Genomic DNA, 56,069 nt, shown 5'->3' on the forward strand with positions numbered 1-56,069 from the left:
GATTTTACGAATTACTGAATCTGTGGGATGGTAATTGTCAAAACCTATGCCTATGTCCCATTTTTGTTCGTTATTTTAAGTTTATGAAGATGTTCTAATATTCATCAAATGCTAGGCATCTTACCTATAAGCTAGCATTAGGAAGCAAAAAAAAAAAAAAAAAAGCAATTTTTATATGGATAAGAAACAGGTAACCGCTATTGTATGTAGTAAAATAAGTTATCAGTATTGTTTTTAATCAATAGTGTTAGTATGAGCGACTCAACCTGAATGAGACATGTGGGATGTGGATGTAAGGTAGTTGTTGACAGTAATTGACATTATCTATCGGCCAAAATAATTACTTTCTTGACGATGGCTTTTGAGAATACCAAAGAGAACCTCTGCTGACATTTCCCCATTTAAGGGCTGGAGAAATATTTAAGGGCAAATCATGTTAAAAAGATGGAAACTTTCATTGAAGGATATTAAGCTGATGGCTGAAAATTTCAGTGTTTTAGCATTTAAATGATCGAAACTCAGGGGATTGAGCGGCCATGATGTAATGAGACTGCTTTAAACCGTGCATGCATGGTTTTCTTTTAAACTAGTAAAAGAAGAAATGATATGTGAGTGAAATTGAAGTGACCTATCATATCATTTTATGGATTTTAGAAAAGAGCTTATCCATGGATATTTCTAAAATCGGTATGCTTTTTCTAGTGTTTAACAACTTTATTATTATTAACGGATTTTAGAAAAGAGCTTATCCATGGATTTTAGAAATATCCATGGATAAGTTGTAAAACACTAGTAAAAGAAGAAATGATATGGCGATTCAGAGGAAAAGAGCTTATCCATGGATATTTCTAAAATCGGTATGCTTTTTCTAGTGTTTTACAACTTTATTATTATTAACGGATTGCAACTCATACTTAACATGGATTTTATGATGTTTCGGGGTCGTGCTATTTGGTGTTGCTTTCGTGGAAAATGTGGGTGGACAGGTAGCAGGAGGGTATGCTTGCTTCTCTTCCAGGCTTTATTTATACTACAGTGTCATTACATTATATTAAAAAACAATGAAAGAGAGTCACTTGGCTGACGGTCACCCTTTTCTTGCAGGCCTTTGTAGGAAACAGGTTGCCACATGAAACTCCAAAACTTAAGAAAAAAAGGGAAATCACAGAGGAAAGTCTAGGACTGGAACCACTTTGTGAGGAGGTAAAAGCTCATTACTCTTTCGAGTCTTTTATGTTGTTTGAGTTGTTCTTGTACTGGATTGTGACACCAAGAACATAATTATTATCAGTAAATTTATGTTTTCTCTTTCCTTATTCGACAGAGTGAATATTTTCTTCTTTGTTTCAGATTGTAGATTATTTTTCAGAACGAATGATATCAAGGGGAACATTGATGAGAAATGCTGTAATGCAAAAAAGCACAGGTGATCAGGTGCATGACGCTAAAGGAAAAGCGTTTACAATTTTTCATCTTCATATTAAGATGTTCATGACCTTAGTTGTGTAAATTAGAAAAATATGTTTATGTGAGTATTGCAAATATCTACTACACTCTAGAAGTATCCTCCTTTCATCTATAGCCATCACGAGTCAAAAAATGAATTGCAAAGATGAAATGGCATAAGAAGTTTAATTAGTAAACATGAAGTAATAAATCTTCATTGGTTATCTATTTTGGCTTTAGGTTCCTTCAATATAATGCATTAAGTTTCCTAGTGTAAAATCCACAAACCAAAAAAAAAAAAAAAAAAAAAAAAAAAAAAAAAAAAGAAGAGCATGAAGTTTTCTATCTTTAGGGAAGTACATTGAAACATCAGACGATTCACGAAATTTCAATCATAAAAAGCTGAATGGTTCATAATGGTTTGGGTATTTTACTTCATGTATATGACGTTTGTTTTTTCTCTCATAATTTAATCCTTTGTGCATTTTATTGTGAATTAGCTACATCGTATGGTATACGATTTGAAAAGTCTTTTCATTACATATTGTGTGCTGCATATTTATTCATTGCTATTTTACATATGAACCAGCGCAGTTTTATCCCTAAACTTCTCTAGTTATAATTTTACCGCGTTACTTCATTAGTTCTAACTCTTACCAATGCTCGCTATGCCGCCTTACTATTCTTTGCATTGTAGTTACGTAAGTCCTAATTCCATATTTCTTTTTTTTCATTTACTTACAAGATTACTACAACTTCTACTTGTAACAGGACCGAAACAGAGTACGTGAGGTATGTTGAAAATTCAAGTATGTTCTCCCTCCTTCCTCACCGTATTTGTGGAAGTTAGGGGTCGGGATGTGAGATGACTGTTTCGTTGTGGTGCTTGAGCAGGGCAACTGGTCAATTTATGGAAAAATTTTTAGGTGTGCCGGGTACACCAAATTTTTTTGGTGTACCCTCACTCATTAGAATTTTTTTGGTGTACAAAAAGTGAGGGTGCACCAAATTTTTTTGGTGCACCCTCACCATTATGAGTGAGGGTACACCGAAAAATCCCTCCAATTTATGGCCGTTGAAAATACTCAAAAGTGCACATGAGAAGAAAGGGCAATTGTGTTGTACAGTGGAATCTAGTAGCATGTTGGTGGGTATCGGGTGAGTTTCCTGACTCCCGGCGGGTGTTCTCATGTTGCGAAGTGGCATGGCGGCATCACAAGAATGAAACGACACTCAACTACTCGGTAGGTTTACCTTCAAATTTTGTATGCTAATTTTTTTTCTCTATTAATGCTAATATTATGTGTTTTGGAAGTAACGAAGAGCTCGTTTGGAAGTGCTTTTAAAGTAACTGAACACGTTTTTTGTGAAAATATTTTTGTAACCAATTCTTAGTAAAAGTTCAAGTGAATTCTAAAAAAGCATTTGAAGTGCTTCATGGAAGAAGCACCAGCACATAATTGGTGCTTCTAAGTGCTCGTTTGAAAGTGCTTTTAAAATGACTATGTTGCTTCTTCTAGGAAACACTTCAAATGCTTATAGAGTCCAAAAATATTTTCTCCAAAAACACTTTTCATCATTTGAAAGATACTTCCAAACGAGTCCTTCATTATTACCAGCACTCATTGAAGACCAAAATGTGGAGTGGCAGTATTTGCCTAATTCTAACCTACTTTCCCACCTACCCTCGCCACTCGAGCTAACACAAATTACGCAATATCTTACACTTCAAGAAATCATAAATATGTATTATGTATGAGATTAGGTAATTCCAACCTCAACTAATTAGGATTAATTATCAATTAGAGGATCATATGACCCTAAACAAAATCATCTACCACATGCAGCTGCAGCTCAACCAACTAACTAATCATGTAGTGCCTAAATCAAACAAGATGGTGGACGTCATCACCCAATGATAGCTTGCCAGATGACGAGCTATAAGCTTTCCTTTTTTATTATTGTTTCGAGCCATTTTTTTGTATGTGCAAATAATAGTTTCACACATGCAAAAAGACAATACTTAAGTCCTAAAGAAATGAGTCCGGTATTTCTTTTGTGAATGACTGGACGTGTAACTTGAAGGATAATACTTGCATCCATCCTGTAGGTGCTTCTTCTTATTCACCAAGTTATGAGACCATTTTATTAATACTTGCGTCCATGCTGAATTGTCTTTTTAAGAAGGAAAAAATAGACAAAAATTTAGAAGTTTAATAAAAAACACACAACATAAATTCAATCATACTATGAGATGGCTGATGATTACAAACGGATTATATACCTGGAATATTGCCATTTTCTTAAACCTAATTCACCAACAAAATAGAAGAGCGTTATGCCAATTAACTTTTATAATTAATTTAATATTCATGAAAAATATGAACAATTGAGGAAAGGCAAATCTAGCCGTCCACAAACCAACATGATCCTCTCCTGATACTTTTGATGAAGATCCTAAGGATTCATGAATCGTGTCTGTTTATCGTATATTATGCGGTCAGTTTTTATCAAGTATTGTTTGTGTTTAATTTTAACTAAAAATATTTAAAAAAAATTTAACCACATTATATACGATAAACGAATACGATTCACAAATCGTCATAATCCTCGTAAGAGAATCTGGATTCGTCTATAAAAACCAAAAAAATAAAAAAATATTCTTTGGTAGTTCTATGACTTCTGTAGCCTCCAGCCAATAACTGCTGTCCATGTAGTTAAAGCAGTTTGAGATTGACCACACACGATCATTCCCTACTGGCACAACGCAGACCAAAGTGGGCCGAAAGTGAGTGCTTTAACGCCAAATCTGTGCTGGCATCCAGGCTATCAGAACCCCCACCCTCGGTAGAAGAATGCACCTAACGGCTCTCCTGTGCGGTGGCTTTGACAGATATGTGACCGTTTGTGGGTCCCCGCTACCACCATTGGGGGAGTTTAAAAAAAAATATATAGCCGTTACAACGGTTACGGCCCAAGCAAAAAGCCCACAACTCTCTCCACTCTTAAACGCCGCAAGTTCACAGCAGAGCAAGCAACTTTCCCTCTTTAAAATTCTCTCTTCCCAAACAGAGCGACCAATTTTCTCTCTTGCTTTCTGGGATTTTCTTGCATTTTCTCGGGTGATTCGATTTTCCGGTTGATCGAGAAAATGACTGCGGAGGAGACCCAGGTGGCGGAAGTTGTGGTTGTTCCTCAGGAGGAGGCTGAGAAGGTTGTGTGTGAGAATGAGAAGGTTGTTGAGGGAAATGATAAGGTGAAGGAAGTGGATGAGGCGGAATCGAAGCCGAAAGCGGTTGAGAAGAGCTCTTCTTATAAGGAAGAGAGCAACTATCTCTCCGATTTGAAGGAGTTCGAGAAGAAGGCGTTGAGCGAGCTGAAATCAAAGCTGGAGGAGGCCATTTTGGGCAACAACATCTTCAAGGAGAAGAAGCCAAAGAAGGAGGAGGAGAAGAAGGAAGAGAAAAAAGTAGCCGAGGAAGAGAAGAAGGAAGATAAAGCAGAGGAGGGAGAAAAAACAGAGGAGGCAGTGAAAACAGAGGAGGAGGAGAAGAAGAAAGAGAAACCAGAGAAGGAATGTGAAAAAAAGACGGAGGAAGAAGCTGAAGAGAATGAGAAGACGGCGGAAGAAGGCGAGGAGGCGAAGAAACCGGAAGACAGGTGTGAAGTAGTAGACAAGGATATCTCTCTTTGGGGAGTGCCACTTTTCCCCGGTAAGGGTTTCGAGGGCACTGATGTTGTTCTCTTGAAATTCTTAAGGGCTAGGGAGTTCAAGGTCAATGAGGCTTTCGAGATGCTGAAGAAAACCCTTCAATGGCGGAAGGAGTCCAAGATCGATTCGATTTTGGACGAGGATGTTTGTGCCGATCTGAGCTCTGCCGCTTACTTGAACGGCGTTGATCGCGAAAGCCACCCCGTTTGCTACAACATTTTCGGGGTATTCGACAGCGAGGAGCTTTATCAGAAGACTTTTGGAAATGAGGAGAAGAGGGGGCAGTTCCTGAGGTGGAGGCTCCAGCTGATGGAGAAGAGCGTACAGAAGCTTGATCTGAGACCTGGTGGTGTCACTTCTCTGCTTCAGATCAACGACCTCAAGAACTCTCCCGGGCCGGTGAAGAAGGAGCTCCGGATTGCCACAAAGCAAGCTGTTGGGCTTCTGCAGGACAACTACCCTGAGTTGGTTGCCAAAAATGTAAGCCTTCTTTCACATTTTCACTTCACAAATCGAATTTATTTGAGATTATTTAGCATGACTTGGACAGAATTTTGAAGGGTTTTATATGGTTTATGATGATCTGCAGATCTTCATAAATGTTCCTTTCTGGTATTATGCACTTAATGCATTGCTATCTCCTTTCTTGACGCAAAGAACCAAGAGCAAGTTCGTCGTTGCTCGCCCCGCGAAGGTCACTGAAACCCTTCTCAAGTAAGTGATTTCCCTCACTTTTTATCCGTTGCTGAATTTAACGGCATGATGTGCGCTAAAATATCAAAGAGAACTTGACGGTGTATCCGAGCCACTTAAAAGGCAATGTATAGTATAGGGGAATGTTTTGATATTATCTGACGCTTACACAAATGAGCTGTGATTGTCCACAACAGGTACATTCCAGCTCAGGAGATACCTGCTCAGTATGGCGGTTTCAAGAGGGACAACGACAAGGAGTTCTCTGCCGAAGATGGCGCTGTTTCGGAACTTATTCTTAGGGCTGGATCCACTGGAACCATCCAAATTGATGTAGCAGAGGTACTAATAATAAAAATGTTAACTGATTTATGTTTTGTTGGATTGTTTTTCCTCATGAGCTTTTCACTAAATCGATGATTTTAATGGTGTTTGATAACAGGTTGGTAGCACATTAGTGTGGGACTTGACTGTTTTGGGATGGGAAGTGAATTACAAGGAGGAGTTTGTTCCAACTGATGAGGGGTCGTACACCATTATTGTTCAGAAGAAGAAGAAAATGGGGTCTAACGAAGGCCCAATTCGCAACACTTTCCGAAGCAACGAACCCGGGAAGGTTGTCCTGACAATCGAGAACAATTCGAGCAAGAAGAAGAGGGTTCTGTACCGGTACAAGGCCAACAAGTGCTCCACCTTCTGATAGAAAGAGTTGAACTGCAAGAGGTTGCAATGCAAGTAAATTGTTTGAGAGAGCATTATACATAAAATAGAGCTTATTCTTTTAGAGTGGGGCAATAATTGGGTGCACAGAGAGAGAGAGAGAGAGAGAGAGAGAGAGAGAGAGAGAGAGAAATTTGGTGAAATATATGTTTTGATGTGTAATGTGATATATGTTTTGATGTGTATGTTTTGATTTGTGATTTTTCAATTTGGTGAAATATATATTGGCAATTATTCATTTCGAAGAAAATTTGTCCAGATTGAATTGTTTTATTTTTCTAGTATTTCCTCATGTTATCTATAATAACTATCGAAGAATTTGAACTCAAATCTTATATTTGAATCTAAATACAAAACAGTTGAACTCGCAGTTAACCAAGAGTACTGAAAATAATTACCACCGAAAATTTTGGACTGAAATCTTATATTTGGGTCTAAGCGTGGTCAAAACTACAAAACAGTTGAAGCACGAAATTCATTTGACTAGAATATTGCACTGGGATGGAGCCTACTATAGCCGAAGGGTGGCTTTGCCTAACTCACTAATTTAATGTATGTTAAAGCGATGTATATTGAAGAAGTAAAGAAATGAATGACAACCTTCTATTTTTGTTTAAACTAAAGAAATTAAACAAACTAGTCATGAATAAACTTATCTCTTTCAATTCTCAAAAACATTAAGATTAGAAAGATTAGGTTTCTTTTCTGACTAATCTATTTTTTACCTTTAATTTGGACCAAATTTGATGGTTGTTCTACAATAGCATAATATCTTAACCAAATTGCACATCATATCTTTGTGAGTCTTCCCAACCCTGGAAAGAATGGACCGCTGTGGCGAAGCCCTCAGTTGGTTCTTTAAAAAAAAAAACCAAAAGGATTGCACATCATGAAGGTCTAATATGCTAGACCAAAATAGGATCATACAAGAAGTATACAGAGGCTGCAACCGAGATACTTTTCTCATTGGGTGTGCGTCTGCTGCTATAGAATTCAAGTTTACAATGACAACCTCACCACTTGAACTGGGTTGAGTGTACGTTACTTAAGGAAGTGTACTTAACGAGGGCTGTTGAGTAAGGGAGGGGTCGGTATACTAATATAAGTCTTTCTCTTTACCCTAGCTAGAAGAAAGAAAGGGTATGCCTGCACGTAGAAGTCCTAAAAAGCCTAATTCGGATCAGCCTATGAAATGTAGTTCCCCATAGAAAGCGAGAGATGTTGATGGAAGAGGAATCACCGGGTTGTTTGGTTCAATGGTTGGAAGCCATCCCTCGAGACTGAAAGGATCGAGTCTGCCTTTCCAGTCCTTCCTTTATAGATTGAACTACCGTAACTCCACTCAACCAACAAAGTAAATTCCATACTCAAAGTTGAGTTACTGTACAAACTCAATATCTATAAAAACTAAAGGGGAAGAATTTTTACTGAAGCCGAACGGTATCCTAAAGGAATGGTAGCACCACAATCCACCCAGACGCGGTCATCATAAATGGTTCGTGCGACGGCGGCGGAGGCGGGTTCGGGATAATCCATTCAATCTTCCGACCATCGATCCCATATGTAATGAACCAATTTTGGTACAATTTAGAAAATGATTGACTATTAGAAAAAACTTGACTAACTGCAAATTTGTATGTACCTTTATATTGTTTTGAGGGATTTGTTGATTTGTTTCTCAAACTTGTAAGGAAAAGCTAGTTTTTTTTTTCATGAGCTTTAATTTTAGCCAATTACTCAGAACTTTTATAATTGACCAATCTTCTCCCTTAACTTTAATTTTAGCCGATTATCTGCTTGAACTTTTATAATTGGCCAATTTCCCCCTAAACTTCAATTTTAGTCGATTACCCCACTTGAACTTTTATAATTAGCCAATTTTCCCCATAAAATTTAATTTTATAATTGCAAAAAAGGTAATTTTATTCTAATATGGACAACATCTTGTTTTTTTCTTTTTCTTCTCTTCCGCTAGTTCAACATACACTTTTTGTTTGAATTTTAGGAAGTTAAAGTGAGAGGGGAAATGACCAATTCTAAAAGTTCAGTGGAATAATCGGCTAAAATTAAAATTAAAGAGATAAATTGACCAATTATAAAACTTTACGGGTAAACTAAATTCAAAACATTAGGAAAAAAAATTGACAACTCTTTACAAGTTCAGAAAAAAAAAAAAAAGAGAAATCGTCCAATTGTTTATTATTCACGTTCAAATCTAGAAAGAAGAAATTATTTTGTTGAGGAAAGAAGTTGCATGGTGGAAAATTCCATTTCAAACTGTTTTCCATATGTCTATATAAAGTTTGATGGAAGGGAGTCTCTGGCTACTTTTATTGAAAAATAACGCGGAGGATGCAGCAATTTCGGCAGCCACAAAGATTATTTCGTCCTCACCACAAACCCAAAAGAGTTTATCCACAAACATGAGGATTTGTGTCTCCACATACTCCATTCCATCATGCATGGCCACGTATCACATTAAACCAAATTTATGGGTTATCTAGTGAGTCTAGTGATGTCTGCATGCTCTCATGTATACGTACCTTGATATCAAAATAAAAAGAGCAATAAGTCAACGAGATTTAGTCGAGTTGGTAAAGATCGCTCTCTTCGCTAGGCTAAGCTCTAAGTTTGAGTTTCGTTGTCGGTAAATTTTTTTGATGGACGATATGTAAAAACTCAAATATAAGCTAAGACTAATTCTGTAAATTCACAAAAAGACTTATTGTATGCCTTGACCATGGGATGGGATAACATCCCCTCTCCCCAAACTTTTCTTTACACACACACACACACAAAAAAAAAAAAAAAAAAAAAAAAAAAAAAAAAAAAAGGTAAGAGCAATAAAAGGTTTTATTATTATTTTCTTTTGCGTGTATTGTCAACTAGCTTCCAGAAATAATGCACGGCAGTTTGAAATTCAATTTACACGCAATAATACTTGAGATGTTCCAGGTGATCTTCATTCTTTATAAATAAATAAAAATACTAATTAGCAGAGAGTAGTCTCGAACTTGAGTGTTGGACATGTTTACCAATTCAACCAGTGGACTTAGATTTTCATTTTTTTTTAATTTGATCGAATATAATAGGGATTGAATTGTTTACTAATAATTAATTTATATTTTGTTTTGAGAATGTTTATTTAGCAATTAAGCATGATTTGATTTGATTTTGCGTGACGTAGCGTTTGAGTTTTAAGCAACCTGTCTCACTTAGCATTATTCTCTAATTAGCATTAGTTGACATGGGATTTGGATCCTCGCCAGGTCCCCTTCCTGGGATCCTAGGGATCAACGAACACAGACCGTTGATCAAAAATCATGCGGACATAATTTTTTTTTTAATATTTTTCATGTAAAACGATGATGTTTTACTTTTAAAAATATAAAAAGCATTTAATTGGGACCGTTCAATTTTTTATCAACAGTTCATCTTCATTGATGCCTAGGATTCCAAGAAGGAAATCCGGCAAGATCCAAATCCGTTGACATGAACCCAGATTAATCTTTTAATAATATTTCCGAGCTCCAAAGGATTTATCTAGCCTGGTCAGTGATAATATATTTGACTTTTATCTATATAGTTTGTTTGACTATTTTGCTGTGTTTTTTTTTTCATTTATTTAAAAAAAAAAAAAAAAAGATAACTCGTGATAAATCACGGTTATCTATTCATTTGAAGGTCGGAAAGATTCACCGTGGCATTTTAGCCTTCCTTGACCACAAACCTGACCTCCATACCTGCAACGAGTTTCGAACCTAAAATTTCTAATTTTTAATTTAAAAAAATCTTTAAAATCTGTCATTTATCATTGAACCACCCGTCTATAGTTATTATTTTGTTGTGCTTTGACTGATGCAAAACTCTCTTGGCAGCGCAGATTTTGCATTAATTAATAAGTGGAAAACGGATAACGTTGGCGACATGTATCGTAGTTATCTGCCTAACTATCTGGTTTAGTTGATGGATTCTTGATCACAAAAAGTAATGGAAATTACGTACTTGATCAGATGTATAGTTTGACCGTTTGACTGCTATTTGATGTTTTTTTTATGTTACATTTTGATGAATCGATGTACGGGATCCATGTGATTTTTTAAGAAGAAATTGTAATAATAGTTTCTCAACTTTAATTGAGACGGAGCAATGGTTTTCTCAATTAAAAATTCATGATTTTTGGTCTCTTAACTTATCAAAACGTGCAGCTATAGTTATTTTCATCAACTATATCGGAATTTCCGTCAAAATGAGCTACGTGTCACTCACGTGAGGTTGAATCAAAGGACAAATATGGAAAACAAAATAAATAAATAAATGTAGTAATTGTCGCTTAACTTTAACCAATTGGAGTAATGGTCCATCAACTTTAACCTAATTGGAGCATGGTCTCCCAACTTTAACCTAATTGTAGTAATGATCATTCTACCATGACTCATTTTGACGGAAGTTCTGACGGAGTTGACAAAAATGTTCATAACAATAGAAATTGATGAATTAAGGGCCAATGGTGACAAATCCCAGCACATGAATATGTGTATGTAAGCACTCGACTTCGAATGGTGATTATATTGAGGAAAAGATCTGGACCTTCCACTCTCGTCCTTATGGCTGTGTTTTTATTGTAGCAGTAGGAAAAACCAAGATGGATATTCATCCAAGACAAAGGAAAAGCAACAAGAAAATAAAGACAGTTAAACTTGGAGTTTCCATCAAAAGCCAAAGGAAACTGCACAAATCTGCACAGCCCCAAGCTAGTTCCTTACCAAGAAATCTAACCCTTCCGCATGCCACTTAGGCTTCAACCGTAAGAGGATTAGAGAGCTATGTTTAGTCCTATAGTCCTGCAAAAAATTATACTTTAATGAACAGTGTCATATCATATTTTATATCATCTCCAACCGAGGAGGCCAAATGGCGATAGGCCAAAATAGCATTTTGACAAAAAACCATCTCTAACCAAGAAGGCCAAAGGGCTATAGGCCAAACATAATTTATTATTTTAATTGAATTAGTATAGTTAATTAAATTAAATTACCATATTAAAATAAGATTTTCGAACATATTAAAAGATTATTGAAAGAGGTGGCCATTTGAAAATTATTGAAAAAATTAAAGGAAAGATTATTGGAAGAGAATAGATGTGAAGAATTGAAATAAAATGAGGTAAGATAGTATGAAATGGTGAAAAGTGTGTGAGAAATGATGTAGGAAAAAAAATTTGTCCAAAAAAATAAAAATAAAGTGGGCTGGGCTTATTGGGTTGGCTGGCTAGCTGGAAATGGCCAGCTCGCCGGCTTGATTTGGTGGTTTTGGCCCGGTGGGGCTCACAAGTCCTTTGGCCTAGCCCTCGGTTGGAGACAGTTTTTGTGTCATTTCAAACTATTTTTAGCCCTATAGCCCTTTGGTCGAGTCGATTGGAGATGATCTTAATTATTTTCCTCCAAATTACAAAAGCATGTAAAAGCATATAATATTGCATATATGTAGATGTAGTTGCAAGTTATACGAATGATGATCCTCTTCGGATCCTCTTTGTGAGGATCCTGAGATCCTTAAATCGTGTTCGTTCATTGTACATCATACAGTCAGAAATCATTTTAAATACTTTTATTTAAAATTAAATATGAATAGTATCTGATGAAAACTAACTTCATAATATATAATGAACATACACGATTTGAAAATATCTAGTACCCTCACAAAAGGATCCGGTGGGGATCTCATTCAAGTCATACAGCCTTAATTTTGTACTAACATGATCATAGAAATAATTTAATATTTATTTTTTGCTTTGAATTTTCTACAGAAGACAGGTCAAAATGGTGGAGGTGACGTGCATAATTCCTATTCATAATTTGGGAAATTGTCTCGGTCAAACCCATATCCTTTATAAATACGGAATTGGATCCTATCCGAGGCAATGCCTCGGGATCCTCTTGATCGGACAACACAGACCGTTAGATTTTGATCTAACAGCTACAAACAAAAAGATTCCTCAAAAAGTTATAATAATTGTAGTCGTTGGATTAAAATTCAACGACCCTGTGTTATCCAATTAGAGCATTCGAGGCATTGCCTCGAAGAGGATCCAATTCCTATAAATACCAACCCACATCTAGAGATAGGTCATATACATACAAACGAAAAACAATTTCCATTCAAAATATATGCTACAAATGGCAATTCCAAGGCTTCCACATATCTTACAACTTTTAGTTCTTTTGGTTCTATCTACTTCATGGGCAACTTCAGCTGATCCTGAGAACTTTGTTCATTGCCTTCTAAACCATTCCAAACCTTCTTACCCAATTGCCCCAGCAATTTACTCTCCCAACAATGCTTCCTACTCATCCGTTTTGGAATCTTACATCCGAAACCTCCGATTCAACACATCTACAACCCGAAAACCCTTCCTCATCCTCACTGCATTGCATGAGTCCCACGTGCAAATATCCGTTGTTTGTGCCCAGATCCATAACTTGCAAATGAAGATTAGAAGTGGAGGCCATGATTACGAGGGTGTCTCGTACGTGGCTGAAGTTCCATTCTTCATCCTCGACATGTTTAATCTTCGGTCCATCCACGTAGACATCAAATCCGAGACTGCATGGGTCCAGGCGGGGGCTACTCTTGGTGAAGTTTACTATAGAATTGCCGAGAAAAGCAAAACCCATGGCTTTCCCGCTGGTGTTTGCCCTACAGTTGGCGTTGGAGGCCATTTCAGTGGCGGTGGATATGGTAATATGATGAGAAAGTACGGCTTGTCAGTTGACAACATAGTTGATGCACAACTTGTGAATGTGCATGGTGAACTTCTCGACCGAAAATCAATGGGAGAAGACCTTTTTTGGGCGTTACAGGAGGCGGAGGAGCCAGCTTTGGAGTTGTGATCGCGTATAAAATTAATCTTGTACGCGTTCCAGAAATAGTTACTGTTTTCAGGGTTTCAAGAATCCTGGAACAAAATGCGACAGACATTGTCTACCGTTGGCAATATATCGCGGATAAGCTTGACGATGACTTGTTCATCAGGCTTACCATGGATGTTGTAAATGGTACTAGTTCAAATAATAGTGGAGGAAACAATAAGACTCTTAGGGCTTCATTTATTGCCATGTTTCTCGGAGACTCTGAGAGGCTCCTTTCAATCATGAACAAGAGCTTCCCTGAATTGGGTTTGAAGCAATCTGATTGCGCCGAAATGAGCTGGGCTCAATCTGTGCTTTTCTGGACGAGCTTCCCAACTGGGACAGCTACTGAAGCTTTGCTTTCTAGAACACCTCAAGTTCTTACACGCTTGAAGAGAAAATCAGACTATGTCAAAAAACCAATTCCAAAAACTGGTTTGAAGTGGATTTTTCAGAAAATGATTGAGCTTGAGGCACCAATGTTGACCTTTAACCCCTACGGCGGAAAAATGAGTGAGATATCGGCGTCGGCAACTCCATTTCCTCATAGAGCTGGGAATCTTTGGAAGGTTCAGTATGCAACAAACTGGGACATACTAGGGACCAAGGCAGCAGATCATTATATTGAATTGACAAGAAAGCTCCACATGTACATGACTCCTTTTGTTTCAAAAAATCCAAGGGAAGCCTTTTACAACTACAAGGATCTTGACATTGGGATCAACCATAATGCTAATGGCATTTCAAGCTATTTGGAGGGGAGAGTTTATGGCATTAAGTACTTCAAGCATAACTTTGATAGGTTGGTGAATGTGAAGACCAAGGTCGATCCTGGTAATTTCTTTAGGAATGAACAAAGTATCCCAACTCTTCCACACTAAAGAGGAAATAGTTATAACTAGCATTATGATTGATTTGGTCATTGTTTAGCTTGTTTGTTATGTTTTTTTTATGTATATCTTTAATATTGTTTGTAAAATAAAAAATTGTACTCTATGTTTTAATCAGCCAAAGAAATAAAGAAGAAGAAAGATATTGCTTCCAATATTCCAATTTATTAGTACTTAATTATTACAAGTTTCAATAAAAATCACTCCAAAAATTGAAAAATTAGTAGGTTTTTCGGGGTTTCACTTTTCTATCTTCTTGTTAAAAAATTTACATGTTCATTTAAAGACATTCCGTCATACAAATTTAGTGGGGACTAATTGTCTTTTTTCTAACTTGCTTTGATCAACGTGTTGTAAAGTTGAAGGCAATATTAATAGTGATTAGTAATGTAGATAAGTAAATTGTAATTAAATTATAGAACTTTGACACAACAACAGTTGTAATTAGATTATAAATACTTCCAATAATCTAGAAATAAGTACCACTAAACTAAAATGATCATATGCAGCTTTCTGCAACCTTACAAAATGCCAAGTAGAGTTACAACCATTGAAGGATGATTTGTCATATATATTATTCATATTCGTAATTTTTATTTGCTATTAAAAATTAATGCCATCCAAGATACTAGATAGCGGGCGTTACATTGGCAATACGTTGCAATATTCAAATAGGGAAGTATTTAAACAAAAAGAAGAAAAAGGAGGTGATCTTATCCATTTTCTCATTTTACATTCTTGTTTAATATGGCCGTTGAATTGAATATAAATATAAAAAAAATTAAGTGACAAAAATAAGGGAAGAGGATCCTCTTTGGATTCTCTTTGTAAGAATTCGGAAGTTCAATTAATTGTGTCCGTTCATCGTATATCATGCAGTTAATTTTTATTAGGTAATGTTTATATTTAATTTTAAGTAAAAAATTATAATTTTTAACCGTCCAATGTACGATGAACATACTCGATTAAACAGTGTATACCTTTATTTAATTTTGGCCATTAAATAAAAAAATAAAAAAAGTCACATCTTTTGAAAATTCTTCTTGTATATGGGCAGCTCATCATTTCTATTTTCTTCTCTCTCTTGATATGGAGATAAATAGCATATATAAAGGAGTTTGCTTCAACTGAAGGGATACCGTGATCATATATCAACAAGGAAATATATCCGCAACCCAGTTTGCCTGTCACTGTAAGTCGGAGGGAGGCTATTCGCAGGCCTTAAAAGCCATTTACAACTGAAAAATAAAACATAATTCTGTCCAAAATTATAGTTTTATAAAAAATTATTTTAAAATCAAGACATATTCATATATCATCTTCATCTAACCAAAGGGGCTAAACATATCCGTTTAATAATTTATTTGTTTTAAGCTTGTACTTTAAATTTATTAGTTAATTTAATTAAAATATCGTTATATGTTTTCAAATATAACCGTTGTATTTGAATAAATTATTGCAACACTGATACTTCTTTGGCTAAATAATGACCTAGTGGATTCCATGGAATTATAACATAGTTATCAGTTAGTGATGAGTTTTTCAATAAATCAGACCATTTTTTTACTTTTAAAACTTTAACCCTCTCTATTAGAGATTGCCTAAGTGACCTTTGGCTCCCTCCTTTTTTTTTTTTTTAACCCTTTCCATAGATTGAGCCTCGATTATTTGACTCCCAACTCAATGACGGAGCCAAGTACAAGGCTCCTTTGAGCTATGGTATGGGGAGGGTTTTGGTTCTTTAAGCTTAAAAATATTAAGGGAAATTTTATTTACACCCAATAATTCTCTTTTTACATCCAACTTGAAAATTTTGTCCGGCAAACTTACCTTTTTACCCTCAAATACAAAATTGACAAACTTAAAAATAAATAAAAAATAAAAAAAGAACACAAACGCATAAACCCTCCCAACCACCTACAATGGCAGTAATCGGACATGATTCCGATTGTCATTACAAAAATTGTCGTCGCCGACCTACTCTTTATCTCATCAATGTTCTTCGTGCTGGTCTCTATGGGACTAGATTTTGGTCCGACTACTATTTTCTTAAAAAATAATAATAATAATAATAATAATAATTTAAAAAAAGGGATAATGAGTGGCAAACCACGGTTATTAATTCCTTTCGGAGCTCAGGAAGACTTATAGAGGCATTTCAGCCCCCTCTGACCACAAGTCTGGCTTCCACACCAGTAGTAGATTTCGAACCCGAGACCTTTACACATTTTTTGTAGTTTCCTTAAAACTTAATGGACCAATTAAAAAATAAATAAAAAACTTGCAAATTGCAGCTCAAAAGACCGGTGTGATCCTGCAATTCGTGGAATAAGGATGCAGTCCCAAACTTGGACAAGTTAAAAAGCTATATATGCTTTCAAGGATGAAAAAGCTGGTAGTCATTTGAAATTGGATGAAGAAGGAATTGATGAGAGACCAAAATTTGAGAGAGAGAGAGAGAGAGAGAGAGATCTACATCAGAAGCCCTATATTTTTCTGACGAACCCAACTTAGCTCAGGCAACACGATCTCCCGATTTCGTTGAAGGCCACAACCCTCCTCCATTATCATTTTACCTTCGTCTCCACCCTCCGTTAATCCCTCTTTTCAATTTCCAGCAACCCACCCAATCACCAACTGGGGCTCTCAGGACCACTTCGACCCACTCATTCGCTAGTTGATAATATCATTCTACACCCATCTTTTCATTAGGTCTACATAAAATTTCCCAAATATTAATCATTTAGCTATTTTATAATTCTAATTGTAATATTCCACTTAGGGAATTAAAATTTTGAATATTAAGGCTGTTTTTTGAGGAAAAAAAAGAGCTAATAAATGTCAAATAAATTCATCACTTTAACCAATATTATAATTTAAAGGTAATAAGTTAAAACTTCCATACTACAAATGGTTTCTTATTTTATTCACTTGAAAGTTTTGAGGTTAGAAGCTTAGAAAACATAGTATGAATTCCTTGCTTCAATTGTTACTTTCAAGTTTACTATTATATAACTTTATGTAGGCAATAAAAGATTGAAAATTTGATTTCATAGTAATAATTTTAGCTTAACCCTCCCACGAAATAATTACTGGCTACGCCATTGTCCCAACTACGTTAATAATTTTGGAGGCAGATTCTCTGCCCTCCCACTTCTCGTACCCTCCCATGCCCTCCTGTTTGTGTGGTCACGGTTAACTTACGTCAACATTTTATATTACTATTCTTTTTTGTCTTATTATCTTTATAAAAAAAAACAATATAAAATGTTGACGTGACTTAACTGTGACCACACAAAACAAAAATGCACGAAAAATAAGAGGACAGAGAATCTGCCCTCCAATAATTTTATGCTTGTGGCCCCAAACCCTTTCCATAGATTGAACCTCAATTATTTGACTCCCAACTACTTTAATAATTTTAAGCTTGTGGCCCTAAACATTGAGGATATGTACCTCCACGTACTCCTCTCCATTGTGCATGAACAGGGGTTGACTGTTGAAAATTAAAATAGGGCAGATAACACCAAATCAGATTACTTTCGAAAATATACACAGAAAAATAAAATAAAATACTGATTAGCAGAGAGTAGTCTCTAAATTGTTTTCGAAATTGAGCGTGGACAATGTTTACCGATCAATCAGAGGACTTAATTTTTTAATTTGATGGAATATTGGGATTGAATTATTTACAAATAATTAACATTATATATTGTTTAGGGAATGGTTATTTAGCAATTAAGCATGATTTTATTTGATTTTGCATGACGCGGGCTTTGAGTTTTAAGCAACGTGTTTCACGGGCTTTGAGCTTTAAAGCAGCAGACCTCACTCAGTTCACTATCTTGAAGACTCTCCCAGACTCAGAGTGAATCTTCTCTCCTCAGTCCTCCCTCTCGTATCTCGATCCCTCTCTCCCAGAGTCCAGGCTGACTGTCATCCCTCTCGATTCTCTGTCTCTCTGTCAAACTCGAAGGGACAAACGACGAAGTCAGTCTCTCTCTCTCTCTCTCTCTCTCTCTCTGTTGAACTCGAGGGGAAGAACGATGGAGTCGAACAACTCGAAACCATGAACCAGTCATGTCCTCCATCTGACTCAGACCCATATTTGCAGAGAAGACGAGCTCTGCTCACGGAGCCTTTCAGCTTCAAGGTAATAATTTTAGCTTAACCCTCCCACGAAATAATTACTGGCTACGCCATTATCCCAACTACATTAATAATTTTGGAGGCAGATTCTCTGCTCTCCCACTTCCCGTGCCCTTCCATGCCCTCCTGTTTGTGTGGTCACGGTTAACTTACGTCAACATTTTATATTACTATTCTTTTTTGTCTTATTATCTTTATAAAAAAAAAAAAATATAAAATGTTGACGTGGCTTAACCGTGACCACACAAAATAAGAATTCACGAAAAATAAGAGGACAGAGAATCTGCCTCCAATAATTTTATGCTTGTGGCCCCAAACCCTTTCCATAGATTGAACCTCAATTATTTGACTCCCAACTACTTTAATAATTTTAAGCTTGTGGCCCTAAACATTGAGGATATGTACCTCCACGTACTCCTCTCCATTGTACATGAACAGGGGTTGACTGTTGAAAATTAAAATAGGGCAGATACAACACCAAATCAGATTACTTTCGAAAATATACACAGAAAATTAAAATAGGGCAGATACAACACCAAATCAGAAAAATAAAATAAAATACTCATTAGCAGAGAGTAGTCTCTAAATTGTTTTCGAAATTGAGCGTGGACAATGTTTACCGATCAATCAGAGGACTTAATTTTTTAATTTGATGGAATATTGGGATTGAATTATTTACAAATAATTAACATTATATATTGTTTAGAGAATGGTTATTTAGCAATTAAGCATGATTTTCTTTGATTTTGCATGACGCAGGCTTTGAGTTTTAAGCAACGTGTTTCACGAGCTTTGAGCTTTAAAGCAGACCTCACAGTTCACTATCTTGAAGACTCTCCCAGACTCAGACTGAATCTTCTCTCCTCAGTCCTCCCTCTCGTATCTCGATCCCTCTCTCCCAGAGTCCAGGCTGACTGTCATCCCTCTCGATTCTCAGTCTCTCTGTCAAACTCGAAGGGACAAACGACGAAGTCAGTCTCTCTCTCTCTCTCTCTCTCTCTCTGTCGAACTCGAGTGGACGAACGATGGAGTCGAACAACTCGAAACGATGAATCAGTCATGTCCTCCATCTGACTCAGACCCATATTTGCAGGGAAGCCGAGCTCTGCTGACGGTCCCTTTCAGTTTCAAGGTATTATGCTTTAGGGATTTTGTTGGTTTCTTGAATCTTGACCTCTGTTCTGTTACAATTTCAAATCTTTTGTTGAATTGAATTTGAATTTTCTGTTGGGTATTATTAAGATTATGTTTGGTTGATTAGTGGAACGTTTCATGCAAATTGGGTTTGAATCTTCTGTTGGCAATTTATGAAACATGTATTCTCCTCTCTGAGAACTGGGAGAAGGCTGCGATTCCTGCCTTGTACTGACTTACAGTGATAATTGGACCTGTGGAAAACAGGCCGAGTTAAGTCCAGTTCCAAATCTCAGAATTCATATACCCACCCCAGCCTGCCTCGTGCATTTTAAAACAGGTCCGGTGTGGTCTTTATAAATTTAGGCATGGACCGGTAGGAAAAACCAAGATGGACATTCATCCAAGACAGAGGAAAAGCAACAAGAAAATAAAGATACTTAAACTCTTAGTTTCCATCAAAATATGCCAAAGGAAAGCGCGCAAATCTGCACAGCCCTAGCTAGTTCCTTACCATGAAATCTAACCCTTCCACATGCCACTTATTTTCCTCCAAAATAACAAAAGCATGTCCAAACATATAATATTTTGCATATATGTGGATGTAGTTGCAAGTTATACCGCCATAGATGTAGATGTACCAATATTATCATAGAAATAAATAAATATTTATTTTTTGCTTTGAATTTTCTACAGGTCAAAAGGGGGAGGTGACTTGTGCATAATTCCTGCCTAATGTATTCTTAATTTGGAAATTGTCTCGCTCAAACCCATATCCTTTATAAAACCCACATTTAGAGATAGATCATATATGCATACAAACCAAGAACAATTTCCAATCAAAATATATGCTACAAATGGCAATTCCAAGGCTTCCCCATATCTTACAGCTTTCAGTTCTTGTGCTACTATCTATTTCATGGGCAGTTTCAGCTTCAGCTTCAGCTGATCATGAGACCTTTGTTGATTGCCTTCTAAACCATTCCCAACCCTCTCACCCAATTGCCCCAGCAATTCACACTTCCAACAATGCTTCCTACTCATCCATTTTGGAATCTTACATCCGAAACCTCCGATTCAACACATCTACAACCCAAAAACCCTTCCTCATCCTCACTGCATTGCATGAGTCCCACGTGCAAATATCCGTTGTTTGTGCCCAAATCCATAACTTCCAAATGAAGATTAGAAGTGGAGGCCATGATTTCGAGGGTTTATCATACGTGGCTGAATTTCCATTCTTCATCTTCGACATGTTTAATCTTCGATCCATCCATGTAGACATCAAATCCGAGACTGCATGGGCCCAGGCTGGGGCTACTCTTGGTGAACTTTACTATAGAATTGCTGAGAAAAGCAAAATCCATGGCTTTCCTGCTGGTGTTTGCCCTACAGTTGGTGTTGGAGGCCACTTCAGTGGCGGTGGATACGGTAATATGATGAGAAAGTACGGCTTGTCAGTTGACAACATAGTTGATGCACAACTTGTAAATGTGCACGGTAAACTTCTCGACCGAAAATCAATGGGAGAAGACCTTTTTTGGGCCATTACCGGAGGCGGAGGAGCCAGCTTTGGAGTTGTGATCGCGTACAAAATTAATCTTGTACGCGTTCCAGAAACAGTTACTGTTTTCAAGGTTCCGAGAACCCTGGAACAAAATGCAACGGACATTGTCTATCGTTGGCAATATATCGCGGATAAGCTTGACAATGACTTGTTCATCAGGCTTATCATGGATATTGTAAATGGTACTACTTCAAATAGTAGTGGAGAAAACAATAAGACTCTTAGAGCTTCATTTATTGCCATGTTTCTCGGAGACTCTGAGAGGCTTCTCTCAATCATGGACAAGAGCTTCCCTGAATTGGGTATGAAGCAATCTGATTGCAATGAAATGAGCTGGGCTCAATCTGTGCTTTTCTGGACGAGCTTCCCAACCGGGACAGCAACTGAAGCTTTGCTTTCAAGAACACCTCAAGTGCTTACACACTTCAAGAGGAAGTCAGACTATGTCAAAAAACCAATTCCAAAAGCTGGTTTGAAGTGGATTTTTCAGAAAATGATTGAGCTTGAGGCACCATTGTTGACCTTCAACCCCCACGGCGGGAAAATGAGTGAGATATCAGCATCGGCAACTCCATTTCCTCATAGAGCTGGGAATCTCTGGATGGTTCAGTATGCAACAAACTGGAACATACAAGGGACTGAGGCATCAGATCATTATATTGATCTGACAAGAAAGCTCTACATGTACATGACTCCTTTTGTTTCCAAGAATCCGAGGGAAGCCTTTTACAGCTACAAGGATCTTGACATTGGGACCAACCATAATGCTAATGGCATTGCAAGCTATTTGGAGGGGAGAGTTTTTGGCATTAAGTACTTCAGGCATAACTTTGATAGGTTGGTGAATGTGAAGACAAAGGTCGACCCTGGTAATTTCTTTAGGAATGAACAAAGTATCCCACCACTTCCATACAGTCATTATTTAGCTTCTTGTTGTGCATGTTTTTTTTCTCTTGCTTTGGGGTTAGTTATGTACATCTTTAATCAGCCAAAGAAATAAAAAGAAGAAAGATATTGCTCACAAGGTTGCAATTTGTTAGTACTTAATTATTACAAGTTTCAAGAAAAATCTCTCCAAAATTGACAAATTAGTAGGCTTTCTGGATTTCACTTTTCTAACTTCTTGTTAAAAAATTTACTTGTTCATTTAAAGACATTCCATCATTGAAAATTTAGTAGGGACTAATTGGCTTTTTCTAACTTGCTTTGATCAACATGTTGTACCATGTCTCACATTGGAATCTTGATTGAATTATACATACAACTTATATTGAACGATTCTATTACTGATTACATCGTGCCCCTTTGCATAAAATTTCACACATAGTGAATGGCACATGTGGTTAAGTTTGAGATAATAAAATTATCTTCGTATGCGTGGCCCACTAAAGAGTGGTCACACGTGAGAGGACATGTTAAAGCATGAGGGGAGGGGGGGCACAATGTCGTTGCGTGGGGATGCGATTCACCAAGCTGAGCCAAACAAAATTGTCTGCCCCCTCATAATAAATAATTCATAATAAAAATCATATTAATTTCTGAGCCTTCGGAGCATCAGCTTCGAACCGTAATCTGAACCCCCCCACTTTTCATGGTGTTGGAGTTGAGCTCCATGGCGGGTGGGTCTTCATCTTTGAGAATCTGGTTGGGGAGCCAAAATGCAAGGTCATCCAACGTATCAGCCATCTGGGTAGTCTTTGAAATAGCTGAGAAGAGCACAAAGAGAGTGAAGTGGAGAAAAAAGTAGAGAGAGAAAGTGGGGTTTGAGATATGGAGGTTTTGCTACTTGGTGAAGGTATAATAATGGCGAAGCCAGCTGGGTTTGATGGTCCTACAGAGAGACTTACAGGGACCCAGCATATATGGAGAAGCAGAGGTTAGTGAGAACGAGAGAACAGAGAATGCAGATATCTTTGGACGAAGATAGGCTTTATTGAAAGTTGAGAGGAAGCCCCTAATAAATGACATTAAAATATTAATAAAAGACATTTAATAAGGGATGTGGTATCCACACATTCTATTTTACTTCTCACACACCCCTTGATAATTTATGTCCGTTGATCTTCTTTGATTCATCCGATCTGACGGTCGAAAATTAAAAAAGTGTGTGAGAAGTAAAATGGGATGTGTGGATATCACACCACTTTAATAATTAGTAAAAAAAAATTGAAGCCACTGTCAAATTTGACAGCAAGCTCCTTTGCTCCCATTCCATGTCATGCTACATATGATTTGGCATTTCGGTTGTAAACAATTAGTGGCCGTTTTTTTTTTTTTCTTATTATAGCTTATGTTGAAAAATTGACATCTTCTTTGAAGATACTCTTAGAAGATTATATATGGATCATTTCTATCTTCTTCTTTCTCTTGATCGGGAGATAAATAGTATACATAGAGGAGTTTGGTTCAACTAAGGTGACACCGTGATCAATATCAATATCTAGTCTACAAGGAAATATATACGCATCTAAATTGGAATTTTTTTTTTTTTTTTTTTTTTTTTTTTTTGGTGAAAAAGAAAAATCCCAGTTGGTTGGTATGGCCTATGGGTCTTTTATTCCTAAAATTATGAAATCTCCATGTGCCAAAAAATTGAAAAGTTGTCAGCGATGCTGGAACTGTGGCCACTTACTCACTTGTTCCCCCTCCATCTCAACCCTTGCCATAGATTGAACCTCAATTATTTAACTCCCAACTCCTCTAATAATTTCAAGCTTGTGGCCCTAAACATTTAACTCTTAACTCTTAGGTGAACGGGTTCACCGTTCACGTGCTAAGCCACTAATACAATGTATATGCAGATTTTTTTGAAAATAATTTGTATTAATGGTTTAAAACGTCATAACGGTGATAAACTTGTTTTATGAAAGTTTCTCTCATCAATTATCTCATGTGAACCTCATTTTTTATCAGATTTTGTCAGTGGAGACCTCGCCATTCACATGTGTTGCTTTTATTTTTATATATTTATAGGTAAATTATACAAAACTACTTCAAGTATGGATTGAACCACAATCTCATACCTGAGGTTTTAAACATTGTAATGTTATACCTTATCTTACGAATTCATTTCTATGTCATACTTCCATTAAATTTTCTGTTAACTTTGATTGTTAAATGATGAGATAGCAAGTGCGGGACTCGCATACTCACCCAACTAAATTAAAAAATTGATTAAATATTAATAAATATAGAAAATTATGAAAGAAATTGTGGGACCCACCCCCCACCACCCACTTTTTCTCCGCTCCATCCTTCTCCGCCCCTTTTTCCCTCTTTCCGTTCCAGAAACCCTCCCCCACCATTTTTCCTCTGCAATTCTCCCCCGCAGCCCCATCAACAAAACCCACCGCCATTGTCTCTTCCTGGTACTCGGGGAAACTCTCTTCCTCACGCACTCACTCATTTATTCTCTTCCACTCCTGCAACTCCCAATTCACTGACTACCATTCCCGTCTTCGCCACTCTCTCTTCCCCTTTCGAAAACCTGCCTCTGGCCCAATATGGGCCCAACGGCTCTACTCGGAAGCCTATTAGACTCTGGTGGGGAATGTACCAGTCGCCGGTGACAAATGCGTTGTGGGAAGCGAGGTCGAAGATCTTCGAGAATCGAGAGGTTCTTTATGGACCCGCCCAAAGACGCGCCGCCGCAGAGTGAGTTGCTGAAGAAAACGCCGTCACATAACAGGACGAAGATTCTCTACAATGCATTTGTTGGTGTTTCGAAAACGTCGTTGAAGGCGAGGAGGGAACCTCGGCAAACTCGAGTTGGTGTTGCGGGAAATTCCTCTGATTCGGGCCGGGTTGGGTCGTTTGTTGTACCTTCTGCATGCTCAAGTCTGCAAACTCCAGTTGGTGTTGCAGATTCGGCAGATCAGACCTGAAATCGAACCCAAAAAACGGTTCGCCTCGAGCCAGGTGCACGGGTCAACGGAGGTGGAGTTCCAGGTGGTGATCTTGTTGGATGGTTAGACATGGCTTTGTCAAGTGAGAAACAAAGCTAGGTGGTGCGCTGAGGTTCGGCCATGGCTGCCTTTTTTTCAAGTAACAGTCAATTGAGAAAATTTAACAGAAGTTTGACCTTGTAACAAATTTATAAGTTAATGAATGATATTGCAATGTTTAAAACATGACGTATGAAATTGTAGTTCGATTAATAGTTGAGATAATTTTGTGTAATTTATCCTATATTTATTTATGAAAAATGTTATTGGCACTTTAAAAATCTTATTCTACACTCTTAGCAAATTGTATTTTTCTTTTTAAATATAAAAAGTTTGAGAGTGTAAAGTGAGAATTTTAAGGTGACAATACAATTCCCTTATTTATTTATTAATTTTACCATTATTTTCCAACAGTTGTGATTTAAACCATATAACATGAACTACAATTCCAACTGTGATTAGCACCTGATTAAAATATCGTATAAAAGTGTTTGAACCTCAAATTTAGGTTTATATTATATGGATATTCGCATTGAAGGCAATATTTCTTTATGATCCTAAGAGTGGCGGTGAAGACCATGTCATCTATTGGAGATACTCTAACAAAATTATTTTGTTAGATAGACTATCAAACTCATCCGTTTAAAAAAAAGGAAAAGACCAATGCTAAACAATCATGGAATCCATTTTAGGAAAACTAACGAAAAGTTCAAAAAAACTTCCCTTTTAATGAAAAGTCATTTTTAAAGGTATAGTGAATAATACCAAGGAAATGTATAAATATGATTTTTATTAAAAGTAAACAATACCGAGAGTGTTTTGTTAAACCTCTCTTTTTACTTTTTCTTGAGACAAAACGAGGTCTCCAAGTCAAAGTAGACCATGCCCCAATAGGCTACAGAATTTAGGTAAATTAAGCAAATCCACCCCCAGCTAATTGTACACCAGGGGCTTCCTTTACAATACATCGAATCAATAATATTACAAACATCAATGTAATTATCGAGCACGACGTGACATACCATACTGCATGTAATTCATTGTCAAACCTTCTGTTCTGTCTCGTAGCTAAATCGGTGGGATACTTTGTTCATGCTTGAAAAAATTATGAGGATCAACCATGGTTTTCACACGTACCAGTCTATCAAAATTACCTTTAAAATACTTGCTTCCATAAGTCTTCGCAATCCGAAAGTTAGTCTGATTATCCAGATTAGCCCCAATTTCTAGATCCCGGTAGTTTTGGAAGGCCTCTCTTGGGTTCTTGGAGACATATGGAGTCATCAGGTCAAAAAACTTTCTTGACAATTGAAGGTACTTGCTGGCTGCCTTAACACCTTCCTCTACCCATACCGCATAGTATTGAATCAAAAATAGATTTCCAGCTCTGTGAGGGGACGGAGTAGCCGACTCAGAAATCTCGCCCATTCTTCCACCGTACGGGTTCCAGTCCATCCAAAAATTGTCTATCTTAATCATCTCCTTCCATAAGGATTCTATAACTCGTTTCGGAATCGGTTTCTTCACATAGTCAGACCTGGCTTTGAAGAAGCTTGGTTGTCCATTTGTCCTGTTGAGAAGAACAGTTATCGGAGTTCCAAATGGGTAATCAGCAAAGAACACTTTGTTTTCAATCCAGCTCATTTCGAAACAATCTCTTCGTTGCAAACCTAATTCGGGCAAGCGCTCCTTTACCAACGGAAGAAGCTTGTTAGTACGTCCCAAAAAAAGACCAATGAATGATACTTTCACAGTCTTCTTTCCCCCGGTGCTGTTCACTTGTAGTGGCCTTACTCTGATGAAGAGGTCTTTAGGCAGCTGGGGTGCTACGTATTGCCACTTATAAACGACATCTGTAGCCCCTTTCTCTAAGGTTATTGAGACGTTGAACACAGTCACTTTAGCTGGAACCGAAACCAACTTGAGCTTCCACGAAAGAATGACCCCGAAACTAGCTCCACCGCCTCCTCTAATAGCCCAGAAAAGATCTTCTCCCATTGATTTTCTATCAAGGACTCTACCATCTGCAAGAACTATCTTAGCATCGATAATATTATCGATGCTAAGGCCATATTTACGCATCAAAGGGCCATACCCGCCGCCACCAAAGTGACCACCAGCACCAACCGTTGGACCAACCCCAGCAGGAAACCCTAGAACGTTGCTTTTCTCAGCAATTTTGTAATAAATTTGGCCAAGGGTAGCCCCGGACTGAACCCAAGCGGTCTCCTCCGCAACATTAACATTAACGGATTGGAGTTGAAACATGTCAAGAATGATAAAGGGTACATGAGACACGTACGACAGACCCTCGTAATCATGGCCACCACTTCGGATTCTGATTTGCAATCCTTGCTGTTTTGCACATAGAACAGTTGCTTGAACATCGAACTCGTGCTTGGCTGCTACAATGGCCAAAGGTTTTGGAGTTGTGGATGTAGAAAATCTGCGGTTTTTAATACGGTCCGACAGAACAGATTGAAAAGAGGTGTTTTGAGGGGTGTAAATGGCTGCATGGATTGAGCTGGTAGACTGAGATTGTTTAGAAAGGCATTGCAGAAAGTCATCAATATTGACAAGTGGATCTGAAGTTGCCCATGAAACTGTGACGACTGAAAGGATTGAGAGAATGGCGAGTTGAAATGGAGAGCTTGGGAACTTCATTATTGTTGATTTCTGGCAGTGTGACAAAACACACGACTTTGGAGTATTATAAAGAAGCCAATGCACCAAACTTTGACTCCGTTTGTGCATGGTAATTAAAATATCAATCAAATTTCATTGAGCAAAGGAGTTGATGTGTGGCGGAGAATTCAGGTTTATCTGTTACTTGTTTGGTGTGAGAATCTGACTTTTAATCAAATAATACAGGAGGGTGCGGCCAATTTGGCCACAAATTATTTTTCTACACAAACACAAAGAATATGGTCCCGTCCATATATAATTATATATGGTCGACCCACCCACAAAATAAAAGCGTACGGTCCCCGCCAAAATAACATTTTCTCTTTTTTTAATCTATATGTATCTTGAGAGTTGTGATCATATATAGTTAATAAGATTATAAACTAGTACAAGATGAACTTCGTTTTTTTTATTATTTTATTTTTTATTTATCTGAGTATCGTAACAGAGGGCCGTGAAATTATTGTTCTTTTCTTTTTAGTTTTGTAGTTTGGTAAAATATGGGATTGAATTATGTTTTATGAAGAGAAGAATCATAAATAGAAAAGCGTCTAGGGCAATCAGTAAAGGATATAGGTCCAGTTGAAGAGCTTGTTGGGCACAAGCAGGAAAAGAGTCGAGCCGAATACAATTCGAGGATTTGTGATGGCCTAAATTAGCTAAGGCATCAGCGGAAAATTGGTTTCTCTAAATGCTTGGACATTTAGGTTGAATCGCCCTCAATTTAACAAATTCATCTCCACCAGTTCCAAAAGAGAAGGGCAATTGGATCAAGGGCAGCAGCCCGTTGGACTGCCCTTGCAATAATTGCTGTGCCTTGAGCCCGCAGCTGAGCCATGATGCCTTGAGCCACCGGTTCCAACGGTCTTCTCATTTGGACAGTCAAATTTTCAACATTAATTTTTTTTTTTTAAAGTACACGTTGTGCCACATGGCACAATCTTGTTCATCTAATTTAAAATAACTTTGAAAATCAACGGTCAGTATTAATTCAAGGGTAAAAAAATACAAAATATTTTAACAACACACTTAAAATTAATCATACTTAACAAACTTACAAAATTCAACCATATTCTTCATTCGCTTTTATTTTTAATTAATTATGCTTGTTTGTAATCCTTTTTTTTTTTTTTTTTTTGACCAATCGATCTACACTAAGAGGGAGAGAGATGGGCTTAACCTCATAATGGGCTAGCAATAATATGGTTCAAATTCGTCTTTAGTGAAAATCGAACCTAAGGCCTTTCACTTACTAAGTACACCCTTGTAAGGCATACAATATATATATATATATATATATATATGTGAATAGTAATCGTCATTATCCTTGCTCTTCCTCTTCTCTTCTCAAACGGTGGAACTTGCACAAATACAATTACTATTCAGAGTGAATGGTAAAAGTAATTTCACTGCCTTTGCCCTTGCCTTATCCTTATCTATCTAAAACGGATGAACTTGTTCTAAAGACGTGGCTAGTTAATGGAGATTTCAGAAAATAAACTAACTAAACACAAAATTTCATTGCAAATAGTTTTAATCCTCCAAGGGATCTTATGCTTCCCGATTAAGCAGTTGATGAGCACAAGTGTTCTACGAGCAGCCGCTTCCGCCACAAGAGTGCCTGTTTTACATGTCCAATGGTTTTTCGGCCCAGGCAATAAAGCAAGCAGCCGCCGAAATAACATGGATGTTCATTTTTGGGGAATTGTTATTTACCAATCAAAGATGATCTTGTTTGCTTTCCCGTCACGTCTTGTAGTGCTAAAGTAGGTGTCTTCTTTTCTTTTGCTTTTAAACGACTCTGGGAATGAGTACAAATATTTATTTTAATGAAAATAATATTTTTGCTCGACTAAGTTCCTTTTGATATTATTACTTAGAACAATTTTTTGTTTTTTATTTTATTAGAACTCAAAAATTTTAAACTATTTTCATTAGTTTTCTTATTTTTTTAAGATTTTAATTTTGTACTTATTGTGGGATTTGTGATACTTTCACAAACTTTGTATGACTTTGCTGTGTTCTAAAGTGATCTCTGTGGGAGAGTATTCTTAAGTGTAACTTTGGTATAGACATGTTGTGTTACACCTATTTTTGGTGAATTTGTAATTACCCAAAATTTACTAGTATTCGTAAGTGTGATTTTGGTACAAATATGTTGCGTTACCCCTATTTTTGGCAAATTTGGCATTACCCAAAATTTACTCATAGGCATTGTCTTTTAGACAATGCCCATCCCACTTCACAATCGAGACTTTGGTTTTTCACTCTTAGATTTCAGTATTTACAAATTTGAGTAAGTGCCGCCGATGCATTCTCATTTTTATACTTTAGCATTTATAAATTTGACACCTAAACTATTAACACCATCAAAATTTGTTTTTTCGGACGGTGACAATGCAATTTGGTGGCTGAATTAGGCTTTTATCTATTTGTTGGTTGTGTATGCGTAATTCTGTTTAGGTCATGTTAAGGTGTTGGAATTCGTTTTAAAGGTTGTGTTGAAACTGGTCATAGAAAAGTTATACTCATTTTTTAACCCATGTTTGTTCTTCATTGTAATGTTTATTAATTGTCATTTGGTGGAGTGTGGAGATACGTTTTGTTTTTTCAATTTATGTTGCTTAGTCGTTCCCTAATCTTGTCACATATTTTATATTTAAAAAAAAAAAATATATATCTCACTATTACTTGAATATTCACAGATTTCTTCTAACATGGTCTAATATTATTCATTTAGTCCAAATATTTGACTTTCTTTTTCTTGGGTAGAGTTTGTCTGTCTGCACTTGGTTGGGTTTTACAGATGCATTCGCTCTCATGGCAGCAAAGGTGGTACTTATCTGCATAGCTACATGTTTTATAGTTGGTTGGAACTGGAGAAAAACTAACGGATATCAACGAGTACACATGAAGGACGTCCATAATTAATATGCGTAGTCATAACACGTGATCATTTTGACGACTGCTTTGATTGCCTGGTTCTTTGGTTGGTTGGCTAATTGAAGACAAAATCTTTAGATGGTTTTTTCTTTGTCAAGCAAATCTTTTGGAAAGTCGCACTTTTCTTGTTAGCTAATCAAAGATATAAATTTTGTTAGGCGACAGTACCTCTGAAAGAAGTAACATAAAAATTTAGTTTCGTTAAGATAAAATTGATTACATCATTATATTTTGTTATATAAAAATCCATGCATACTGTTATTATCCGTGACACCATTATTTTCACACAACTTTTGACACGCGATTTTTATAAGATATACTCCTTAATGTATTTCAATAATCTGAGTCATCTATCTTTTAGGTCTTCCTTCAAAATCATGTCTACCAAAAACATCCAAATATGAATCCATGCCATTGGATTAAGGGTTTATGTTTCTTTGTTGAACTATATTCGTCTATTTTCTTCAATACAAATGAATGTCTTAATGATTTTGAATTTGTATAATTGTTTGCAAAGATGATCTATGAATGGCTTTTTAAAAATAAACGGTTTAGATCGTTAAAATACTTTACAAAATATATGTAAAAAATAATGTAAAAAACATAATGTCACGAATTTGTATATAGGATTACAAGGTTGACTGACTCTTTTAAAAAACTTTAAACCAGTAGGTTTGCTGGGACTTAATAATTGGTGTTATATTTATATATTATCGCTCAATTAATGATTGATACATTTGGTTGCGTGCACTCCATCTGTATTTTCATTGGATCATCTTTGTAAAGATTTCGGAAATCCGTCAATCATGTTCGTTTATCGTACATCGTGAGGTTATAAATTATTTTAAATATTTTTATTTAAAATTAAATACGAACAATACTTAACAAAAACTGACCGCATAATGTACGATGAATGGAACTCCAGGATCTTCACCAAAAGGATCAGGAGAGGATCCTGTTGGGCGTACACTACCATGGCCATTATTGAGTATGAATTCAGATATAAGGGCTTGGACGTATAACTCACATATATCATCACACGTGAATTATATTAGTGGATATAATTATGGGAGAACATGCATGTGATGGATACATAGATGACGTACGTATTCCAAACCATCTAAAATAAGTAACTCAAATCCTTGCACATCAAGAAAAACCCAAATGGGAAACCAATAACGTGTCAAAACCAAAAGCAACTAGGAACACAATAATTTCTCGAGGATAATGTTAGGAAGATAATTTTTAAACTGAATTTACAAACCAAATAATATGTCATCGATAGAAAAATAAGCACGTTAATCAATACTTAAGTAATAACTCAATTATCAACATCCACATTATTCGGTTTACAAAATTTAGTTTAAAAATTCAATCTCTCAAGATTACCCCTTTCTCAGACTTTCATGAATTGAGCTAGACTCAACCAGACTTTGATATATACACACATATACATATGTATAACTTGGTCTCATTACGCGTGTGGAAAGGAAACCACTTACAAAGGAGACCACTAATATGTCTTTTGAATACAATGATATTCGAAGTTATTTTGACAATGTTACGTAAATGACTAGATGTGGGAACGAGAATGACCGAACGTCCCGACTCCACAAAGATAAGTAACTCAAATCCTTGCACATCAAGAAAAACCTAGATTGGAATGCAATAATGTGTCCAGAACGGAAAGAAACAAGGAAGCATAATATTTCTCAAAATATTGATCAAATGAGCCGGACTCAACCTAACATGTTTCTTGAAAGTATAGTGGATTGCTATTTGGCTAGCAAAAGATTGAAAGGGAGTTGCTACAAGACACATTTGTGTACATTATACACATCACATAATTTGCAAATCTGATCTAAAAAATTGGTTTACCTAGTATTACTCTTTGATAATATTTGTTCTCATTACTTGTGTGTAAAGGGAACTGCTAATTTGTTTTTTGGATACAATGAAACCGAATTATTTCTATTCTTTAACAATATTATGCACTACTGAACTAACAGAGTTATAGAGACAAGGGTAATCATGAAGATAGAAGATAATGAATTAAAGCAGTATTCTTCCTTATATATAGAGGATTAAGTGTTATTTTCCTTCATTATTAGAGGTAGTAGTTTTATTTGTATATGTTAATTTTCGCCTTTAAATTCCAGGAGGAGCGAATAAGATATTTGTCCCTAAAAGTGTTGTGGCTGTTACTATATCTGCACCTAATGATAGCAATTTTCGCCCCTATTGCTTTTCCTGCCATGCTGACAGTTAAAACAATATAGTCATACAATTAAGCCCCTATTGTAGTTAACTATTATAATCATTTAAATTTAATTCCCTCGTGAATCAGATTAAGGAACAATTACACAAACATCCAAATTATAAGACCATATTTTGGAGAAGGACAAAAAAATTTTATTGATCTTAAAGGGGGACAAAACTTATCCATGTGGCATGATGTCACAACTGATTGGTTTTTTCAATTGTTTTTGCATTTATAATTTTACCCTTGTATAATTAAGAGATGAGTCTCTATAGCAGGAGTTCTTTCTCTCTCCTCCCTTGTCTTCTTCGTGATTTTCTCTCTCCCTGTTCCTTTTCTTCTTACCCCTCTCTCTCTCTCTCTCTCTCTCTCCCCACCCCTCCTTCCTTTCTCTCCCTCTTTCTCACTCTCCTTGTCCTTCCTTATTCTTCTCTCTTATTTCTTCCTCCCTGCTCTTCTTCTTCTTGTTCCTGTTATTCCTTAGACTCAAAAGTGGTTTCTTTTCTAAGAACGATTAGGATTTCTTTTTCTTTTTCTCTTTTATTCTCTTTTTTTTTTTTTTTTTTTTTAATATTTGATTTTGAAGTTTTGATTGATTTGGATGCATGAATTTTTAAAACTAATCTTGTAGAAACGTTGAAATTTTGAAACTGATCATGCATGAGTACTAAAAAATTCGAAACTAATCTTGTGAAAGTGCTGAAATTTTGAAACTAATGTTGTAGAAGTGTGACATCCCACATCGCTCAGGGGAGTGATCCTTATATGTATATTCTCATCCCTACCTAGCACGAGGCCTTTTGGGAGCTCACTGGCTTCGGGTTCCGTAGGAATTCCGAAGTTAAGCGAGAAGAGGGCTTGAGCAATCCTATGATGGGTGACCCACTGGGAAGTTGCTCGTGAGTTCCCAAAAATAAAACCGTGAGGGAATGGTAAGCCCAAAGGGGACAATATCGTGCTACGGTGGTGGAGTCGAGTCGGGGAAGTGATCCGCCCCGGGTCGGGATGCGACAATTTGGTATCAGAGCCTAACCCTGGTCGCGTGTGTGCCGACGAGGACGTCGGGCCCCTAAGGGGGGTGGATTGTGACATCCCACATCACCCAGGGGAGTGATCCTTATATGTATATTCCTATCCCTACCTAGCATGAGGCCTTTTGGGAGCTCACTGGCTTCGGGTTCCGTAGGAACTCCGAAGTTAAGCGAGAAGAGGGCTAGAACAATCCCATGATGGATGATCCACTGGGAAGTTGCTCGTGAGTTCCCAAAAATAAAACCGTGAGGGAATGGTAAGCCCAAAGCGGACAATATCGTGCTACGATGGTGGAGTCGGGTCCGGGAAGTGATCCGCCCCGGGCCGGGATGCGACAAGAAGTGCTAAAATTTTTGAAAGTGATATTGCACAAATACTGAAAATTTATAACTATCTTAAAGAAGTGCTGGAATTTTGAAACAATAAGTGCTAAAAACTTTGAAACTGATATTACGGAAGTATTGAAATTTTGAAACTGATCTTGTAAAAGTTCAGAAAATTTTGAAACTGATTTTGCAAAAATGAAGAAAATTTTGCAATTGATCGTGCAGAAGTGTTGGACTTTAAAACTGATCATGCATAAGTAATAAAAGTTTTGAAACAATTTTTTTTAATCAAGGTAAATTTTTTGAAACTAATGCACGTAGTACAAAGCTTGGAAGAAAAAGAACACAGCCATACTACTAAAAATGTATGAGAAATTCAATGTCAAATTGTAGTCTGACCTATCTATACTCTATAACTATTAAGATTTCACAAATCACAAAAGGAACACTAAACACCTGCATAACCTGGCAAGTATTCAGTTTGATCACAAATCATAATGGTATTTTCACAAACTTAACCATTTGTACAACTTGACATGTGTTGAATTTTATTACAAAAAGTATTATGCAATTAAGAGTGAAACCATTCAATATGAATTGCAATTTATTCTATCAAGTTTTCGATGTGGAATTACAGTCTTCAACAAAAACTGGTATATTTGTGACATGTCGTTCCCTTTATTTTGAAAAAGTTCAAAATACTTTTTATTTTATTTTAAGAAAAGTATGATATTTCATTCATTGATAAAGGCCTTTACAAATATTTATCATGAAGAACTCGGCCCCAAAAGAGTCCTTGCAAACTAGATATAAAAATATTACAATAAAGCATCACTAATCGGAAAGTAATGATTAGACTTCAAGCACTCGTCTGAACTCATCGAAAACCTCACGATTACATAGATCAATAAAACTGTTAATTTTCGTATTACACGGAGATTATGTGAGAACAAAATCTCAAACCATAAATTGGAACATGGAGTACGATGCTAATGGATCAATCACATCATCTAACCGCCCCCACAATCCCTGAACACCATATGAAGTAGATCCAGCTAATCAAACAGCTCCATCCTTTACACTTAGATCCAAAAGAGGTAGCAAACCCAAAAAAAAAAAAAAAAATTAAAATGAAGCAACTCTCCTATAGAGAGAAATCAAACTAGTAAACTCAAATCAAACCAAAGTCCAAGACAATTGTTGAAAATTATTAAATATAAACAAAATAAGAGGATAAAATCATGTCACCGCATCACATCCTCTAGACATCCGAAAGTCATATCACTACACCAGCTAAACCCAAGTGTCGTAGTGACTAAACTTGATCCCAATGCAATTAGGCATCTTCCATGGCTTCCAGCTTCAACTCTATATCAAATGTGATAATTGAATTCAAAACTTTGTATTAATTGTGTGCGTAGGTCAAAAAACGACGATTATCATGATGACTAAAGTGTTTCACGGTTACAATTCAACATCAAAATAGAATAAACAGAAATTGAAAGGGAAGAGACCAAGAATGATTTTCAAGCAGATTGCCCCCAACCCCCAAAGCCAAAGGCAGGGCTCGATGGCAGAGGAATTTTCCTGGGTTTTCTCTAGACGGCTACGGTTTTTCGTCAGATTTGTTAACAACGTTATACAATGAATTATTTAATATCATCCTAAACAAAACTTTACGGTACAAATAAGTTTAAAATACTTGAATCCCTTTTTTTTTTTTTTTTTTTTTTTGTGCGTTGCAATTTCTCAAAATCCTTGAATCCGTTTTCTTTCTGCACTCTTCAACGTTGAATTAATAATGACATTGCAAGTCTCAAGCAATTAATTTTGCAATTTCACGACTAATGAATCTGATTTTGTTCTTTTATAGGAACAATTAATTGATTTTCAATGCGAGAAAAAGAAGAAAAATAGATAGATGTTGCAACTGATCGCAAATCGTTAAATAATAAATTTGACATCAAAACAACTTAACTAAATGACTTTGGTTAGGAGGATTGCTGAAGTTCTCTTTTGACTGCAGAGCTTTTGCTGTTGTACAACATTGAGGAACACAAATGTCTCTGCGACTAATTAGCCACATTGCTATATTGACATCATCTTTGCCACACAAGAATAACACTATTGCTAACTCACTTCTCTTATCTTGTACATAATTACAAATGAGTCCGATGTACATTTCCACGGCTCACTTGTATTAAAAAGTGTGTCAACAATAATATCAACTTAGTGCGTCTAAATATAATTACTGATACTATATCGACTTGCAACATTTCAATTTACAAATTAATTTAAACATAGTAACGGCATTTTTTTTTTTTCTTTTCTAGAGCAACAACTAGTTTCTATTTAAGAACTTGCAACGTTCTAAATTAATTGTTTTGAGAAAAAGAAAACAGTTTTTAGGCCGGAATATTATTTGTTATTATTACTTCTCTGCAACATACTTTGTAATTAATTGGTCATAAACATACGTTTTCTCATCAAAAGGAAAAAAAAAAAAACATTATGCTTTCAAGAACTCAAGAAGAAAATACTGCAGTAGAAAAAATTGCAAGACAATGAAGGGACAAAGCTCTGCAACAATACCCTTCGTTCTCTCATTCCTTTTGCTCTTTAGTAGCACTGTTTATTGTCTCACTCCTTTCTGTGCATCTATTGATCCACCAATAAAGGATATCCCTGATCTCAAATACACCCCCATACCGCTTCCGAAACATTCTCAACAAATTCTCAATGACTTCCTCCAATGCCTTGCTGTAAAATTTCAGTCCACCACCCACCCTATCATGGAAGCCATTTACACCCCACAAAATACCTCATTTCACCAAGTTTTGCTGGCACACACTAAAAACCGCAGATACACAATGCTTGATACTCCAAAACCTTTGGCTATTGTAGCAGCCAAGCACGAACGCCATGTGCAAGCAACCGTAATTTGTGCAAAACAACACGGGTTGCAGATTAGAATCCGAAGTGGTGGCCATGATTATGAGGGTCTATCATATGTATCGGATGTCGCCTTTGTCATTCTTGACATGTTCAATCTTCGATCCATTGATGTTAATGTGACGGAAGGGAGGGTTTGGGTTCAGTCAGGGGCTACAATTGGTGAACTTTATTATGAAGTTGGAAAGAAAAGTAGGGTTCATGGGTTTGCAGCTGGATCTTGTCCAAGTGTCGGTATTGGTGGTCACTTTAGTGGTGGTGGGTATGGTCCTTTGTTGAGAAAATATGGGCTTACAGTGGATAATAGTTGAAGATGCTAGACTAGTTAATGTGAATGGTGAAATCCTTGATCGAAAGTCAATGGGAGAAGATCTATTTTGGGCCATTAGAGGAGGTGGTGGAGCAAGCTTTGGAGTCATTCTTTCGTGGAAGATCAAATTGCTTCCAGTTCCAGCCAAAGTAACTGTGTTTCAGGTAGAAAGGATGCTGGAACAAGGCGCTAAGGATATGGTTCATCGATGGCAATACGTTGCACCTAAGCTCCCTGAAGACCTCTTCATTAGAACAGCAATAAAAACCAAGAATGGCTCCCAAGAGGGCACGAAGACTGCGGTAGCAATATTCACTTGTCAATTTCTGGGACGAGCAGACAAGCTTCTTCAATTGATGAATGAAAGTTTCCCTGAGTTGGGTTTACAGCAAAAAGACTGCTTTGAAATGAGTTGGGAAGAATCCATGGTATTCTTGGCTGGTTGCCCAGTTGGAACTCCCCTAGAAGTTCTACTTTCTAGGCCAAATTTCCTGTAATTTTCTTCAAAAGTAAGTCCGACTACGTGAAAAAACCAATTCCAAAACATGGTTGGAAATCTTTATGGAAAAATTTGATTAAGATAGATCACTTGTTAGTGCAATTGAACCCTTACGGCGGAAGAATGAGTGAGATTTCTGAATCAGGAACTCCATTCCCTCACAGAGCTGGAAACCTGTTTTCAGTTCAGTACTTTATTTCTTGGAAGGAAGAAGAGATTGAGACTATCAAGCGGAATATTCACATGTCAAGAAAGTTGTACAAAAGTATGGCTCCATATGTCTCCCAGAACCCAAGAGAGGCTTTGCAAAACTATAGGGATCTTGACATAGGTGCCATTCTGCACAACCGGACTAACTTTCAAACAGCTAGACGTTATGGTAGCAAATATTTCAAGGGTAACTTTGATAGATTGGTACGTGTGAAAACTATGGTAGATCCCCATAATTTTTTCCACCATGAACAAAGTATTCCTCCCCTTTAAGAGATGCAGAGAATCATAAAGTCAATTGCATTGGTAATGTACCAACAAACTTGTAGGTAAGGATACAACAGGGTGAAGTGGGCAAAAACATACAAGCAATTGGAGTTATGAAATTAAAAATTCTTGTTAGTATGGCGTTTCCTATGACACAATTGATTAGTTCTGAGAGTTTTGATCTCTGACATGATCTTTGTAGTACTAGATTCATTGGCTTCAATGGATCCTTCATCAGTTTCAGTTTCTTGCAATATTTGGGATTAGTTGTTAATTAACTTTCATTTTTGTTTTTTGTTTTTGTGTAAGGGCCGTCTTACCGGGAGTCATGTTCTTCACTTTGTTTTAATCTTAAATCTTCTCCTTTCATGAATAAAATATGTTGTATTCTTGTTAATAAAAAAATTATGACATTAAAACAAATTGAAAATTAATACAGTTAATTATTGAAAGTAGTGGACTACTCTGGTGTTATTCTTTTGACTCCTTTAATGAAGTTATTTTCTAAGCAAAAATAAAAAATAAAATTAAAACCAACACGCAATGTACTGCTACATTGTCACATGCACAAGCCTTCACTCATCACATGCGCAATTCCCTTCTCTTTCTCTCCATCTATTTCGTAATTTTTTTTCTTTTTTATTTTCCTCCTTTCTTTCTCCCTATCCTCTCTACTCTCACCCCTAGCCACTCTCTCTATCCTGTTTCCTCTCACCCGTCCTCACTCACTCTCTTCCTTTATGTGTCATGTCACTCGGTTTGTATTACGGGTGGGTATGGTTCCAATTGGTTCGGTATTTTGCTAAAATAAAAACCAAACCGAATTTTCAATTTGGTTCGGTTTAAATTTTTTCGATTTTTGTTCGGTTCGATTTTTTTGGTCCGATTTCGGTTCGGTTTTGGTTTCTTTGGGTCTTAAACAATTCAAAATCAACTCCTTGTGTAGAGGTTTTAATTTGAAATGAAAAATCATGCTTGAGCTTAAATGTTTAGACTCAAACAAATTTTTGAAGATTTCTAACTGTTTTTGGTGATAAAATTTGCTTTGGTTAAGGGGAATAACTAACAAAGAAGAATAAAATTACGAGGTTCCTCAAATGAACATAAATATTCATCATCAATTGAAAGTGGATACACCAAAAGAAAATGGCCAAGGAAGAACTATGTGTCAAGTTAATTTCCCAGGTTGACGGCTTTGTTTAGCATGTTCATTCATTTTCATAATTGATATATATTAAATACCTAATAATATATATATCGGTTTGGTTTGGTTTCCAGATCACCAAAATCGAAATCGAACCAACCAATTTTGGTTCGATTCGATTTTTTTTTTTTAGTTCGTTTTTTTTCAGCATCCACCACTCTCTACAAATTCCGGCAATACCTGCCTTTAGCTGTAGCCCGTTCATCGGAGTAGGATTCTCTCCCTTCCTAATACTATTCCCTTCCATCATCTCCTCCTATGATGCATGGACACGGACACGGATATGCGGATACGATACAACACGACACGGGGATACGTCAAACTTCTAAAAATAAAGACACAATACGGCAATTAAAAATAATATAAATAAATAAATAAATCTAAATATTATAAAATAAGCATTCAAATATACTATTCAAGTTCAAATTTATTTGGATAAACTTCAAACATTTAAAAAGATAATTCACTAAACAACTAAATTAGTCTTCAAAGTTGAAAAACTAAAAAGCATCCAAATGACTTAAAAATTTCCTTTTAAAATATTAGTTATAATATTATATTTTCAAATCTTATAGTTACTGCGAACCTTGACAATTAACTCACTTAAGATTACATCTATATCGTCCATCCACACACTATGATATCCTTAAAAACAACCTATCACTCCAAACCCTCCCACCACTAACACAACTTTCTGATGTGTTCTCTAATCGTTCCTCTCACCACTTCCTCGCATTCTACAAAACTGGTATACATAAGAAATGAGAGGAAGATATGTCCTCCACGTGACTAGGTGTAACTTCTTTTTTTTCATTATCAATAAAATATCTCTCGTACCGTCGAGGTTTTCTAAAAAAGAAATAAAAAATAAAAAAATTTATAAAAAAGCCAATGCACCAAACTGTGACTTCGTTTGTCCATGGTAATTTAAAAAAGGACTAGGATTCTCTCCCTTTCTCTTTCTATTCCCTTTCATCCCCTCCTCTCACATTCTCTATTTTGTCTTTCCATTCAAATAGGAAGGGAGGAAAGGGGAGAGAAAAAAAAAAGGAAAGAGAATCTTACTCCATTAAAAAATAAATCAATTTTATTGAGCGCAGGAGTTTCATGTGTGGCGCGGAATTCATATCTGTTACTTGTTTGGTGGAAGAGAATCTAACTTTTAATCGAATAATGCCGGAGAGGTGCAGCCAGTTTGGCCACAAATGTCTAGTCTTCTCCACAAACACAAATTAATGTCATGGGAGGACATGGAAGTGTCCCTATTTAAGTCGCGGTCCAAAAATGATGCACGTTTTCTATGTGATGATGTGACTCAAGCATATATGTAAGTATATTGTCGGTCGACCCACCAAAAAAGTAAGAGCATATGTACGTACCTGAGAGTTGGGATCGTATATAGTTAATAAGATTATAAGGCTGGTACAAGATTTTATTGAAAAACTTTGTTACCTTATTTTCTTTTTTTTTCTTCCGAGTGTTGTAACAGGGGCTTGAAATTATTATTTTTTCTTCTGAGTTTCATAGTTTGATAGAATATGGGATTCCATTATTTTATTTTTAAGAAAAGAATCATAAATAGAAAAGCGTCTAGGGCAATCAATAAAGGATATGGGTCCAGTTGAAGAGCTTGTTGGGCACAAGCAGGAAAAGAGTCGAGCTAAATACAATTCGAGGATTTTTTTATCACCTAAATTAGCCAAGGCATCAGCAGAAAAATTGGTTTCTCTGAGAGCAAGTTCAGCAGACCTTGAAATGTTTGGACATTTGGCTTGAATTGCCCTCAAACCAACAAATTCATCTCCACCATTCCTAAAAGAGGAAAGGCAATTGGATCAAAGGCAGCAGCCCGTTGGACTGGCCTTGCAATAATTGTCGAGCCTTGAGCCCGCTAGCGAGGCACGACGCCATCATGCTGTAGAAAGGAGGGCCTACGTCGTTGAGTCAATATTATATTGTATATATCATCGTAATCTTAGTTTATTTTGATTATTATTTTGGAAAAATTTTGATATTATAAATTGTATTTTCAATATAGGATTTCTGACTTCCTCTAGAGCAAAACGTGATCAAATGAATGAATTTTGGAGTAATTCTAATTGGAGGATGTTCGTGTGTATCTCAATTTGCACGTGTCAAAGTTTCATATTTTTCTACAAAGCTTTTTATTTATGGCGATGAAATAAAGGTGCAGCGCGTGGCATTGAAAAATGACATTTTTGGGCTTAATTACGAGTTTTGAAGCCCAAGATGACATCTTATGGGTTCGTGGCATTTTGGAGAATGTATGAGGTTTTGGAGCAGATATGGGTCCAAAACGTGGTTGGACAATTTTGCCATATTTTATTTGTGTTGCAGTATAAATAAGACTTTTTAGCCATTAGGGTTTCGAAAGAGAGAGTAGAGAACGCACACGCTAATTTGGAGAATTGATTTTGATGATTCAAGTTTATTTTCAAAATGTTTTCTATCCATGTTCTTAATAATATTTTGTTGGGTAAATTACACAAAACTACCTCAACTATGAGTCGAATCATAATCTCATATCTCATGTTTTAAAAATTGCAATGTCATACCTCAATTTATGAATTAGTTAGATTTTCTATTAATTTTGCTGTTAAATGATGACGTAGAAGAAGTGGGGCCCACTCCTTTGCCAACTGGAATAAAAAATGAACTAAATAATAATAAAATATTAAATTTTATTTAATGATTAAAATTAATAATAAAATTAATTATTAATAATAAAATTAAAAATACTAATAAAAAAAAAACATTTCTCTCCTTTCTTCCCACACCTCTCTCCCTCCTCCTCATCCCATCCCATCCCATCCCATCCCAAACCCAATCTTACTCTTGACTCGCAGCCTCCTTCTTCCCCCACTTCCCGATCCTAAACTTTGATCGCCGACTCCCAGCCTCGACAAATTGCTCGAGCCCAGCGCCGACCCTTTGTTACCCCTAAACCCAACAAGGCTCTCCTGCGGCAGCGGACCCGATCTCGTCTTTATCCTATTCAACGCCAGCGACGACGCCAGAATGGGAGACATCGAAGCCGTCGGCTTCGCCGCCCTCGATGCGGACGTAGACGACTTCTTCGTAGTCGGGCCATTCAAGCTCGCGGACTCTGCCCATTGAATCCCAAACCCAAGGTGTTTGGGTTTGTCGGATCTGTGAGTGGTGGCCCGGGGAGGGAGTCAAGTAAGGATGGGGAATTTGGCCGGAGAGAATAGCTGGAGGAGATGAGGGAATAGAAAGAATTAAAATACGATTTAGAATGATAGATAAGTGTAAAAACGAAATGACAGGCAGGGTGCACTATCTCCAAGTGCAAGGAGAGACCTGCAAAACTCTATAAACTTTTGTTATTGAAATGAATTTCTTCACTGGACTTTTGATGGATGTGAAGTGGTGATGGATCTCTTTCCTACAAAATCTCAAGGTGCTTTTACCCGAATACTCTTATGACACTATTCCAAGAGTGCCTGAATTTTGGCCTACCGATGAGTATCGCAAGGAAATTGCCATGGTAAAACTCCAGTGTGTACAGCTAAAAATCACAGTGGTGAACTCAAGTTTTGTTGGACTATATACTTTACTCAATTACAAATAAGAAGCATCGTAAGATCAATACAATAGATTACCGAAACGGCTCATCCAAAATCCAAATGTGAAAATGAGGAAGATTTAAGTGTCATCTTAAAAGAAGCACTGCCTGAACCTTTGGATAATACAAAAATGAATACAAATTACAAACGCCCCCTTCAACAAATGTTCCAAACCATCTTCTCAAAAGGCGTGGTCAAACGGTGAAGTAGGACTCGGTAAAAAACGTTTTATTGAGAACCATGTGAAACAGAACTTCAGACTAGAGATTAGTTGTTGACTTGAATAAACTCTTGTCACAATCCTAAAAAACAATCCATTGTCAACCCTATAATACAAAGGAAAACTAATGAAAAGGGCTTGAAAACTTTGAGTTTTAATGATAAGGAAAAAATAAAGGGTAAAATGAATAATAGCAAGATTGACTTTTTAGTGTAAAAATATGGTTTTTCGTTAAAGTGAATAGTACTGTAGGCTCGTTAAAACTTCCATAATACAATCCACAAAATATATAAATATTGTTTTTGCAAATACATGAATAAAATTAAGAGAACTTTAACGAAAAGCTTCCGGTACTGTTCACTTTAACAAAAAAACTACATTTTTACACTAAAAAGTCAATTCTGGTACTATTCACTTTAAACTTAATTTTGTTTTTATCGTTAAAACTCAAAGTTTTCAAGCCATTTTCATTAGTTTTCCTAACTTAAATTTGTCTGTCACTGGTGTATTGCCAACTGCCTTGTCAAATTCCATTCCAAAGGGATACAAGCTGGACATAAAGTTCTATGCTCAAAATTTAGAAGGCGCAAATACGCTTTTCTATTTTTCTTTTTTGACACAAACTAATGTGCCTTTTTGTTCAGAGGGCACATTTGATATAGTTTTGTGTTCAATAAAATTTAACAAGCACAAATATGTATTTGTGCTTAATAAAAATGATGAGGGCACAAATGAATTGTGTTCTTAGCTCATTTTTCTCGTAATGTCTCACCATTAAATCTAGTAGAAATTCATGCATCACCACGCGGAGTTAATTATCGGGGAAAGAGAACGTAGTCATGCTATCGTAGAACTGCAAAAACAAATACAAGTAGTTGGTAGCAAATTTGGAAATCATTTTAAAAGGAAGAAACAATCATGAAAACAAAACAAAACTCAATGAGATTACAAAAATTTGATACGGAATTGCTGAAGACAAACTAACAACCACGGAATTCTGCCTATAGCGACTTATGCGAGAGACAAGAGTGTTTCTACTTTAGTAAGTACATCACCGAGAGGGAGAGAGATCGTAAAAAAAAAAAAAAAATCTAATGCTTCTTGTGGCAACAAATATTCAAAAGCTTCACATGGAACACATGTCCTCAATTTGTAACAGTTTTAGAATTAAGAGGATTTTTAATTCCATGTTGTTGAGGGAGGAGATAATCAGGGAGAGGGAAAATTTTGGTGAAATTAAAATAGACGGATAGATTAACATTTTGACACGAAGAATGTTAAATTCGCGTTCATGTATTTGGAAGGGAAGTAAATACTTGATATAAACACCAAATTTTACCCGAAACGATTGTTTAAATAGGGATCCTTTAATTAGTGCGTTGATTTTGACCGTAAATTAAAACGTGTTGGATACATGTACCATAAAAAAATGAATTTACCCAGCTTTACACGACTACTCGTCATTCTATGGTTTCAATATAAATACCACAAAGTCAATAAAAGAAAACATGAATTACAATTGCAACCATACAATGAAGACAATACAAAGCCCTATTGCAGTACTAATCTCCATCCTCTCAGTCTTTTCCCTTATACTACCGCGGGCAACTTCAGATCCAATTCTCTCTGACTTCCTCCAATGCCTTCCAAAGCAATCTCAGCCCACCTATCAAATCTTTGATGCCATTTACACCCGAGACAACACCTCATTTCAATCTGTTTTGCAGCACTACATTAGAAACAGAAGATTTTCTACCCCCACAACTCCAAAGCCTTTGGCTATTGTAACTGCCAAGCATGAATCACATGTGCAAGCAACTGTTATTTGTGCAAATCAACATGGGTTGCAGATTAGAATCCGAAGTGGTGGGCATGACTATGAGGGCCTATCATATGTATCGGATGTTCCCTTTGTCATTCTTGACCTACTCAATCTTCGAGCCATTGATATTAAAGTCGCAGATAAGAGCGCTTGGGTTCAGGCTGGGGCAACTATTGGTGAACTGTACTATGAAATTGCCAATAAAAGTAAGGTTCATGGGTTTCCTGCGGGAGCTTGCCTAAGTCTTGGTACCGGTGGCCACTTTAGTGGTGGCGGGTACGGGTACTTGATGAGAAAATATGGGCTTACAGTGGATAATATTGAAGATGCGAAACTAGTTAATGTGAACGGGACAATTCTTAATAGAAAGTCCATGGGAGAAGATCTTTTTTGGGCCATTAGAGGAGGAGGTGGAGCGAGCTTTGGAGTCATTCTGTCGTGGAAGGTCAAGTTGGTTCCAGTTCCAGCCAAAGTGACAGTATTCAATATTCAAAGGACTTTAGAGCAAGGTGCTACGGATGTTATTTACAAGTGGCAATACATAGCTCCCAAGTTGCCCAAAGACATCTTCATCAGAGCAATGCCGCAAGTGAAGAATGTTGGAAATTCAAATCAAAAAAAGGGTGCTACTAGCCATTGTTGAAAATCAATGTCAAAGTTAGGCATTGAAAGTTTGGCAATGTTAGGTATGGTTGAATAAAAATTATTAGGTGCAATTAATGTGTTTTGTGTGGTAATAAATAATCTTAGTTTAATCATTTGGTTTGCTATAAATACCCAAGTTCTCAAGCATTGTAAATCATCCCATCAAAATCCCATTTCTCATTCTCATTTTAAGCTTGTAAGCTATAGAGTTTGTAAACTCTCTTTTCATATATCAAAGTCCAAGTGTTTTATCAAAGCTTGTTGCTTCCCTCCTTTCTCTATTTCTTTCTTTGTCCAATTTTATTTGAGAGTGCAAAGTGAAAGAGGTGTGATAGAGTTTGTAAACTTATCACCCACATATTTTGGTATTGAGTTAGTAAACTGTCAAATACCAACAATTGGTATCAGAGCCAGAATACCATTCTGGCAGGTGCAGCAGTTATGGCGTCCAACTTAGTGCAACTCCAAGTTCCCACATTGAAGAAAGAAAATTATGAAAGATGGTGCATCCAATTCAAAGCATTGTTTGGATCACAGGAGCTATGGGAAGTTGTCAGTAGTGGGTATGTTGTACCCACTGCCGAGCAAGAAGCCGTATATACTGCGGATCAAAGGAACACTCTCAAGGACTTACGAAAGAAGGACCAAAAGGCGCTGTATCTTCTATACCAGGGTTTGGAAGATTCAACGTTCGAGAAGGTTGCAGAAGCAACAACGAGCAAGCAAGTATGGGATACACTCAGTACAATCTACAAAGGAGTAGATCGAGTCAAGAAAGTGAGGTTACAATCACTTCGAGCAGATTTTGAAACTGCTCATATGAATGAAGGGGAGAGCATCTCCGACTATCACTCAAGGCTCATTGTGATAGTAAATCAGATGAGGAGAAATGGCGAGAGACTCGATGAAGTACGAGTTGTGGAGAAGATACTCCGGTCACTCACATCTAAGTTTGAGCATATGGTGACTGCCATTGAGGAATCCAAGGATTTGGAGGTGATGAGCGCAGAAGAGCTACTAGGATCCCTCCTAGTTCACGAGCAACGCATTCAGAAGAATGCAAGCCCCACAACGCTAGAGCAAGCTTTGGAGTCAAAGTTGAATATTGACAAACCAAATAAAAGTCGTGGGCAGTGGAACTCACGTCGTGGGAGCTCATCCAACCGTAGCCGAGGACGAGCCCGAGGAAGAGGTCGAGGCTATGCACAAAATCAAGGTCAGTCTCAGGAGTGGAGATCTACTCGAGGAAAGGCGCATATCCAGTGTCACAACTGTAAGCAATATGGACATTATGCCAATGAATGTTCACATAAAAATGGTGAGCATGTCAACATGGCAGAATCAAGTGGAAATACTGATGAAGAACTTACAGTCTTACTAGCACACCATGATTCCAGTAGCCAACAAAATGTTTGGTATTTGGACTCTGGTGCAAGCAATCACATGTGTGGAAAGAAGGAGTTTTTTGCCGAACTCAAAGAAGGGGCCTATGGATCTGTAAGTCTTGGTGACTCCTCAAAGTTGCCAGTTGAAGGCAAAGGGAAGATCAAGATCATCCAGAAGGATGGAAGAGAAGAATACATCTCCAATACCTACTACATACCAGGTATGAAGAGCAACATTCTGAGCATTGGTCAACTGCTCCAGAAAGGGTACATTATACATATGGAGAACATGCTTCTCACTCTCAGGAATGCAAGGAGAAAGCTTATTGCACGTGTTCGAATGTCAAAGAACCGGATGTTTCCGTTGAATTTGAACACAAAGATTGGAAGCTGCAACATCGGTGTAATGGAAGATGAGTCATGGAAATGGCATCTTCGATTTGGCCATCTTAATTTCAATGGCCTAAAGTTGCTGTCAAGTGGAGGAATGGTTCGTGGTCTACCCCAGATTGAAGCCACACGCCAAGTATGTGAAGGTTGTGTGCTTGGCAAGCAAGCACGACTATCATTCCCTGTTGGTGATACATGGAGAGCAAAGGCACCACTGCAGTTGGTGCACACAGATATATGTGGTCCATTGGATCCCATGTCTTATGGAGGTAATAGGTATTTTATTACCTTCATTGATGATTTCAGTAGAAAGACTTGGGTCTATTTTCTCAAGGAGAAGTCAGCTGCCCTAAAAATTTTCAAGGAGTTCAAGGCACTCACAGAGGCAGAAAGTAACCACAAGCTTGTGGCTGTGAGATCAGATAGAGGTGGAGAGTACACCTCCAATGCTTTCCAAGCATACTGCAAGGAGCAAGGAATTAGGCATCAACTTACTGCTGCCTATACCCCACAGCAAAATGGGATAGCCGAAAGAAAGAATCGAACCATCCTTGACATGACAAGGTCCATGCTTAAGGAGAAGAATTTGCCAAAAGAGTTATGGGCAGAAGCTGTAGCTTGTTCGATTTATTTGTTGAATCGATGTCCAACAAAGAGTGTCAAGAGGATGACACCACAAGAGGCTTGGAGTGGATACAAGCCGAATGTTACACACCTAAGAATTTTTGGGTGTGTTGCATATGCTCAAGTTCCAGAAGCCAAGAGGAGGAAACTTGATGATAGAGGTGAGAAGTGTGTGTTTGTGGGCTATAGTGAAGAGTCCAAGGCATACAAGCTCTACAACCCACTAACTGGCAAACTAGTGGTTAGTAGAGATGTCATCTTCAGTGAGGAAGAGACATGGACGTGGAACAACAAAGAAGTCAGTAAAGAGAAGATCGTCTCCACTGATTTTGAAGAACCAGAAGTTGTACCACCGATTGAGCAACAGCCTGCTCAAACAATCACAACAACTCCAGTGCACAGAATTGCAAGGAGTGGTCCTACATCTAGTGAGGAAAGCAGCTCCTCAACTCCAGTGAGGTTAAGGAGCCTCACAGAGATTTATGGACAAGAAGAAGAAGAAGAAACCAACCTTTTCTGCTTGTATGCAGACCACGAGCCTTTCTCATTCAATGAAGCTGTGGAAGAAGATTGTTGGAAGAAAGCCATGGAAGAAGAGATCCATGCCATCGAGAAGAATGACACTTGGGAGCTGACAAAGCTCCCACCAAATCAGAAGGCTATTGGTGTCAAGTGGGTTTACAAGATCAAACGCACTGCAGATGGGAGTGTGGATCGATACAAATCAAGGCTTGTAGCAAAGGGCTACAAACAGAAGTATGGAGTGGACTATGATGAAGTCTATGCTCCAGTTGCGAGACTTGACACGGTAAGATTGCTAATCTCTCTTGCCGCACATCATAAATGGAAAATTTATCAACTAGATGTCAAGTCAGCCTTCCTTAATGGAGTACTTGAGGAAGAAGTGTACGTGGAACAACCGGAAGGCTTCCAAGTACAAGGAGAAGAAGATAAGGTGTATCGTTTGAAGAAGGCTTTGTACGGCCTCAAGCAAGCACCACGAGCTTGGAACTCAAGGATCGACAACTACCTTCACCAAAATGGATTTCAGAAATGTCCATACGAGCATTCAGTTTACATGAAGAATGGTGAAAAAGGGGAGTTCTTAATTATTTGTCTCTATGTAGATGATTTATTGTTTACAGGAAACAATGAGGCAATGTTCCATGAGTTCAAGCAATCCATGTTCAGTGAATTCGAGATGACTGACAATGGATTAATGTCATACTTTCTTGGCATAGAAGTGAAGCAAGAAAGTGATGGTATCTACATCTCTCAACAAAGGTACATGAGAGACATATTGAAGAAGTTCAATATGGACAAGTGCAACACTGTCAATACCCCAGTCGCAACTGGATTGAAGCTGTCCAAAGGAGGAGAGGGTGAGTTTGTAAACTCAACAGTGTACAAAAGCCTCGTTGGAAGCCTAAGGTACCTTACAATCACAAGACCTGATATAGTTTATGGTGTTGGACTCGTGAGTCGATACATGGAAACACCAAGGGAGTCTCATTGGCTGGCCGCCAAGAGAATTTTGAGGTACATAAGAGGTACTCTAAACTATGGTCTATTTTATAATTTTGGTGAAGATGCAAAATTATTTGGTTATTCAGATAGTGATTGGGGAGGTGACCAAGATGAAAGGAAAAGCACAACTGGCTATGTGTTTTTTCTAGGATCAACAGCTTTCTCATGGACTTCAAAGAAGCAATCAATTGTTGCTTTGTCATCATGTGAAGCCGAGTATGTTGCTGTAGCCTCAACCGTGTGTGAGGCAATTTGGTTAAGAAATCTGTTGAAGTCAGTGTGTCATCCACAAGTGGAATCGACTGTGATTCATGTAGATAACGTGTCTGCAATCAAACTTGCAAAGAATCCTGTTCAACATGGAAGGAGCAAGCACATTGATACCAGGTTCCATTTTCTAAGGGACCATGTGAAGCAAAAGACAATTGAACTTGTCTACTGTCACACCAAGGAACAAGTGGCAGACATCTTCACAAAGCCATTGCCAATTGAAACATTCCGGCTACTGCGTGAAATGCTAGGAATGAAGGCGTTTTGATTTGAGGAGGTGTGTTGGAAATTCAAATCAAAAAAAGGGTGCTACTAGCCATTGTTGAAAATCAATGTCAAAGTTAGGCATTGAAAGTTTGGCAATGTTAGGTATGGTTGAATAAAAATTATTAGGTGCAATTAATGTGTTTTGTGTGGTAATAAATAATCTTAGTTTAATCATTTGGTTTGCTATAAATACCCAAGTTCTCAAGCATTGTAAATCATCCCATCAAAATCCCATTTCTCATTCTCATTTTAAGCTTGTAAGCTATAGAGTTTGTAAACTCTCTTTTCATATATCAAAGTCCAAGTGTTTTATCAAAGCTTGTTGCTTCCCTCCTTTCTCTATTTCTTTCTTTGTCCAATTTTATTTGAGAGTGCAAAGTGAAAGAGGTGTGATAGAGTTTGTAAACTTATCACCCACATATTTTGGTATTGAGTTAGTAAACTGTCAAATACCAACAAAGAATACTACTAATGGAACGAAGACTGTGGAAGTGTCTTTTATTGGTCACTTTTTGGGACAAACTGACAATCTTCTTCAATTGCTGAATGCAAGGTTCCCAGAATTGGGTTTACAAAGGAATGATTGTTTTGAAATGAGTTGGCTTGAATCGACTATATTCTGGGCTGACTTCCCAGTTGGAACCCCCATAGACGTTTTACTTGACAGGCCAAATGGGCCAGCAGCGTTCTTCAAAGTCAAGTCTGACTATGTGAAAGAACCAATTCCAAAACAAGGAATAGAATCTATATGGAAGATTATACTTAATATAGAGAAAGTGTGGATGCAATGGAACCCTTACGGTGGAAGAATGAGTGAGATTTCTGAGTCGGAAACACCATTCCCTCACAGAGCTGGAAACCTATTTTTGATTCAGTACTGGACGTTTTGGGGGGAAGAAGGAGCTGAGACTACCAAGAAGTACGTGGGCTTATCAAGAAAGTTGTATGAAGGAACTACTCCTTTTGTTTCCAAGAGCCCAAGGGAGACCTTCCAAAATTACAGGGATATTGATATTGGCGCCAATCTGGACAATCAGACAAACTTTGAAACTGCTAAAGTTTATGGAAGAAAGTATTTCAAGGGAAATTTTGAAAGATTGGTACGTGTAAAAACTGCGGTTGATCCCCAAAATTTCTTCAAGCATGAGCAAAGCATCCCGCCTCTTTAGAGAGGGAGATACAAGACTGAGAATAAAGGATATGGAACTAATTGTATGCCCCAATTTCCTTCTTTCGATATTGCCTTGAATGTGTTATTCTCAGTTTCTTTTGAAAGTCGTGAAAAAATTTGTCAGAACAATTGGGCTTTCTCAATAATTATTCCTAATTGTTTCGATATATGTGGATTTGTTTGTTGTCTAATGATGCACAACACAAGACAATACAGTTAAAATCACTGTAATATATGCATATGTATAAATAAGTTTATATAAATGCCGTACTTAAGCGTAAATCAAACCCACCGTATGGGTTCCACTGAGTCGATTTACACTGTATTTAGGTACCTCCGGCAAGTGGTCTAGTGGAATTTCATGTCAAATAGGCTCTTTGGCCTTGGGTTTGAGGCACGAAGCTGGCAAAAACACGAATGATTCTCTAGTTGAAGCTTTGGGAGGATGTGTGCCATTTGATTATGGTCAGGAGTGAGTTGAAATGTTTTTAGCTTTTTCGGCCCCCATTAAGGATTAGTCCTAAACCCTAACACCAAAGAACCTGGAAATTTATCTGAAGTGCTGGGGGTGACTGGAATTAGGATGTAGAGATGAGCAGCGATGGGACGCCGGAGGTAGAAGCAGCAACCTTGATCAGCTATGCCTCAAGGGACAGTGGTGAACACCAGCGACAACCATACATAGCAGTGACGCCACCATGATGGGATCACAAATCTCCGGACCCTATTCAACCTACAAGCTGCAATAAAATGGCAATGGAGAAGATGAAGTAGAAGGGAGCAGGGCTCCAATATATTTTTTGGTTTGTATTTCTGTTTGTAAAATTCGTTCTGACCCTTTCATTCACAGAGCTAGTGCTCTTATACAATAATACTTCATTGTATTAAATTATTAAATTATTAAAAATACTTCATTGTAAAGCTGGGTAGTACAAGGGAAAATACTTCATTCGGAAATATATCTATCCATCTTAATTAGCTAGATTAACTTTTTTGCTACATAATAATTGCCATATTAATCCCCTTTTTTTTTTTCGCGCAACATAACCATATTAATCATATGGGTCTTATTTTTGTTGTATCTCAACGATTTTTTGTCATATATAAATTTTTGCTTAGTTGAATCAGATGTGTAAAATGCAAACGTCTTCTATTCAATGTACCAAACTATAAATGTTTAATTCCTTTTTATTTTTACCATAAAATCCAAATGTGTTGGATGCATGTACCGTAGAAGAAGTCTAATGCTCTGATATAATTGTAGTATAAATACAACAATAAGTGATCAAGAAGAAAGTAAAAACTTATAGTAGAGAAAGTTGCTACTAACCAAACGATGAAGTTACCCAGTTCTATTGCATTAGCAGTCTCCATCCACTCTGTCCTTTCGTGTTTACTACCATGGGCAACTTCAGATCCAGTTTTCACTGGCTTCCTCCAATGTCTTCCAAAACAATCTCAGCCCACCTACCCAATCTTCGAAGCCATCTTCACCCATGACAACACTTCATTTCAGTCCGTTTTGCAACATTACATTAGAAACAGCAGATTCTTGACCCCAACAACCCCAAAACCTTTGGCTATTGTAGCCGCCAAACATGAATCACATGTGCAAGCAACCGTGATTTGTGTGAAACAACACGGGCTTCAGATTAGAGTCCGTAGTGGTGGCCATGATTATGAGGGTCTGTCATACGCGTCTGCTGTTCCCTTTGTCATTCTTGACATGTTCAATCTTCGAGCCATTGATGTTAATCTTGCAAATGAGAGCGCTTGGGTGCAATCTGGGGCTACTCTTGGTGAACTTTATTATGAAATCGCCAATAAAAGTAAGGTTCATGGGTTTCCAGCTGGAGCTTGTCTAACTGTTGGTGCCGGTGGCCACTTCAGTGGCGGCGGGTACGGACCTATGATGAGAAAATATGGGCTTACCGTGGATAATATTGAAGATGCAAAACTAGTCAATGTGAACGGAACAATTCTTGATAGAAAGTCAATGGGAGATGATCTTTTTTGGGCCATTAGAGGAGGAGGTGGAGCAAGCTTTGGAGTCATTTTGTCTTGGAAAATCAAGTTGGCTCCAGTTCCAGCTAAAGTGACTGTGTTCAATGTTGAGAGGACTTTAGAGCAAGGTGCTACAGATGTTGCTTATAAGTGGCAATACGTAGCACCGAAGCTGCCTGACGATGTTTTCATCAGAGCACAACCGCTAGTGATTTCGAATAAAGGCAAAAAGACCGTGAAAGTATCATTCATTGGTCTTTTCTTGGGTCAAAGTGACAAGCTTCTTCCATTGATGAATGAAAGTTTCCCAGAACTGGGTTTACAGCAAAAAGATTGTGTTCAAATGAGTTGGATCGAATCGACTGTATTCTGGGGTAACTACCCTGTTGGAACTCCCATAAATGTTCTACTTGAACGGCCAAACGGATCTGGATTTTTCTTCAAAGTTAAGTCTGACTATATAAAAGAGCCAATTCCAAAACAAGGATTAGAATTCTTGTGGCAGATGATGCTTGAAGTAGAGAAAGTGATGCTGCAATGGAACCCTTACGGTGGAAGAATGAGTCAGTTTTCCGAGTCAGACACTCCGTTCCCTCTGTTGGTATTCACAAGAGTTTACTAACTCAATACCAAAATATGTGGGTGATAAGTTTACAAACTCTATCACACCTCTCACTTTCACTCTCAATAAAATTGGACAAAGAAATAGAGAAAGGAGGGAAGCAACAAGCTTTGGTAAAACACTTGGACTTTGATATATGAAAGAAGTAGCAAGCTTGGTGATAACAAACACTTTGAAATATTAGAAGAGTTTACAACTTTTAAAGCTTACAAGCTGAAAATGAGAATGGAAATGGGATTTGGATGGTATGCAATAAAGCTTAGCAAGATGGCCTATTTATACAAAACAGAAATTGATAAACAATGCAACAACACATGCAATGAATGGGGTGTTTAACATCTTTACACCCTTTAAAACACATGCAAGAACTTTGGACAGTCTAGCACACATATGCAGCTATCTTTCCAGCTTGCAATCAACACTCTTTCGGCTAATACACAGCAGCACACTGCTGTCTTCCTGCTAGCACATCACATGGCAGCACACTTGCTGTCTTTCATCACCATTTCAGCTAGCACATGGAGGAAACTTTAGTCTTTGTAGTTGCAGCATGTGTGGATACAACCTATAAAGAAACTAACAGCTAGAAGCAACCTTTTACAGCCTGTTTTTATTTGAATTTCCAACACCCTCACAGGGCTGGAAACCTTTTTTTAATTCACTACTGGATTCATTGGTCGGAAGAAGGGTCCGAGATCGCCAACAAGTACATTGACTTGTCAAGAAAATTATATGAAGGAATGGCTCCATTTGTCTCCAAGAGCCCAAGAGAGGCCTTCCAAAATTACAGGGATCTAGACATTGGCGCCAATCTGCCTAACAAAACTAGCTTTCAGACTGCTGAGGTTTTTGGGAGAAAGTACTTCAGATGCAATTTTGATAGACTCGTACGTGTAAAAACTGCGGTTGATCCTCAGAATTTTTTTAACCATGAGCAAAGCATCCCGCCCCTTTAAAAGGAGTAGGATTCTCTCCCCTCATATTACCATCCCCTTCCATCCCCTTCTCTCACGCTCTTCTTTTTGTCTTATTTTCTATATAAAAAATTCAAAACAAGATGTAGACGTTGGCGAAGCTACAGAGGCGCAAGGAGGGGCTGCCGCCCCTCCGGTCGTCGGAAATCTCCACTGAGAGTGAGGGTTCCGCCCCTCCGATCTTCTAAACCTGCTGGTATTTGGGCTGGTGCGCTGCAATGCTCTGTTGGGTTTTAATGTTTTCAAGGAAGAAGACGACCTAATGTTGTTTAAAAACCAAACGACATCGTCATATGCTATTGTTTATAAAGCTCTGTTCCCTTTAATGAAACGGTGTGGATTGGTGGGTTCCTTTTAGTTTCTTTTTTATTTTTTAATTTATTGATGTGGGCTTCCTTTCCAACCGCATTACCGTTGGTTTAGTTGATTAAACATTCTTGCCCAAAGAAACCAGCCCACCATTTCAATTCTCTTCCCTTTATCTCATTTGTTTAGACTAAAGAGCAACAATTAATAAGTTGATGTTTGTTATTGTTCCTTTTTTATTCTTGCTATTATTTTCAGAATTTAAAATTATTTCATCTTATTTTCTTTTAATCCTTGAGAGATTATGATTTTGAGGACTTGTTTCCCAATGAACAAAAGTTTTGTGAGAATGATATTAATGTTCCTAACATGATGGACTG

At 37.2% G+C, this 56,069-nt stretch overlaps 6 protein-coding genes and 1 pseudogene across 6 annotated transcripts; 6 read left to right on the plus strand and 1 right to left on the minus strand.

Moving 5' to 3' along the window:
- Positions 1 to 4,428: 4,428 nt before the first annotated feature.
- LOC103952335 (patellin-4) lies at positions 4,429 to 6,809 on the plus strand. The gene is made up of 4 exons (XM_009363906.3): positions 4,429 to 5,638; positions 5,748 to 5,872; positions 6,049 to 6,193; positions 6,294 to 6,809. The coding sequence occupies exons 1-4, from the start codon at positions 4,598 to 4,600 to the stop codon at positions 6,549 to 6,551; spliced, it is 1,569 nt and encodes a 522-aa protein (XP_009362181.2). The 5' UTR covers positions 4,429 to 4,597; the 3' UTR covers positions 6,552 to 6,809.
- Positions 6,810 to 12,693: 5,884 nt separating this feature from the next.
- On the plus strand, positions 12,694 to 14,529 carry LOC103952337 (berberine bridge enzyme-like 8). Its single transcript, XM_048582838.1, is given in 2 exon segments — positions 12,694 to 13,429; positions 13,432 to 14,529. Coding segments are annotated over 2 exon segments (1,620 nt in total). The 5' UTR covers positions 12,694 to 12,741; the 3' UTR covers positions 14,364 to 14,529.
- Positions 14,530 to 18,207: 3,678 nt separating this feature from the next.
- On the plus strand, positions 18,208 to 22,246 carry LOC103952420 (berberine bridge enzyme-like 8). Its single transcript, XM_048582839.1, has 3 exons — positions 18,208 to 18,525; positions 19,281 to 19,653; positions 20,352 to 22,246. Exon 3 carries the CDS (start codon positions 20,504 to 20,506, stop codon positions 22,220 to 22,222), a length of 1,719 nt encoding a protein of 572 aa, XP_048438796.1. The 5' UTR covers positions 18,208 to 18,525; positions 19,281 to 19,653; positions 20,352 to 20,503; the 3' UTR covers positions 22,223 to 22,246.
- A 3,792-nt stretch (positions 22,247 to 26,038) lies between these two features.
- LOC103952339 (berberine bridge enzyme-like 17) lies at positions 26,039 to 27,958 on the minus strand. The gene has a single exon (XM_009363908.3). The coding sequence runs from the start codon at positions 27,918 to 27,920 to the stop codon at positions 26,235 to 26,237; it is 1,686 nt and encodes a 561-aa protein (XP_009362183.2). The 5' UTR covers positions 27,921 to 27,958; the 3' UTR covers positions 26,039 to 26,234.
- Positions 27,959 to 36,433: 8,475 nt separating this feature from the next.
- LOC103952421 lies at positions 36,434 to 39,103 on the plus strand (annotated as a pseudogene).
- A 5,983-nt stretch (positions 39,104 to 45,086) lies between these two features.
- LOC103952422 (berberine bridge enzyme-like 4) lies at positions 45,087 to 51,781 on the plus strand. The gene is made up of 2 exons (XM_048582601.1): positions 45,087 to 46,102; positions 51,074 to 51,781. The coding sequence occupies exons 1-2, from the start codon at positions 45,191 to 45,193 to the stop codon at positions 51,779 to 51,781; spliced, it is 1,620 nt and encodes a 539-aa protein (XP_048438558.1). The 5' UTR covers positions 45,087 to 45,190.
- A 1,338-nt stretch (positions 51,782 to 53,119) lies between these two features.
- Positions 53,120 to 55,365, plus strand: LOC103952423 (berberine bridge enzyme-like 4). The gene is made up of 2 exons (XM_048582618.1): positions 53,120 to 54,378; positions 55,038 to 55,365. The coding sequence occupies exons 1-2, from the start codon at positions 53,120 to 53,122 to the stop codon at positions 55,363 to 55,365; spliced, it is 1,587 nt and encodes a 528-aa protein (XP_048438575.1).
- The last annotated feature ends 704 nt before the right edge of the window (positions 55,366 to 56,069 follow it).

Source organism: the organism of the source record quoted next, unplaced genomic scaffold (assembly GCF_019419815.1).
Source record: "Pyrus x bretschneideri cultivar Hongxiangsu unplaced genomic scaffold, Pyrus_bretschneideri_v1 Contig19, whole genome shotgun sequence".
Taxonomy (NCBI): Eukaryota; Viridiplantae; Streptophyta; class Magnoliopsida; order Rosales; family Rosaceae; genus Pyrus; species Pyrus x bretschneideri.

Excerpts from the sequence above, each read along its gene's own strand:
- LOC103952335 (XM_009363906.3), top strand. The coding sequence starts at position 4,598 with ATGACTGCGGAGGAGACCCAGGTGGCGGAAGTTGTGGTTGTTCCTCAG. Across the intron at positions 5,639-5,747 it reads CTGAGTTGGTTGCCAAAAAT|ATCTTCATAAATGTTCCTTT; the intron begins GTAAGCCTTCTT and ends GATGATCTGCAG. Across the intron at positions 5,873-6,048 it reads GTCACTGAAACCCTTCTCAA|GTACATTCCAGCTCAGGAGA; the intron begins GTAAGTGATTTC and ends TGTCCACAACAG.
- LOC103952420 (XM_048582839.1), top strand. The coding sequence starts at position 20,504 with ATGCTACAAATGGCAATTCCAAGGCTTCCCCATATCTTACAGCTTTCA.
- LOC103952339 (XM_009363908.3), bottom strand. The coding sequence starts at position 27,920 with ATGCACAAACGGAGTCAAAGTTTGGTGCATTGGCTTCTTTATAATACT.
- LOC103952422 (XM_048582601.1), top strand. The coding sequence starts at position 45,191 with ATGAATTACAATTGCAACCATACAATGAAGACAATACAAAGCCCTATT. Across the intron at positions 46,103-51,073 it reads CAATGCCGCAAGTGAAGAAT|AATACTACTAATGGAACGAA; the intron begins GTTGGAAATTCA and ends ATACCAACAAAG.
- LOC103952423 (XM_048582618.1), top strand. The coding sequence starts at position 53,120 with ATGAAGTTACCCAGTTCTATTGCATTAGCAGTCTCCATCCACTCTGTC. Across the intron at positions 54,379-55,037 it reads TCCGAGTCAGACACTCCGTT|CCCTCACAGGGCTGGAAACC; the intron begins CCCTCTGTTGGT and ends GAATTTCCAACA.